The 72089-nt window shown below is 39.7% G+C and overlaps 1 protein-coding gene across 1 annotated transcript; it reads right to left on the bottom strand.

Annotated features, from left to right (window-relative positions):
- Window positions 1-16622: 16622 nt before the first annotated feature.
- On the bottom strand, window positions 16623-67980 carry NDFIP1 (Nedd4 family interacting protein 1). The gene is made up of 8 exons (XM_027970357.3): window positions 67703-67980; window positions 39755-39842; window positions 34082-34212; window positions 30204-30291; window positions 29127-29251; window positions 26828-26894; window positions 23598-23703; window positions 16623-17668 (listed from the first exon to the last, which is right to left on the bottom strand). Exons 1-7 carry the CDS (start codon window positions 67763-67765, stop codon window positions 23600-23602), a joined length of 666 nt encoding a protein of 221 aa, XP_027826158.1. The 5' UTR covers window positions 67766-67980; the 3' UTR covers window positions 16623-17668; window positions 23598-23599.
- Between the last annotated feature and the right edge of the window lie 4109 nt (window positions 67981-72089).

Raw genomic sequence — 72089 nt, 5'->3', positions numbered from 1 at the left:
CTGCCCTTGGCAAACCCCCACCCTACAAGCCACATCATCCTGGATTACCCTCGGTTTCCACAACTAACGCCTCACTGCTCTGGGGAGGGCCTGCTTGGCCCTTGACCTCCTCCTGCAGGGTCATCCTGTGTTTTCTTCAACATGCCTTGGGCACAGTCCACCCTGTGAGGGTCCAGCTCTCTCTGAGAAACCAGTCTCTTTCCCTTAAAAGCAGAGGTAGAAGATGCTGAGCTCAGCTGGGCAGATTCAAACCAGCCAACCCCTTGCCCTTTCAGCCCAAATCCCAATATTTGGGATGTTTCCACAACATTGCCTGAGTTGGGGAGGCGAGGGATGGGAATTCGGACACAATCTAAATATTCATTAACAGGAAATGATTAAAGTAAATTATGAAACAATCAGGTGATGGAATACAACCCACATTTAAAATGATATGACACCAGACAATGAAAAGATATGCTCAGGATAGGCTAAAACTAAAAGCAGGCTAAAAAGAGTTCAACCTGCAGAGTCAAGCAGGTTGAAAGTTGTTCAAAAACCTTTCTCATGCCTGTGTGTTTATGCATCCCACATCTAGATACACATGAAAGAACCAAAAACATACTGGAAAAAGATGAACCAAAATGTTCTCAGGGCAGTCACTGTGTGGTGGAATTGGGGGAAATAATTTTCTTCCTCTTTTTGCTTATCAACAGTATTTTCAATAACGGTCATGCATTACTTTTGGTAAGAGGAGGAAATTAACTTCAAAAGAACGTTTAGAATTGCCTCACCTCTAGTCTCTGTGGCTGAGTCACATCTTACAGAGAGAAGAGACGAAGCTTGGGCGGAGCTCCCCAAACATGCCTTCCCCTCCAGCGTGTGTCACTGGCGTTCCTTCCCAGGGGCAGAGAATGAGTTTCTCGACAGCAGAGCTGGCCCATCTCAGGGCCAGGATGGTGCTGGCAGGAGTCACTTTCTAACACGTCCCGACATGTGTTTCCAGTAACGCTGTTTGTGGCCGCTTTCTTCTCTTATCGCTCCTCCCGTGACCTTTACTGGTTACAGACTTACTGGCTGGAGCCAGGTGGATTTGTTTGATTTTTGTTGATGGTTATTAGGAAGAGGAAGTGCCAGAAGGGATTACCTCAAGTTTAAACCTATTTCCAGCAGAGTCCCGGGCCTTTAATTACACATCTCAGGTCTGTTTGGTAAAGAGGTGGTCAAAGATGTGCTTTTTATCTCCCTCGGAATCTCCTGTGACTGGCAGCGTTCCATGTGCGCCTGGTGTTCCTGTAAACTCCAGCCACGGGCTCCTGCGGAGAGGAGGGCGGCGGCGGAAGATGGAGGCCAGTGAGAGGCATTTTTTACATCTCTGTACCTGGGACTCCTTGATCAGGCTGTGCCATTTTGGGGCACAGTCAGCAGAGGAACTGTACTCCTGGAGAGCTAGAATTTTGTTTGCGGAATTGGAGCTATGGCAGCTTCCAGAGAAGAACCCCGAGTCAGCTACTGCCGAACTACAAGGATGAAGACAGTCAGGATGCAAAATGCCCAGGCCCACTCCAAAAGCAGACTTCTTTTTTCTTCGTTTTCTTGCAAGTTCGTTTTCACATCTTGACACTGAAATATTAACAGCCTATCTGACCTTGGGCAGGCTGTAACTGTCTGGAAGGTACCACATCACCTGTGGCGCAGAGGCCAACGTCACTTCCGGTACAGGTGCCTCTAGTCTGAGAGACCGGAACCAACTGGTCCCCAAAAAGAACCTTTCCCACTATGACTTCTCCAGGCCGGTGAAAGAAGATGAGACTCCCAGAATCCACCACCCTCCACCCACTGCAGGCCCTCTTTTGTTTTACTTGCCCGTTGAAGGGATTGCCAAATGACAAAGTTGCTAAAATCCAAGACCGGGAAGTTTAACACATAAACTGCAAGTTTATTGGAGGGAGGCGGGGGACAGAAATGGGAATGCTCCATTACTGAGGGTCTTAGCACACTTTTGGCACAACAGTCAAGTCAGGAAATGAAGAATTACTCTTTAGCTGCTTGTATTAAAGACACAACATTGTAGGTCAAATGCACACAAAATATCAGAAATAGGACTGCAAAATTCCCTTTAATTTATGGCCCAGAGGGTTGGAATTTGGGGAGGGACATTTGGTTAGAATGGAAATGGGAACAAATGGGGTTTGGTTAGAGGCTTCTTTCATCCGAGTCTGGGACCCCTTACCACCCAAATTCTGCCCCTGGCAAGGCTATTTCTTCCATAATCCCCAGGATCCCAACGGTTTCCTTTCAGCAGGAGCACATAGCGTTGAGTACAGATTCTTGCCTCAATCTCTGGAATCTTGCAACCCCCTCAAGGCAAGCTAAGTATAATATGTTTTTTCTTGGCACACCTGCCTCACTAGAGCAATGAAAACAGGCCCTGAAAGACACAGAAGAGCATCTTCCCTGGAGTCAACTCAGCCACTTCTGAGGCTCCCAGCACCATGCTCCAAGAGGTGGGCCTGGGCGGGAAAGGCTGCCTAGGGTGGGAGTGGAAAGGCTATTTTAGTTCAGTGGAAAGTTTAGGTTAGTGGAAAGGCTAGTTTAGTTTAGCAATTCTGCAGCAACAGAGACACACAGCCTTGACATCTTACATCAGGATTATTTCAAGGTAGGACCCATACCATAAGGGTACCTTAAATGATGTTAGGTGGGGCATAACATGTTTCATTTTAATGGTTATATATTTATTTTAGTGTGAACTTGAGAAAAATGAAATTAGTACATCAGTGGTTATTTCATTACTGTTGCTTAGGATGAGGCTAAGTGATAACAAAGTGAGTAATAATAAAAAAATTAAACTACTAATTTAACAATATAGGTGATATAGAAATAAGACAAAAATCCCATGAAACCGATTTTCAAATGACCAAAGTTTGGGACCATTCCGTGCCAGCTAACAAATTAACCAAAGTATATGAAAAGCTCAGGCTAGAAACAGCTTTCCATGATGTTAAGAGCTATGGAATCAGAAAGCCAAGGTTCAGATGCTAGCTCTATCGTTAGGTTAGCTCTGTGACCTTGGACTAATTCCAACTCTTTAAGCTCTTTAAGCAACAGTTTCTTCATCTGTAAAACAGAAATGAACATTCCTTTCTCATTAGATTGTTCTGAGCATTAAATGAGGTAATATTAGTAAAGTCTTTAGCACAGCACCTGGCATATAGAAAGAACTTCAAAAATAGGAGTAAGGATTATAAATGTAAAGTACTCATTGCTAAAGCAGGCTACTCATCAATCTGTCCTGAAGAGTTCCTTCCAGGAAGATGCAACACAAATAGTACAGGAACATTTAGCCCTTTGGGTCATGGATCTGCTCCCAGAGAAATATGCATGCAGACACACATGCAAATGCCCAAACTGCATAAATTCTAAGGTATTCACGGCTGACACCTCCTTCAGCCATTTCCTGAGCTGACTGCAGACCTGGTCAGCTGAGATGGAGAGCTGGATTACAAGAGCTACCACCACTACTTCTGCCCCAGGTAGGCCTGGCATCATCCTGTTAAGGGAAGCACACTGATTGAAACCACCCACCCTGGCCAGGCACCATAGTAACCATTTGCATGAGTTGTTTTATGACAGGAGATCCTGATAAGGAATACAGAACTAATAAGCCACCACCAACCGAAAGAGTTCGGGAAAGGTCTAAAGGAGACACTGTGTGTCCGTTCACTTCCCAGAATCCCTCTTGCTAGCATCCATCTTGGCTGAGTGATGCGTGCGCCACCAGGAAAGACCCTGAATTAGAATGATTGGCCAAAGACCACCCGGAAACTAATCGCATAAAACCCGAGACTCTGAGCCATGCGGCAGAGCAGTTCTCCTGGGTTCCCTTACCCTACTGCTCTCCACCTGGGTGCCCTTTCCCAATAAAATCTCTTGCTTTGTCAGCACATGTGTCTCCTCAGACAATTCATTTCCGAGTGTTAGACAAGAGCCCAGGTACAGGCCCTGGAAGGGGTCTGCCTTCCTGTAACAATCCCATTTTCTGGATGCATTCCTAAACAGGATTTTGGTTCTCTCTGACTGCCTCTTAACACAAAGGCTACCACAGGTTTACTCTCTCCATGGGCAGAATGCAAATACGATCTCAAGGACCTACACACCCCTCTACACTTAGTAACTGGCTTGTTCTCCCCACCCTATCTCAGTGCAGTACAGCCTGGCCTTGCAATTTTTAACTTGGTGCTAATGGAGCTGGGTAAACTCAAGAGACTAGCAAATGTACATGGAAAACCAGGGGCCCTGATAAGCTGCTGATATGGTGTGCCTGTGTTTCCGCCAGTTCTATTTAAACACTGATAGACCCCTGCGCAAACAAGAAACCCTTTGTGCTCTGAGCATCTGCAACTGCCATCCGGAGTCCATTCTGGACATGGCCAAGGCTCGGAGTAGGCGGAGTGGGGGTGGGAGAGAGGCAAAGCTTTTCCTGCTCTTTATCAGACAAGTGCACACGGGGAGACCAAGCTGATCTTCAATCCTAGGGCTCCAAATCTTTCCCCTGCCCCTCTCACAGCCATTTCTGAATAACTGAGATTGAGAAAATGTTTTCTAGAAAATTCACTGCAGATCCTTCAAGCAGGACATATGATGAGCTGGTTCAAGCCATGACTTACCCACATCACACCAGGGGGTAAGAGATGACTGACTTATCTCACAAAGAAGCAAGGAGTGGGAAGCTGGTGAGTTTCCCCAAGTGCCCTAATATCAATCAAAAAAGGAGTCAAGGTTAAGCCCAGAGAAACTCCAAGAAAGTCAGATGCTATGGAGCTAAAGGACAGCAGCTGTTTCTCACAGCTGTTTGAATTTTGGTTTATTTAGCAAAAAAAGCTTGCAAATTCACATTCGGAGTTTGAATTTCTTTCTCGAATATTAAGACGATAAGAGCCTGACTCCTCAAAGTAGGGTTCTTCTGGATGGGTAGTTTGGGCATCATCTGGGAGCTTGTTATAAATGCAGAAGCTTGAGCCTCAGACCCAAACTTCTAAGTCAGAATCTGCACTTTAACAAGATCCCCAGGCAATGCAGATGCCAGTTACAGTTTGATAAGCATTGGTTAGAGTATTTATAAAGCTCTTGGAAAAGTCTATTAAAGGGAAATAAAATATTATGGATTGTTTCTTTTCAAGTTTGCAACAGATTTTAACCTAAATATCAGTATAAAAAATAAAGTTCAATGTAAAAGAATGAGACTAATAACAGAAGACTTGTTGATATAATTTGTTTTCAGTAATCAGTTCTCAAATCTAAATGAAGACATTTGTTGTTATTCAGTCATTAAGTTGCGTCTGACTCTTCACGACTCCATGAACTACAACTTCTCACAAATAGCTCAATACATATATCAGTTGGGCAGCTTCAAACACCCTTCTCTGACATGAAAACAGGATTATTCTTAGCAGTCCAAAGATTATATGCTCTTCCCATGAAGGTTCACACCTGTACACATTTGAATTAGTGGCATTTTAAGAAGCTAAAAATGTACCTCAGATTTAGTATTAATGACAGAAGGCAAATTTTACAAAGTCAGATTGGAAATGTTTCCATAATCAACATAGATTACTTTCAGAAAAAACGAAGCAGAGGAGGTTGAAGATGTATTGATTAGTGGCCAAGAGCGGCTGGGTTTGATGTGGAATCTAAATTTTAAAAAATGATACAAATGAACTTATTTAAAAAACAGAAATAGACTCAAAACATAATAAATGAATTTATGGTTACCAAAGGGGAAAGAGGGGAGGAAGGGATAAATTAGGAATTTGGGATTAACATATACACACTGCTGCTGCCAAGTCGCATCAGTTGTGTCCGACTCTGTGTGACCCCACAGACGGCAGCCCACCAGGCTCCCCCGCCCCTGGGATTCTCCAGGCAAGAACACTGGAGTGGGTTGCCATTTCCTTCTCCAAAGCATGAAAGTGAAAAGTGAAAGTGAAGTCGCTCAGTCCTGTCCAACTCTTAGCGGCCCCATGGACTGTAGCCTACCAGGCTCCTCCGTCTATGGGATTTCCCAGGCAAGAGTACTGGAGTGGGGTGCCACTGCCTTCTCCGCATATACACACTACTATATATAAAATAGATAAACAACGAGGACCTATGTATATAGCATATGGAACTACACTCAATATTTTGTAGTAACCTATAAGGGAAAAGAATTTGAAAAAGAATATATATGTAATATATATATTATATGCTATACATATATAGAATATATATATAAAATTGAATCACTTTGCTGTACACCTGAAACTAATACAACATTGTAAACCAACTATACTTCAACAAACAAGAACAAAAACAAAACTTGTAAGCCAAAAAAAAAGAGTGCCTAGGTTTGGATCCTTGCTTTGTGTGATGTGTGACATTACCTAAGTTATTCAACTTCTCTGAGCCACCTCCCTCAGCATAAGATGGGGATAATAGAACTTTTACTACTGAATTATTGTAGGATTAAAAGATTATTATGCATGAAAAGTGCTGTAACAGCACTTAGATACACAAAGTGCTGAATAAATGTAAGCCATTAAGAAGAAATTAGTATTGAAATACTGTCTTAAGATGTCCTTCTGTGTAATCTGAGAGACAGAGTGAAGGGCTTGTCCTGTCTCTGCCTGGCATTAGCTCTAAGAGCCTGCAGGAATCACTTCACTTGAGTAGTAACTAGAAAGACCCACATCATTGGTCAGGTCTGCCTCACTGGCTTAGAGGGGGGATTACAGACTCCTGGGAAATGAGGTGGGGAGCCTGAGGTTAAGGTCAGCCACTATTCTGTACCTTCAGGCCAGAATCCACCCCCACTCCAGCAAAGGGGAGTTGGCTTGGCTGGGAGCCTGGGGGCACTGGAACAGTAAGTGTAGATCACAAAAGGGCAAGGGAATAAAAAGAGGGAATGCGGCAGGCGCACTCCCAGGACAGGGGCTTCATCCTTGTCAGCAGTTCACACTCTTAACAACACCAACCCAATCAACCTCAGCCTCACCGCTGTGGAGCTCTAAGGTGGAAGTCTGTTAACCTCCCTGGTTAAAAAGGGCCTCTGTTTTTTAAAGTATATCGTGAGGATAATAGTACTACCCACCTCAAAGATTTGGGATGATTAAATGAGGTAATGTGTATAAAGAATTAAGCAGGGTATTTAGCACATGGTAAATGCTCCATAAATAGTACCCATGACTATGTATCTATGATAGGCGTCTGTAACATAGCAATCTTACAGTAGGTTCTATCCTTAGGGCCAAGGAGTTGGATGTGAATATTGGGTGAACAAAGAACTGGAAATGTTTTGGTCACACTATGAGTGAAAGACTAAGATTATGGGAAGTCTTTGTTTGTTGCAAAATCCTAGTCAGTCTCTTTAGCAATGAAACACTGGAAAGAAGAGGCATTAGAAGTTGGCTTTAAAGCCATTATGTTTTAGGATCCATCAGAACTAGCTGAAAACCAGGGAAAGGCAAGATAATCTCCACCGCAGCGAGACTGTAAAAAAATTTTTTTTTTCATTGCTAGCAAGCAGAATGGCTTAATAAGAGACCTCATCTCACCAGACTATCCTGGTGGCTAGTACTACACTACGTGAAAATGACAAAGCCACAAAAACAACGCTGGAAAACAAAAACCAAAACCAAACAGTTGCCTTTAGGGGGTAGTGGGATTAGAGCTGAATTTTCGATTTGTTGGTTATTTTTGCAAAATCAGGGTATCTTCTGAAGCCCTGTAAGATCAGGGTGGGGAAATGTATGATGGTCTGATAGTTTCAGGCACAGTGAGAGATGATTTGCTGTGGGGGAGGGGGGGCGGTGTGGGGTGTGCAGTGGTTTTCAAGCCCCCTTCCTTTTTTAAGCTATGCAACATTTTTGTAAACAAAATCTTATTGAGATCCCATCTATAAAGCAGACAGAATACTACTTTTATCGAATAAATCCATTTATAGGTTCAGTTTTTCCTTATTCCATTTAGGTGTAAATGAGAGCACAAATGTGTATCAGTTGCATACACGTTTCAACAGTCATTTTATTTGATTTTTTAATGGTTAGATAAATTTTTAGAAGATAAAATTGCAAATAAAAATACAGAATCCTAGTATTTGTTGGAAGATGGTTCAGGAACATAGAGAGGACTGTGAAGATAAGGGCCAGGCAACTGCCAGGAGTTTTTCCATCAGGACCACGTCTTCCAGAGATGCATGCGTAAGTCATTTGTGTCCATGCAGAGAGGGGACAGTGACCAGAGGACACCCCAATGTCTTCTGTTTAATGACCAAACCAAGCTAACACAGAGGGGCATGGAGAGGAGATGAGCCCATAAAGGCCTCATCTGTGCAAAGTTCCCCAGGTCCTACATGAAAGGAAAAAACAGGCAGACATATGGGGTGGGAGTGGATTGGCTGGAAGCATCTACCTGGGGACATTCAGGGATGTTAACTGGTGGGATTCAGGAAAGAAAATAAAGTATGTGATCTGGTTGGGTGGGGCTCAGCAGGAAGGTGAAGGCAGAGAGTAACTAGACACCATGGCCCAGGCAAGATGAGGAGGAAGGCAAGGAGATGGCCCTCACTGCAGTGGGAGAGAAGAGACTTGTAGGGTTTGGGACAGGCAAAGGTAAAGCCAGGGAGAGTGATCCACAAAGTACTGGAAACCTTGTTAGGGGGAGGTGCAGAGCGGCAGGTAAAGAAGATCTGGTGAAGAGCTGGGAAAGTAGCAAAGAATTTAAGGCAAGTGCAGAAAGAAATAAGGCGAAGGATAAGGAGTTCAAAGGATGCTTTGAAGACTGAAATCCACACAAAGATAGTGTATGGCAAATCTTGTCACATAATACAAATGGCCCAAGAAAAAAGGAGGCCAGAATTTCAGCCTACAGAACTCAGGAAAGGAAATGAGAATCAGAGTTTATTGGATTTATAGAGTGTTTTGATGTGACTGAGTGTTGAAAAATCATTTGCCAAGGGGAGGGAGACTTTGGTGGCTTGGCAGTAAGGAACGTGCAATGATCCCTTTTATAGTAATCTGTGAGGATCAAATGAACATGGATATAAATATAAGGGCCTACAGAAACACATGATGGTATTACCAGAGAAGCAAGGGTAAGTCATACTCTCATCTGGGCAGCAGAGTCTAGGCGGAAAAGAGCAATCTGATTTATCAGGGATGGTCTAATGACAGCCTTGACAGAGTGAAGGAAAGAGGAAAGGCAGAATATATGAAAGCTATGTCCTCAAAAGGAAATGAATGCCCAGGATTGAACAACAGGTTTGGGCTTTTAACGTCCTGCCCTTGGATCCAGTGCTGTAGCTAGCTGGGGAGCTGTAAAGAGCTGTCTTCTGGTGACTGGCTCTTTAACTACATTATCTTGTTTAGGACTAAAGTGGCCTTGTGAGAAAAGTTTCTGGAACACAGACTAGGAAACCGAACTTTGAATAGGGCAAGCAAATGACCTAAGACCACACAGCTGGCAAGTGGGGAGCAAGTGGACTCATGAGCGCTTCTCCCCTGGCAGTGGTTTTCCAGGTCCTGCTTCACAAGAGCCCGGAGATGCTTTCTTGCCCACCCTTTTTGGCTCCTCCGGTGGTAAGAGTCTCTCTCTGCTTGGAGGGTATTTGGCTTTAAGAAAATCTTTAGTGCTCCTCTGGTGAAAACTAAGTTAGGAGCAGGTCATCATAGCTTGGAAAGTATAATAAACTTCTTACACCTCTATGCAAATAAGGCAGAGAAGATGCTGGTGTATCATGATTTCTTGCACAGGAAAGCACTTTGTCTTATGTGCTGCCTTCTCCCTCATCAGAACCTCCTTGTGCCCAGGGGCTCCCTTGCACAAGTTATGGGTACACCATAGCCAATACAAGGTCATACACATCGAGAAATGAGTATTTATCAGATGATAGCCTGAAACATCTGCATTCAAGAAACCGAAGCGTTTCCATTATACAGCAGTCCCAGCAATCTGCCATACAGCATAGTGCCCATAGTTAACAACACTATTGTGTACTTTAAAATCTGCCAAGAGGGTAGATCTTATGTTAAGTGTTATCACCAAAAAAAAGATAATAAAGAGGCAGGAAGAAACTTCTGGAGGTGATGGATATGTTCATGGCACAGATTGTGGTGGTAACAGTTTCATAGATGTAAACCATTCTCCAAACTCATCAAGTTGTATACATTTAATATGTACTGCTTTTTGTATGTCAATCATATCTCGATAAAGTTGTTTACAAGAAATACAAATTTAAAATCCAGATCAAAAGTATATATAATACATAGAAACCATATTTCTCAGAAAGTGGACTTTATCACTTCTAACACACAGGTGGTTATCTAAATTTCATCTGTGATTCTTTCCAAGGGGAATAAAATACAGATGGAGGTGAAGCCAAAGCCACTTGGTATGTGAGGATGCAGGAAAGTGTCTTGGCTTCCCTTCGGGTGTCTGATGTCACCAAAGCAGTGCTGTAGAAGGCCAGCCTGGGTAAACTCATGACCTCTGCTTTGTCCTTATGTTCCTAAAAGTTTTATGGGAAGTTCACTAATAAACTAAGTGTGTAAATGCTCCATCATCAAATTAAAAAATAACTACTACTGAAGCTGACTTGCACTACATATTTTCTGCAAAACACATTTATTTACCTTTCCTTCTAATAAAATACACGCGGCAATAAATAACAGGCAGTAAAAGTATCCATGACTTGCTATTAAAACTTGGTATGTTTTAAATGACAATTTTTAGTATACTGTTTTTGGATGGATCTGGTACTATCTGAAAATAAGCACCCAACAAGGACACAATTGAGATTGGCACCAAAGTAAAAAACACAGTAATCTGTCCTAAGTACAGTGTGTATACTCAGAGAATTTAAGTGTCTCCCCCTAAAAGATCAAACTGCACTTTAAAATGGTCATCATACTTCTACCAGTGAGCAAATTGTATAAACATGCCACCATAAAACACATGTCTCTTTTTTTCTTAAACTACAGCCTAATGAATTTAGTTCATCACACACTTACATAAATCCTACAGTGGAGGGGGGGGGGGGAGTCTTTGAAATTTCAAACATTTTCTTCTCTTTTTCTTTCTCTTTTAAAGAAAACTTCTCAAGAAGGTATTCAACCACTTCTTGGAGACATAATCATATGTTTAAAAAAAAAAGACTCGAATAAAAGAGGAATTTAAAAAAAATTTTTAGTCACTCTTTATTCTTCAATTTAGACCAATCCTCTTTTATAGGGGGCTTCCAGCAATTAGTTGGCAATCTTATCCTGTGAGTTTGAAGGATTAAAGCAGAAGCAAAGAACAAAAGGAATGGATTTGCTACACTCTTCTGCAGGTCCCCTCTTAACAAATCAGACTTCATTTCCTCCAGGGCCCTCCCTAACCACCTAATCTTCTTTCTTTCTTCCTACCATGGTCCTTTAGGAAAAGGAGTCTTAAAGGTAACATTATGGAATGCCATCTTAACTAAAATCCTTCAGAATATGCAAAGGTTGAAAATGAATTTGGAAACTAGCGTGTGCTTTTTGGGTCCTCATTTTGGGATTCTGACAAAGTACAATTTTTTGATTACTGATTACTGGAGCTTAAACCGTAGCAGCAGGTAAAAAGCCACCCCACTTGGGTTTCCCATTAGTTTGAACACAGTCCCTTCTTGCAGGCTATTTAGGACAGTGTTCACAGAAGGTCACGACATTAAAGGGAGCATAGCCTGGGAACAGCAGACGTGACATCTGTCGAACTTACTCTTCCATCTGTCACGGACACGGGCCACATACAAACCTCGGGAGCTCTCGGGGACTTTCAGGGGCCTGCTAATCCATTCCTTTTCCTTCACCCTTAAGCCATTCCAGGGAAGCATTGACCCAATTTTTTAAGACCTCCAAGGAAGAGTCTATGATCACTCTTAGACAGCCAAATATTCAGAAATTATTTTCCCTATGGCTTTTCCCCATGGCTGAGCCAACACATTCCTTCCCATAGTGCTGCCATAAAAAGAAAATATGGTAGCCATGAGCTTTGAGAAGACCTACATGAAGACAAAATAACTCTTAATTTTACTAACAGTCAATGCCATGAAAATACCCTAATGAAAAATTAACTCATAATTTTAAGTGTAGGTATACATGCTCTGGGCTTCCCTGGTGGCTCAGAAGTAAAGAATCCACCTGCCATTGCAGGAGACATGGGTTCCAACCCTGGGTCTGGAAGATCCCCTGGAGAAGGAATGGCAACCCACTCCAGTATTCTTGCCTGAAGAATCCCATGCACAGAGGAGCCCGGGGGCTACAGTTCATGGGGTTGCAAAAGAGTCAGACATGACTGAGCAACTAGACAACAACAATACATGCTTTTCAGGTTTCTCCCCTGAAAAGTGAAGGTTTGAGATGAGTACTTACCCATTATCCTTATTCGGAAGCTCTGTGGAACTGCAGCAGGAACCAAGCCTGACCATTCGTAAATTCCACAGGATGAGGATTAGAAAAACAAGTTAAGTTTTAGTACCTAAATCTAGAGAACTGCTAAATCACAGAAGCATTTAAGGACAAAAATAATTGGGAGATCTACATACAGATTAAAATGCACCTCACACACATAGCCACGGGGAAAACAAATACAACTATCCCCAAAAGGGCTTTTCTTATACACATGACCATGGTTACAGGGATCCAGGGTTAGACACTCACTGAGCCAAACCCACCCCCTCAAAAAAGAGAAAGCTACTTTTGCTTCTGTAGCCCACCAGTAATCACTTTTTAAAAGAACTACACTCACAGTACCAAATGATGCTAGTAATAAAAGGATTGGTGGAAATATTGATCTATCCAGTGGCTCACTTAGTAATTTATTTGCAATCCTAGTTAAAAAGCAAACTGAAAAAAAAAAAAAAACCCACGAGTATAAAACCCCTCAATGTCGATAATCAGAGAAAAAACCCAACATTGTAAAACGACCAGAGTGACATCTAGACCTAGTGACTGCCACATATAGCCTAAGAAATGTTCTGTCAAAATAAAATGTGGGATTAGGAAGCAGATGGCAAAATTCTTTCTAAAATCTCACTTAAGGGGACATTTTAGGCATTTCGGACTCTTGTGCAAATGAAAAGAAAAATGTTTCATCATGTGTAACTCTAGCCGAGTTATGATAATAGGTTGCCCCAATCCTCTTTCTTTGGCTCAGGAAGTAACTGGCTTAAATGGAGGAAGCAGCTCTCAGTAGGGGATGTGAATGCAAACCCTAACCTAACTAGCAAGGTGAAAAATCAGTGCAGCATGGGACGAATTTCAGAAGAGAGTCAGGCTGCGTTTCAGAGTCAGAAGGCAGCACTCCCTTAGTTCTATAGTTTAGTTGATAATACTTTGCGGCGAGAAATTACCTTCCCTATATCTGACTTTTTTATTTTTTTAGGTTTTTGACCCACCGGTGAACCTTCCAGATAACTAATGAATAACAATGAATATGGACTTCTCAGCAGTTCCACACTAATCTTTGTGTAAGATTCAGGGAAACCGCTTTTCTCCGTGTTTTTTTTGTCTATAAACCTGCAATTACATAAGGATGGGGGAAAGTCTGTGAAATATTTCATTTCTCACATAACTGGTAAAAACGAATCACTTTTAGAGCAGAATGAACAACATACAAAGCAGGGTTGGGAGATGTCTATTTCACAAAACTACATCCCAGTTTCTGAGCTGGATGAAATCCTGTATAAACATATGATGACTCTCATTATTTACCATATTCTATATTCAGGTTTAATAAATAGATTTGCCTTTAAGTTTACACCTTACAAATCTGCCAACTGAATTAAAACTCTCAAAATCAGAATGCAATGCTTTTTGGTAAATAAAACACTTTTTAGCAAAAAGAGGCATCAAAACAAAACTGAAGTAATGTATCTATACTACAAGTGACAAAATCTGAGACTAATCGGAGGGTTGAGGGGACCAAAATGCCACGAAGTAGATGGGACTATTTCAAATTTCTAGACAGAGAAACTGTCCTCAGGAGGAAAGCTCTCCACTTAGGTTGTCCAAAGAACAGGTTCTTTCTATAGGTCATAAAGCTGTACCTAAGAAAGGAACTGGGTTATCAAAGAGCCCCTTTTTAGAACACAAAATCACTTTCTCTAACTCCTTTCCTCCTGAAAGTCTTTTATTTTCGACCTGAACTTACCCTTCCCTTAAAGAATTTTGGCGTCTTTCTTTGAGACGTTCTGCATTTCAGCAGCAGAACATACAGAGAGCCAATACTCAGAAGTTCCCTGTCAAACAGCACTTTTTGTGGGTGCTCTAAATGGGGACAACCACACACTGTACACAGGTTACACCTCCGGTACTTAGCTTAAGTACTGGGTGCACCAAATGCTCTCACTTATCTCACTTTATCGGCCTTAGAGACTGTAACTGCTATTTAGGCTTAATAATGTGCAAAGCAAGAATTTTTTTAAACGCACAAACCATCTACAGAAACATATTTGCATTTTGCTACACCTCTTGTCATCCCTCAAATTATCTTCAGAAAGCCTGAAAAGGTGAAAATCTAACTAGCTAAAAAAATCAGCCAAACTTGAAAATTAAGCTACATCTTATATTCATACATGGTTTTCCTGTATTCATCATTAAGGTTTCACAGAAAAACAGATTCAGGTAGGTGGTAGGACCCACATTACTTTTTCATAAATTATTCTCTCATATTTTACATAAATGTACAGTTCTGTGTCTATTCTTGGCATGTTTTAAGTTAAAATTTGATTATCGGTGTTTACTAGTATTAGGAACAGGTGATTTTTCAATATGGACTATCCAACCCCTCAATAAGGTCAGAAATCGGTAAGAGGTGGTAGAGTTGGACTCAAAGCTGAGGCCAGCACTCCATTTATTGGGTACATTTTTCTTGATTCTCACCTAGAACCCTGACATCTCAGGCAATCGCTTACTATCATTTGGCCCTGAAACTCCCTTTCAGGAGTTCTTTCTACCTTTAAATATAGTGTGAGCATATACTGAAGGCCAAAAGAAATTTCATCTGGGTTACTAGCAACCCACAGCGGGACACAGCTCAAGTCAGATAACTTTGTTTGCATCATTCCAATTGGCAACAGTAAGTTAGAGACAAGAGAGACCTCTGAAGTCATAGAAGAGCCCCAGCTGTCCCTCAGCCCAAGGTCAAAGCCAATTTATTCCATAACCTTGTGCAAATGACAGTGGTTCCTCAGTATCCTCTCTCAAATAATTTAAACACTTTTCCTTTATCTGAAAGGGTTATTCTTAATAATGAACCCACCAAAGGGAGACAGAAGAGAGACAGAAAAATAAAAAGTAATACTGCAAAACAAACATTTCCACCCTAACAGTGAGGACCCCAGGTAACTCGTATATCTGCAAAGACTTGAATTTTTAGAACATTTAAAAAAGAGAGAAATCACCATCCTAATTAATTTTAAAGCATACCAACCTTAGGTTTATATAAAACAAAGTCTTAAGGACTTTGCAAAATATGCAGAAATAAGAATTCCAAATATTTCAGCCCTCAAATACACAAAGTCAAATAAGGCATAAGACCTAAAGAGTAAACACAAAGCAAAACTACAATGTCTTAGTTAATGTGATGTAGGGCCCCTCTATTTTGTCCTGTAAGATAATTTAAATAGCTCTGTTGCAATGTCCAAATTTATTCAGACTGTTAGAACATGATAGGCTATAAACTCCTCCAAAGTCTATGTTTGGTACAATCTAATTCAAAATATTAAAAAAAACTTCAGAGACTTTTAAGACTGTATCTATTGTAAAATATAACTTGTAAACAAGAACATAATGGTATATTATTACTTACTGTAATCAATAAATGAGTTATACTTACTATAATCAATAAATGAATTAGAATAAGTAGTCTTTGAAACATTGTTCCAGGAGGCACTCAGTTTTCCTGTTTGGCCTTTCAAATAATGCACATTTCTACGCATTACCTACTGATACCCCTGAACACTCACTTCCTAAGCTGATCCTGCATGTTCACATGCAGCAAACAAATGAACATTTGCAGCTATCATACCATGCTAGTGCTGGTTTGTATAATTATTTAACCATCTTGTTACATTTTTTCTTTATATATTAAGTGGAGGGGAAAAAACCCAAACAACTGATATCATAAAAACTACTGGTGTCTAAATTTAACACAACTGAGACAAGAATAGAAAACCAGGAGGAAGGAGAAAGCTTTAGCTTCATCTGGGCACTTGCTCACAGGACTTAAACCAGTTCACTGTTCAACTGAGAAAAAGGGCAAATGCAGGGAACATGCAGAAAACATTGGAAATAAATTATCTAAGATTATGTCTAAAAATGAAGCATTGTTGGAATTCCAGAATGACTTACAATCTCTACAACTCCTCCCTTATTTTAGTCCACTGTCTTTTGAAGAACTAATACATTTTTAGGAATATACTGAATATGATATGAAAGTTACATCCCGTGCTAAAAAAGAAAAAAACTGGCCCAAGACCAGTTTTTGTATTTATTGAATGACTGTGTATGTATCTATATGAATGAAGATTAGAAAAAACTGCCTAAGTGCAAACCAAGAAATTAAACGGTAATCCACAGCAAAAGTTGCTACACAAGAGACGTTTATTAATGTTCTGTTGTATTTACAGCTTTAACATAGCAAACCAGGGTGAATTACCACTTGGCAGAAAGCACATCACTCTACATTTATAACACATTGGTCTCTGCTAACACATTGTAAAAGCAAGTAGTACAGTATGTTAGGGATCATCTCAAAAGTTTCAAGCTAATTCTTTCTTTGCTCCTAGTACCTAATCCCCTCTCTACTCCTAGCCCCTGGCCTAATCATCAGGAGACAAAAGAAAAAGAAAAAAGGGGGCAGGGATTCCAATCATATAGAAAGTGTCGAGAATTGCAATTTATTAGTAATTATGCTGCATTTGTCCTGTCCTTTCTATTTTATACAGTGACAACACCTTTACAATCCCTTAGGTACACAACACAGAATAAGGTACTGCAAAATTAGAATACAGAGTATAAGAAATTAGTGCTTATTTTTTACCAATTAAGAACATATTCTTGACCACACTTTAAATGTATTTTGCACTATGAGTTTGCTTCCAGGTGTTCACAGTACAATTAAATAAATTTCTAGATTAATTTTAACAGCAAAATGGATCATGTGCAGAAATGCAGTCATAACAAAAGTTTTTACTTTTGAGAAAACCCCCTTTTTAAATGGCCAGCATTATACATATCTTACACTAAAATATTTAATTCCAAATTCATTTTGAGATGGAGGATGAATAAAAGCAAGATTGCCCCCTACTGACTACAGGGACAAGGCTCATGCTATTTAAAATGATTACAAACAATAGATAAGGCATCATTAATACATCACAGACTTGACTGCGAGAGCTTTTTCAAACATTAACCACTAATGATTCAATGATTACAGAATTTTGCATTAACTATTAAAATTTTACACCTAGGAACAAATAGAGAGAAATGATCTTTGTCAACAGTACTTTATTTTTTTAAAGCAGGTGATGATTCCTCTGTGTTCCGCATCTTGATTCACTTCCTGCAGGTGTTCTCTTGCTTCTTGGGAGAGAATTCATAAATGCAGGAAGGCCTTTGCCAGAAAACATCTGCCAGAGAAGGATATTGAATATTGGAACTCTGGTTAGGTTGTTATTTTGGCTAAAAGAAGGATGTAGTCACAAAAGAAGGCAGGATGTTTGGAGACATGAGAAGTACATTTTAACATAGCTTTAAGATTACTATACACTGACATCATAATATTAAAAAACATTACATTTTTGGTTCTTAAAGTTATCAAGGTCTCCAGAACTAGGAAAGACTTAAATTTCTCTAAATCCCATGAGGTCAGGGATCTCTCTCTCTAAACCTAACACAAGAAAAGAATTCAAGGAGCACTTCATCCCACACATAACACCAATGGCAATGACTGAAACTTGGGGACAAAGAGACAGCACAATCCAAATGCGTAGGTAATTTTCCAAACACACTTGAAGCTGTTTATCCTGCCAGTTCTGCCAGATCTCACATGAAAGATTTCCAATAAGGATGCCAGTGATGTCACGCTATCCTGGGAGCACAGCAAAGTTAGAAAACAGCTGTAAATTCACAGGAACCACAGGTACTTCTTCCCAATAACTAGGGGAGAAAAAGTTACTGTATTTTGGAGGAGGTATCTCTGGTAGACAAAAAAAAGTGTACGCAGCCCCAATTTTATAAAGCAATTTACATGACTGAAATAAATACTCTCAAAATGATGTCCATCTATTATAAATGGAATTTTCATATAACACTTTGATGAATTTTTATATTGGCATATAAACTGGTTTGGTTCTCATGGAAAAAATACAAATAACTCCCTGTATTAGTGCCAAAAAAAATACTCTAAAGAGATACATTAACACTTAACAAAAGCTTACTGATAAACTATGTTGGGGTACCCTACACCAAGTGAAAGTTGGACAGGCTCATACGTAGGTCCTTCCATCTTTCAAAATTACTTTCAAAGCCACAAGCAGCCCTTTTATAGACCAATTAGACTGGTGCATGCATCTTTAAAAAGTTGCCAAGATGCAGAGAAGCTACAACTCTGGAAGAAATCAACATATTCTTTTTGAACATTAATATTTTCCCAAACTCCAAATTCACTTGGTGTTTTGATCTGAAGCAAACCAATGATACTGATATAAGAGCAACTCTTCTTTAGGGAGATTTCAGAATGTGCAAGGACAAAGACACAAGAATGTAAGGATTCCTGAAGCCAAGTAGAACCAAAAATAAATCTGTCTGGTAGGCATATGACAAATAAAGATTTCTTCAATGAGGCTAGTTAGACTTATTATAAGTCTAAGTAAATTCAGTTTTATCAGTTACCATTAATAAATAAAAATTGATATAATAATTACTATTAGGTCAAAACACTAGAGTTTTCAAGAGTATGAGATACACTCCAGATAACTACCAGGCCACTTAGTTCACGCTATGTGCATGGAGGTAAGTTAGTTTTAGCAGATCCCTCAAAGTCAAAGCCACCCAAAAGACACTAAAAAATCCATTAAAAGGTCCTACCTACTGTATAACAAAAGGAACACTATTCAACATTCTGTAATATCCTATGTGGGAAAATAATCTGAAAAATAATAGATATATGTGTATGTGTAACTGAATCACTTTGTAGTACACCTGAAAATAACACAACACTGTAAATCAACTATTCTCCAGCATTAAAAAAAAATCCATTAAAAGGTCCTAGATAGGTCTACTAATGGGTGATCTCATTCACCACACAAACTCCAAATGAAAAAGATTGCTATAGAGGCATTCACTGTTCTCTATGACTCAGAGGCCTGTTGAGATCAATTTGATTCACAGGTTGTTAAAAAAACAATGATGGAATGTAAACTGGAAAAGAGACAGGTTTTAGGGACTGTGAATATTACCACTGAACTTTAGATCAGATCACTTAAGAAACAAGGGAATCCAACAGCCTACACAATTTCTTCTTGGACCCTGTGTGATTTTTTTTAAAGCAAAAATTCCACTGGCAATATTTTCTACTGCCTTGCTACTTTACACAGCCCAAATAAGTGAAACTAACTTGAGGTGAATTGGAAATAAAGATGTATTAAGGAGGAGGGGGAAGATTGTAGAAAAAAAGAAAATGAAAGTATTTATCATCATATGCAAAAAAGGTAAGATACCTGATGCCTAGAATGTATAACTCACCAGATCACAGCAATCACTATCTAATTATGAAGGGCCCCATCTCATTAATGCTGTCAGGGCTTATAAACTTTTTTCCCCTCCTATTTCAGAAGTAGTTAAGGTAATAAATTTAAGATCCATTGTACTTTGTATATATAAGTACTTTTGGAGTAGTATTAGGTATCAGGTTAACTGTGTTACCATCTTATAGTTACTATGTATAGCTAACTCCTCAATTATCTGGCAGCATCAGAGGAGGTGGAACTTGATGAAAATTTATTTTCCAGTTAACTGGTAAATAAGATAAAGTATGGACACTTTATATTTTTGACCATTTCAGATAAAGATGTCTCTAAAAGGTATCTGTTTCTTTTTCATACAACATAGAAGGAACATATTGTTTTTCCCGCTTCCTCATAGTCACACACTTCTTGATGCCGCTGTGCCTAGCTCTAGCAGTGTCTTTTGGCTTTTCTGGCTGTGAGGCAGGAAACCAGATTTCCTTTATAAGCTTAAATGAGCTCCAGAAGGGAAACCGAGAGCTACCCTGTGACAGTAGTGTATGAGCTTTAGTGTTCAGCTCTTATAATACCTACTATGGCTGGTAAGAAAGATCTTTTGAGGGTATTTCAAGGTTTGTGTGTGTGTATCCCATTTTTGGGGCAGTCTTGTGTGTGTGTACACTATATTTTGGGCAGTCTAAATAGAAAAGTCACTATTCATATACATTTTTCTAGTACAATGCCAGACCTTAGCATGGGAATTGAATTATTTTTATCTACAGCAAAGTTATTTTAGCAATTTCCTATCTGTGGCTTTCTGGCAAAAGTAACCCCACAGCTAGCTTTTAACCAGTGAAACCTCCAGTAAAGAAAAGTAAGAGGTCTAAGTGAAAGAAAATCTTCATATCTTACACGATGGTTTTCTACCACATCTTCAAACTAAACTAAATTTCCTCTGAACTATAAAAAGGAAACATTCTAATTTTGGTTCTGGATGGACAGTTCCTACCTGTGTCAATGAATAAAGGAAATTCAGTCCCATGGGATATTATAGCTTTGTGGATTCCTTCTGGGGATACTGAAAATTAGTAAGGAAGTCATTAAAATTCTAAATGCTGCTCTAAGTCTCTAAACCCCTAATTTAGAGCTCTGAGTCCTCTAGGCATGTCAGGGATGATTTCAAATCAACTAGGATATCAAAGTCAGACAGGAAAGCAACGAAACCCCATTATGTAAGTTTCTGACAACTCCTAAAGCATTGTAATGATTCTGACTCCAAAACACAGAGAGTACCAGGTCTATAATACCCCATTCACAGCTCCAACGGCATTACTGCTTAACTAAGGGCTGCCTACTTCAAATCATAACTCTAAAGATGCGCTGTTTTACATTTAGAATATACCCATAAAACACTTTAGAAATTTCAGTAAGTCAAAACAGTAACAACAAATTTTACAAACAAAAAAATCCTCAAAGTCCCTAACAATACAGGAAAACTGCAAAATTCAGGCTTTCTCTCAACTTCCATTGTCACATCAACCTGTCCTGTATTAGATGCAAGATAAAAAAGGTATGCATCCCCTAATGAAGCCAGAGTTGCCTTCCCCAGAAGAATGAAGTGACCAGACAGAGGTGTGGCCTCGGTCATTTAGAGATTCAAAGCTGGCAATACACCAGACCTACAGAATCTGTGAAGGAAGGCGGGCAGAGAGGGAGGGAGGGATCTGTCCTCTCAGGGTATTTGCGGGCACCAGTGGATAAGGGGAAATGTGGTGGTGGGTTCAGAAGCTCATCATCAGGAGAACTGTGACTACCCCCAAAGACTTAACTTTGAACCTATGGTAGGTAAGAGATAAAGCTAAGGATCAGAAGTAACTATAAATTATAATCAGACACACAGAAGGAGAAAAAAGATGACAATGGTAACTACATAAACTACTAAAACCACACAAAACATCTGACAAGCCTCCTAAAGTTAGGATGTAACACAGAACATCACAGGGGTTAGGGCCCAGGCGAGTGTGTCAATGTCCATCTGCACCCAGATTGTGTAACCCAATTCAAATTCAGGACACACCACCTCTCAGGACATTTTAGACATGTAATAAAACATTCCTTTTCTTGGGGGGGGGGGGGGAAACAGTCATAAATATAAGTGGTAATCTTAAAGACTAAAATACTGTCTCTCAAAAGTACACACTCTTGAAGAAACTGACTTTAACCAAAAGAACCTAGGTTCTTTACATGCTTTAACTTTTATAACAATGCCTTATGAATATACTCTACCATGCATATATCTGAGCTTATCTGTCACTAATAACCTTTTGTTGCTTATACAAGCATATTGTACATGTATATGCACAGGTACATGCATAATGCTTAATTCAGTATCTGACATATTGAAAAGCTGACAAATATTAGTTATTACTATTACACCATGCTTGAAAAAATTTTTATTTCACTTAAGAAGTTATCGTATTATTCTGTTGCTTAAAGACTTTCAACACCCTCTCACAACCTGGCAAATTTAATATGATAGATATTTTCTTTTCTAGAAGCATATATTCTGAGACTACCATGAAATCTTCGAAACTGAGAATGCTACTCTGCATCTTAAGACCACAACAAATCTTCAAAACTGAAAACTCCACTCTTAGCATATGACTACTTACAAAAACTATGAAATAACCCAACAGCAAATACAGGCTAACATTGAATCAGCCTTGTGTTGAGCCAATACGTGACTGGGTTTAAAGCGCTGCTCTGTGAGTTCAAAGGTTCCACTGCAAATGGGCTTAGTGCTCAAGATATTTGAGAATGCTCTCAGCTTGACTTTCCAGCCTTAATCCTCAACACTCCTTTGTGTTACAAACTGCTTCCTTTGAGCCAGCTGCGTACTTCCCTACCTCTCTTCCTATTCAACACTGCCTCAGGTGACTCTAAAAGGGTTCCCCACCCAACATTTTCCATATTACATTTTCTAGGTTTATCTCAAGGTTTATCTCAACTGTTACAACCTTCACAAGCCCTTACCCAATGTCTTCAACTAGCCTGGCTCTACCTGTCCTCAACAGTCTTAAGGAACAAAGACTCAGTTCCAACGAGGTCCATCAGATCTTGTCACTAGAGACCTCTCTCTGGAGTACTCTTTCTCAAGATTCCCTGTCTCCTCCTTTTTGCAGCTGGTGATGCAAGATGGAGCCAGGCTCTGGGGAAAACCATGGGGGAACCAAACAGCCTTGGCAAGGCTTAGTCCTCCTGTTCTAGGCAGGGAAAAGGCCCTTTTCTCCCCTTCCTTTCCTTGGGTTTGACCCTCCCACCAGAATGGTAACATCAGGATGTGAACCTGAAGAAAAAGCCCAGGAAAGTCCCTCACTGATTTTAGGAGATGGAAGCCTTGGTAGGCTTGTCAGTAGCCAAAAGGAGTTCCTCAAATACTGTGGACTCTCCCAGCTCTGGGTTTAGGAGCCCCACAAAACAGAGCTTAGTGATTACGCCTGAAAGGTTCCTTCTCACTACTTACCTCTGGAACTAGTACAACCCAAACAGTGGCTTCAGGATTCATGATTCAAAGATTAAGGACCCTGAGTCCTAGTCAAGTCTCTTCTGCATTGTCCAAACATGAGATGATGTTGTCTCCTGCCTTTTAAGATAGTTTTTTCATAGAAACACTGCTTACTAACCTAGAAACTAAAAGGCAAAGACTATGGCTTCCTTACTGTCTCTATATCCCCTACCACAGGTTGTATATTCTACTGTAAATGTGAACAGTAATCTACCCATGCATCACATGATTACATTGCGACTAGAATAAAGTTTTTTTCTTTAATACCTTTAATAAATAAAGAGAACTCTGGTCCTGGGGAGATTTGAGAAATTTTCTGGCATCTTCCGAACTTTTGCATAATTGATAAATCCTCTGAGAAACAGGAGAAAGCCTAATTTAAAAAAGAAAAGTCAAGAATGAGTTTATAATTCACATATTAAGCCCAATCCCCAAAAATATCCCTCCTAATACCAAACATTTCATTTTTCTGTTATCAGAAAAGCTATCAAAACATAATTTCCTCTAAAAATTTCAAAGGATTTGATTTTATACCAAGTTTTCTATTTCTCAATGAGAACATATAATCTCAAGAGCCAAAAAGAGTCTCTTTTGCACATTCAGAATCTAATTGGTCTAAAAGAAAACAAACGATAAGATGGGGCCAAACATTTACATCATTTGCTTTTGGAAGCCTCACTGAGAAGCATCATCAAAACCTACTCTCCTTACCCACCCCAGGATCTTTGTTCCTCAACCAGGGACCAAACCTGTACCCTAAGCAGTGAAAGTGTGGAGTCCTAACCGATGGACAGCCAGGGATTCCAAAACCTACTTTCTGAGCTCCAAAAAAGTATTCCAAGATAATTAACACTAAAAACAGAGAGGTTATAAACAGTGTTTTTCTCAAATAAAAAAATGTCATCCTTATGGCTTTTTTTTCTGTCAACAGTACACAATGCTGTCCACTAGATGTCAGGCTGTCCTTAACTTTACAAGAATTCTGTCTCAACTCTAAATTCTCTCTCTTCTTAATTTAGGAGTCAGCAGGGAAGATGATGAGCTCCCTCCAGTGGTAGCTCACACACTGCTGGCCCTCTTCCTCCAGAGATGGCCCCTGGTCCAGACACATTTTTTCAAACGGCTTTATGGAGATATAATTGACATATCACAAAGCTTACCCATTTAATGTGTACAATTCACTGGCTTTTAGTAGTTAAAACTATAACCCAATTTCAGAATTCTTTATCGTCCCTAAAACTATCTATACCCATTAAGTAGCCATTCCCCATTTCCTAGCCTCCTCCCATCTCACGGGCTCTGAGCAATAACTTTCTTTTGGATATATTTTAAAATATACTCAAGCAGTGGAAGATGCTCTGCACTCAGTCAGAAATGATTTCTGGCAGCAACCAAGAGTCATCAGCACTGAGCACAGTGAAAGCCACCCTGTTTGGCATCAAAATCAGCGACAAGACAACCTAACTCCAGTCAAAGGATGGGTGCGATGTGGGACTATAGATCAGTTTTGCTAGACATTTCAATTTTAAAAAGGTAAAAAAAATTCAGATAGTTTATGTGAAAGTTCTTGGTTTTTATATGACGTGTGCGCGCTAAGTGTGTGTGTGAAATCGCTTCAGTCATGCCTAACTCTGCAATGCTATGCACTGTAGCCCATCAGGCTCCTCTGTCCATGGGATTCTCTAGGCAAGAGTACTAGAGTGGGTTGCCATGCCCTCCTCCAGGAGATTTTCCTGACCCAGGGATCGAACCCACATCTCTTATGTCTTCTGCATTGACAGGCAGGTTTTTTACCACTTGTGCCACCAGGGAAGCCCATTTATGATGACAACTAAAAAAATAACTTCTGAAAATAACTATGGAACATACAAGTCACAACTACAGGCTAGATGTAGCTTATGAGCTGCCAGCTCAAGAACTCTGTATAGACCTGGTCTTTGCAGGAAACCATCCCCCCTTAACAACAACAAAAAACACCACCAAAAACAGTAACAACAACAACAACAAAAGATTCTCTCTGCAAGGAGTTCCAAAAATGACTCCAACATTTGATCCAAATGTATGAAGTACATCTGAAGTCTCAGCATTTTCTGCTTACCACTAAGCAGTAAGACAGCAAGAATGATCAATTACTAAGTATTATAAACTCATCTCCCATGAAACTTTAATATAGGAAGGAAATCAGCCTACTGGATTTTTAAAAATCTTCTGTGTTGTCAACAATCAACCTAAAATTACGCTTAATGGCTCTTCTTTGGCTTATTCAGGATTTGCCTGGACTTTAGGCTTGGGAGTAGATGAGGAGTCAGACTTTCTCTTAAAGATACAGTCTGGAGACTAAGCAAGTCAAGGAACTACTTCTCTAAAGTAACTCTCCTGTAGGTTGTTTTTCTAAATTATTAAGTTTCTCAGTAATCAAGAGAAGAGGTAAAAATCACTGTCTCTTTCCTTGGAATGCTGTGACCAAGAGTAGAATAAAATGATGCTACTGGCGAGGTAGGGGATGGCATCATGAATGACTTGTATTCACTAAGTAAAATTTAGAGTCATCAGTGCAGGACTCTGTTACCCAAGGCAAAGCAGGTAGGCCTTGAATATATTAAGCAGCTTTTGGTCATGGGCTCTACACTGTGCTAGCCAGACCCATTAGCAACCCTGGGAACCAAAGATCCAAATTGAGGAGATAGCAAAAAGGCCTGAGACAGAAGAAATGTTAGGATAGGAGAAAATGATGCCACAGAAGCAGAGTGAGACAATTATACCCTCATAGCCACAAGATGCCCCTTCTATTTTCTTGTAGAATGACGGCAATGATGATGGTCTGCTATTGTATCATATAAACTTTCTCTACAAAGAATGAGGAAGCCAACGGTATTCACCACACTGCTCATTTCTTTAAGATGTCTTGGAAGTAAGTAACACTAATAAGTACAATCTTAAGACCAACTACCTGAAATGGCTGGTATGTTTTAAAAAAAAAATCTTATTCTCATCAAGAGCAAACTAAAGAATTCTGGACAGCCAATGGTGGTTCTTCCAGAAGTTATGCGAGACAATATATTTTCTGTTTTCTACTGATATATTTAACTGAAGATAGGCCACATACACCCATGAGTAGTTCAGTAGGTAACAGTATACCTATAAGCACTTTGGGGTTGAGCTTGTGAACCCTATGTGGCAATAACTCACAAGGGGGAAAAAAAATCTAAGGACTATTAAAAAGTCATCTTATTGGTACGCCCCTCTGGCTACATGGAAAATGTGAGAAGTGTGTATGGATGGGTTAGGAAAAAATTACCACCACCAAGAGACATTCTATGACTATGTATGTTACTCTGATGGTGATAACAGCCTAACCTTTGACATATTTTTAAAATTATACTTATTATCACTAATATATTACTGTATAGTAAGTGAGATAAAGGTTTAATAAAAGTAATTTTACTTCTAAAATTTAACATAATCTTTTCTCTCCTTTCTTTTTTAAAAGCACTTACCTAGAACCAGGAACACCCACCAGAGCCAGTACTGACCATCAAAATATCCAGGGAAGTAAGTGGAAAACTGAAAAATAAAGCAAAATACTTTAGAGAACCTCTGCAGATATTATTTCACATTTTAGCTTAAGAGTTTACAAAAAAAAAAAGTTTACAAAACACAAGATCTTAACTTGTACACAAATGCTGTTGCTCATTTAGTGCTTACAAAAATTTCTAAAATTTTAGTCAAAGTATTTTATATAGTACAGATTTGAAATGATTACAATATTTGCTAATATACTTCCTTTCATGGAAAAGCAACCTTGAAATATGGTAGCTTTCAGCTTTACATAGTCCTTGTTTTGAAAGTGCTCAAACCTGTTTGTTTTTTAAAAACTATTTTTCCTCTTTTAGAAATACGTCTTTTTTTAAAATAAATTTTATTTATTTTTGGCCTTGCTGGTCTTTGCTGCCGTGCAGGCTTTGCTCTAGTTGTGAGAGCCAGGGCTGCTCTCCAGGTTCAGTGCACGGGCTTCTCACTGTTGTGGCTTCTCTCGTTGCGCAGCATAGGCTCAAGCTCAAGAGCACGCAGGCGTCAGTGGCTGGTGGCCTGTGGGCTCAGTAGTTGAACCCCGCTGGCTCTATAGCACAGGCTCATTAGCTGTGGCACATGGGCTTAGCTGCTCTGTGGCATGTGGGATCTTCCTGGATCAGGAATCAAACCTGTGTCTTCTGCATTGGCATGCGGATTCTTTACCACTAAGCCACCAGGAAAGCCCCAGAAATATATCTTGATGATAACTTTTATTTTGCTTACACAGTGCCAAACTCAACTATATTTGGCCTCCTTTGTAATGATCCCTGATTTTGTTCCTGCCCTTTCAGCCAGGCCTTGACCCTGGAAGCTTTACCATGTACATGATGATAACCCCATTCCTTTGCCAGGGACTCTATAGCACATGATACTATTGTGGCCAGTGGGAACTAAGGGCTGCTAGGAAAGCTTCTTAGCTCTTAAAAAGGAAGGGAGAGGAGAGAGTTTCCTTTCTTCTGCTGAGCACTGTTGTGTTTCTGATGTGATGCTTGAAACTGCCATGGCCAGCTGTACAACAGGTTGAAACACCTGTCGGCTGGCCTTGACTATCAGTGAAACATAACTGACCTTCATGTCAGGACTTATTTTCACTGGAAATAAAATTTCCCCAATGTTTTCTAAGCCATTTTTGAGCTACATGTTCTGTTACTCCAAAGACCATCCTAATTGATAAAAGCTGATTAATTCTTTTAAAAAATTTAGTAAAAATAAAAAGATTGGTAACTACTTTGATCTTGCTTTCTGTTGAAGACTTTAACACAGTCTAGAGTTTAGCACAGTTTGAGCATTCAAATAGTTTTAGTTCTTGATTAATAAGATTTAGAGAAGGAATGAAAAACTTCTTTATGGCTTGAGTTTGTAACCTAAAGACCATGTTTTAGAAGAGTATATGTTAGTTGTCTAGGAGAAAAGCCCATAATTTTTATCAGATTCTCAAAGGAACTCGGAATTCTAAAAATGTTAACTGCCTTAGAATAAATAACTTTGAAAAACTCCATGGCTCAGTCAACACCCCTTAGTGTTTATGATAAACAACTTGATTTTATATTATAAAGTTAACAATGGCAGTAAACTTCTCTGAAATCAGAGGACACTTAAAGAAACTAGATCTTTTACAACTTTCAATCACTTCATGCAACTCTAACTAACTGATAACTCCTACATCACTTAAGATCTCTCTCGTATTTACTTTAGAGATAAGGGCCCCTAATGGAGTAGGGCTTGTTGAACAGTTCTGGCTCTCCAAATATCCTGGCATAACCAATGATGCTACTTAAAACCAATCTTGGAAGAGAGGAAGGTTGAGAGGGAGGAAGGAGGGAGAAAAGAATAGAGGGGAAGAGAGAAGAAGGACTCAAACTTCAGCTGCATTAATGAGAGCAATGTCTGCTTTTGATGAGAGACCACAAAGTTAATAGACTCTTATTATAAAAACAACTAATTTCAGAACAAATACATGTAGTACCACATTATAAACATTAAAAACAGAGAAAGCAGCTGAACAAGGATAGATGTCCCAGGGCCACCAATATTTTGTAGACTGACTACAAAACTTGTGTGCATGAACCAACTACAACTGATCTAGGTTCAATTTCTTGAAACCAGACAAAGACAAACAAAAAATCATTTTAAATGTTGAGATAATTCCAAAGTCAAATACTCAAAATTATTCCACTCATTCTTCTCCAGAGACTATCACTGCTGGTGTACAACTTAACTTACCCTCACAATCAGGATCCACTTAATTAGAGAGAGACCAAATCCTGAGATGGCCCCATACCTTCCTGCAGCAGAAGTGGTCAGGCAAAAAGACAGGAAGAACCCAATCCAGTTAAAGAGGAATGCCACTGTAAAAGCCAAGAGAAGAAAAGAGGCAGGTCAGACACATCCTGTTATCCAAGGAGCAAGAGTTCTAAGGGTGCACTCTGGATTTACTTCTGCTAAAATGGCTTTCTCAAGGATAAACGAGCTGAGCCCACAATCCACAACTCTTACCTCACTTCCCCAAAATGGCCATCCTCTGTCTTCCTCCCAAAAGCAAACAAGAAAGCACAGTCTCAAAATATCAGGTGTTTTATTATTACACCTACGGCTATACAATTTAAGAAATAACTTAATATCACCAAACTTCATACTTATGACTTGCACCCTTTACTGTATGTGTTATACCTGAGTAATTAAACATTATTTGAACATTAAATTAATGCCCCTAAATAATCTGATTCAAGTCATTCATCCTCTTGCTTCTGTAAACTTTGACAGGTTACATAATGCGTTACCTCTAAAAGCACTGCATTTCCTTCATATCTTTTTAATACAGAAAATAAAATTTCTGAAATGGTTGCTCACTTCCAAGTCAGGCATATGGAAAGCTAAATGCAAAATAACATCAAGGGGGGAAAATGAGGTTGACTTTGATGTGTTAGAAAACAGAAGTGCTTAAAACAGAATTCATCAGACAAAGGCATTTACTCCCTATTTTATAGGTCAAGAATGAGTAGGAGGAATGCTTAAGGCGTTCTGAAGATCAGAAAAATGAAGCTCAGCTCAAGGAAAAATGCAGCATCCTCCATAACTGCTTTAATTATATTTTCTATAGATATTCACAGAAATTGAAGACAGAGACAGGAAACTAAGATGAAAGTGTACTGTGCTTTGAACATGTCAGTAAAAGGCATCAAATACATATAATTATTAAAATATTAGCTCAATTAGTTCTTTTAATTCAGTCATATTCACTCATAACCTAAAGTACTCTGGTTTGCAGGAAGGGGCTCTGCTGTGTGTGTATATACTTACTGAAGAAAGTCAACATGAAAATCCCATCGTTTCCTATCCTCATCTGGTCGGGATCATCAAACTCCTCCCGACCTGCAAACTCCTCATCCTAAATGAAAAGAAAAGGTAAGTTCACAATAAGTTATTTCAAGACAAAGGAAAGACATCAAAAAAAATTGAGGAAAGTAAAAAAAAAAAAAAAAATTGAGAAAGGGACAAAAGTCACTTCCAAGGGGAAAATCTACTACTTTGGCTCAATTTAAAACTAAGAGCATTAAGCTTTAGTATATGTCAATTTTTTCACTGGTCTTCTAAGATAAAATTTTTTCTGAAATGAATTTTTTACTTTCTAACCCAAGTTCTTTAACAATATATTTCAAAAATTATAAAGTTCACAAAGAACTATTCACTCTTCCTTATATATACACACACACACACACATATATATAAACATAAAGAAATACACATATAAAGAAAAAGAAAATTCTCTTACACATTTGGCTTAAATGCTAGAATATCAGTAATCCATGGCCTGTTTAGCCCAGAACATTAGTAATCCTGGACCTATTGAGAAGATACCACTGATAAGCTCAAGAGTTTTATAAGACTGACTTGGTGGGGGCAGATGGAAGAAGATACTGTGATCATATATGAAGAGTCTAACAGTGCTGCCCATGCTCAACTCCAGAACTATTTGTTTATACTGGTATATAGGTCTGAAACAACCTCACTTCCAGTCTTATTGGCAGAGAGAATCCTTTCCATCCTAACCAGAAAACATAGTGTTGCAAGTCTAGAAGGAACACGATCTTGACCAGCACTGACACCAACATATGTAGCCTACCTTTTTCTTTTTTTTTAATTTTTAAAATTTATTTATTTATGGCTGTGCTTGGCTTTCGATGTTACACTCGTGCTTTTCTCTAGTTGTGGCGAGCAAGGGCTACCGTCATTGAGATGCATGTGTTTCTCCCTGCGGTGGCTTCTCTTGCTGCTTCTCTTGAGCACGAACGTCAGTGTGCGCGGCTTCAGCAACTGGTGCACAATCTTAGTTTGCCAGCACCACATGGATCTTCCCAGACCAGGGACTGAACCTGTGTACTCTGCACTGGGACGTGGATTTTTAGCCACTGGACCACCAGGAAAGTCCCCTACCTTTTCAACTAATTGTAGGTATGTGCTGAAATATTGAAAAAGAAAATGAATACACACTTAAAGTGGTAGACTTGTACACAGTCCAATGAGGGTTCCTCAAATGAAAAATAAACAAATAAAGAAAGCTTTAGGGAGAACCAAAACTTGCCCTACACAGAAGAGGGACTGGGACATTTCTAATAAGTTGTTAATTCATTCCCCTGAAGAATGGGATCCAAAGAAGAAGTGGAAGTAGCAGCTTCATCTAATTTACTATCTTTCCTCTAATGTTTGAAATTTATACAAGAATGGGCTCTTTCATATATTTTAAAATAAGAAATACCTAGTATTCTGAATTCATATTAGCAGGAAGAACAGGCTTTGCCAAAATAGAAAGTACTGTTTTGTGGGCGTCCCTGGTGGCTCAGTGGTAAAGAATCTGCCTGCCAATCCAGGGGACGTGGGTTCTGGTGCTGATCTGGGAAGATCCCACATACTGCAGAGCAACTAAGCCCATGCGCCCAAACTACTGAGTCTATGCTCTAGAGCCCAGGTGCTGCAACTACTGAGCTCACGTGCCCCAGCTACCAAAGCCCGTGTGTTCTAGAGCCCATGCTCTGCAACAAGAGAAGCCACTGCAATGAGAAGCCTGTGCACTGCTATAGAGAGCAGCCCCCGCTCACGACAACGAGAGACAAGCCGGCACAGCAACGAAGACCAAGCACAGCCAAAAATAAAGATAGACAAAATAAAAAAAGAGAAACTGTTTTGTGCATAACTATTCAAAATAAACTACCAAAATACATGGAAGTAATGCCTAGTAATACTATAAATGTCTTCTAACCATTCTTTCTATCTTGGTACCTCTAGCCCCAGAATTCTTCCTAAAATTGTCACCAGGTTAATGTTTCTAAAACACCATACTTGTCTTATCATACCCATACTTAAAAACTTTGAAGGACTCAGTGTGACCTACATGTAAAGTCTAAATGTCTCAGCCTAGTATTCAGAAGATTCTATGACCTACAGTTCTGGCCAAACTCTTTGCTGAAGCAACACCAATCACTACAACCACAGAAACTGCCCTGTACCTGGCTGAATAACATCTGCTTTCTGAGCTTTCCCCTCTGGAATGTTCTTCTCCATCAAAACTCAGGGCCCACTTCAAATCCCATCTTCCCCATGATCACAAGGTTAAAGTCACAATTCTTAATGCTCACTGCTCTTGTGCTGCCCCTTAGATACAGGTCTTTGTGGGCCTGTTCCCCAGTTGGACTTTAAGCTCTTGTTATGGCAGGAGCATTGCCTTATACAAACCCTTCTATCTATCCACTGCAAAATACATAGCAAATTATATATAAAAGTGTTCCATACATATTTGCTGAATAATAAAACCCCTTAAGAAGTTCTTAAATGTGTGTATTTGTCAAATAAAACAGAGTTCTGTGATTAAGCTGCACTAATCTCCTGGTCTATTTCTATGGGACAGTTACCATAATTCAAGAGATCTAGAGAATAGATACAAGGACTTCGGAGTCTAAAATGTCTGGGCTTGACTCACCTATGCTACTTATTAGCTATATGACTTTAGGCAATTTTTAATCTCTCTGGGTCTCAATTTTTGCATCTGTAAAATGGAGATAATATAATCTCTACCTTGCAAGGTTATTCTGAGGACTGAAAATAAAATATACTATATATATAAGCACAAAACACAGTGTCAACCGTGTTGTTTGCTTCCAATACACATTAACTATATAAACACTGTTTTCTCTTTAGACAGTGAGCTCCAGGAGGGTTCTTCCTTGCACCTGTAAGAATTGAATGCATGTCACCATGCAGAATCAGCCTAGACTATGCTTACGAACTGTAACTTCTGCCAAGCAGTGGTTTTAGGACTGTTACCCCCCATGGAAGATGTGACCTGCAAACAGTCTACTATCCTAAGGGCTGAACTTCTGGGCCTTGTGTCATTGCACTGCCCAGACTGAACTTATATCCTTATTCTTATATTTTACTCTAGCTTCCTGCCAGGCCTAGGGTCTGGAGCCCTGACTGCCCCATTTCCAGGGACTGGATCCCGCTCTCCTTTCTCTCAGTATCAGACCCAAGGTCCCACTTGCACCAGCTTCAACCTGAATCAATACATGTGAAACCACAACTGTATTACTTATAGGTCTGACATTATGAATCATGAGTGCCCCAAATTCTCCACTGGTTTTCATTACATCCCACCTCCACTCCCAAGAAGTAACATCAGGCCAGATGAAATCTGAATTCATTATGCCTCCACAGATGGCATCATCTGGACTGCTGGTGGCATAGGGTTCAAACAGATGATTGTTAGAGCCCCTCTGAGTTTAATGTTATGAAGCTGCACTTATTTATTTTCTCCACAAATTCCTAAGCAGCTATCTACTTAACACCAAAATATTAAGTGTGCAGAATCAAGGCAAAATTGGTATATTCCTATACCAAGGTGTTTCAGCCATGAAAGGAGACTTGAGAAAGTGAGGGTAGTAGTAGAGACATAGGGGAAATGAGCTGGTTTGACTAGTGATTTTCTGCTCTTTTATACTGTTTACCTCCATCATCTTCAGGAAAAGATAAGAGTCTATTATCCTAAAAGAAAAACGTATCTGATTTTAAAGATTAGTTGTACTTTTACTAATCAATCTAATCTAAGTAATATCACAAAGTTGATAATGCAAAGAACTTAATTCCCATAAACTAGTACCAAATAACAAGGTGTAAATTGGACTTACTCTTCCAGGAACCAAAGGGATAGTGGCTTCAGCTTTGGTTCTCTCAGCTTCATCATAACTGGGCAGTGTGGTAGCCACATTGTAAGATGGGGGCTTTGGAAACCCAGACTCGTCTTTGTAGTCAAAATATGCTACAAAATAAAAAGGAAGTCACAATTATCCAATGATTAGCTGAAATGAGGAAAAGGGATTTCTGCTAACTCTGGCAAAAAAAAACCCAACCATTCCTCTAAAATTTTGCTGTTGTTTTAGTCGCTAAGTCCGACTCTGTGCCCTCATGGACTGTAGCCCACTAGGCTCTTCTGTCCATGGGATTTCCCAGGCAAGAATGTTGGAGTGGGTTGCCATTTCCTTCTCCAGAGGATCTTCCTGACCCAGGGATCAAACCCACATCTTCAGAACTGGCAGGTGGGTTCTTTACCACTGAGCCACCCGAGAAGCCCTCCTCAAACATTACATATAGAATAACTGAATCAAAAGATGCTTAAAGATGAACATGGGATTGGGAATAATTTTTAAATTTATTGGCTTTTCAATTATTTAAATTCCAGATTCACTTTACTTTCCCTGCCAAGTGCTTTTGAACACTTTTTCTGGCTCATTTTGTGGTGGCTTCTCAGGTGGCATTAGTCGTAAAAGAACTTGCCTGCTACTGCAGGAGACATAAGAGACACAGGTTTGATCCCTGGGTGGGGAAGATCCCCTATAGGACGGCACAGCAACCCACTCCAGTATTCTTGCCTGGAGAATCCCATGGACAGAGGAGCCTGTTGCGCTACAGTCCACGGGTTCCCAAAGAGTTGGATATGACTGAAGCAACTCAGCACGCATGTGGTGTGTTCACAAAAACATACAGTATTAATAACAGCATAAGGTAAAGTATAAGCTAAAAATAATTCACCTGTGTGTTTGGAAATCTGTACCATGGTTTCCTCCTACTTATAAACATCAAAATAAACTTGAAAACAAGGTTAAAATTAATATTTCATAGATTTTTGCACTTTGCTTCTTTCACATTATTTTTACCATGGACTGTTTCCTATGACATGCCTAAGGCAATAACAGGTTCAGTTAGAGAATCGTTACTGAGTGAAATCTTGCATCCTCTCTTTTTAAATGTACATCTTCATTCTCACTGACTTCTATTATAATAGATTCAATATGTATTATTAGAACAGATCTATTTACAAATGGATTAAATTTTCTACACAATTTTTTAAAAAACTTAAGAACTTTGAAAAAATTCCTACGCTTCAAGATTAACATTTTTTCTCCACCTTGCTTAACTATAACTTCCAATTTTACTGTACTATATTACTGAAATTATCAATCAATAGAATTCACCTCATTAACCAAAAATAAGGAGAAAAATTTATTGTCTTCACATGGGCAGAAGGAAGGATTGATAAAATACCTAAAACTGATTCCTTAATCTTTTCACAAATCTCTATGAAAAATCTAGAGTAAATATCATAATTAATGGTAAGTTATTAAAAGCTTTCTCTCCTAAGATTAGAAAATCAGACAAAAATGGCCCACTATTACCACTTCAATTCAAACATTATCTTAGAAGTACTATCAGGTTGGTGCAAAAGTAACTTCAGTTTTCCATAGTTGGACTTTGCTGTTTGATACTGGAAAGTGAAAGTTGTTCAGCCATGTCCCATTCTTTGCAAACCCATGGCCTGAATTCTCCAGGCCAGAATACTAGAGTGGGTAGCCTTTCCCTTCTCCAGGAGATATTCCCAACTCAGGGACTGAACCCAGCTCTCCTGCAATGCAGGCGGATTCTTTACCAGCTGAGTCACAAGGGAAGCCCTTGACACTGGAATACATTCTTAAATAAATGTAGTCATGTTATACATCATTTCTCATGCATTTCTCGCTTTGGTTTTTTTTTGCTAATGATTTATTACTTGCTGTGTATTTTATATTCACTTTAGACTATGGAAATGATTTTAGACAAAAAGCAAATTCGAGCGATTTTCTTACTTAAGTCGTAAAGCACCAGAGACAATTCATGATATCAACAATGCATTCAGCCCAGGAACTGCTAATGAACGTACCATATGGTGGTGGTTCAAGAAGTTTTGCAAAGGAGACGAGAGCCTAGAAGATGAGAGCAGTGGATGGCTGTCGGAAGTTGACAACGACCAACTGAGAGGATCATCAAAGCTGATCCTCTTAAAGCTACACAAGAAGTTGCACAAGAACTCAACATCCACCATTCTACAGTTGTTCAGCATTTGAAGCAAATTAGAAAGGGGAGAAAACTCAATTAGTGCCTCATGAGTGGACTGCAAATCAAAAAATTGTCATTTTGAAGTGTCGTCTTCTCTTACTGTACACAACAAATCATTTCTCAATCAGATTGTGATGTGCCATGAAAAGTAGATTTTATGTGACAACCAGCAATGACCAGCTCAGTGGCTGGACCAAGAATAAGCTCCAAAGCACTTCCGAAAGCCAAATGTGCACCAAAAAAACCTCATGGTTACTGTTTGGTGCCTGTCTGATCCAATACAGCTTTCTGAATTCTGGAAAAACCAATACATCTGAGAAGTATGCTCAGCAAATGGATGAGATGCACTGAAAACTGCAAGGCCTGCAGGCAGCACTGGTCAACAGAAAGGGCTTAATTCTTCACAACAATGCCCAACGGCACATCAAAAAACCAACACTTCAAAAGCTGAATGAGCTGGGCTACGAAGTTTTGCCTCATCCGCCATATTCACCTGACCTCTTGCCAAGCGACTATCACTTCTTCAAGTATCGTCACAATTTTTTGCAGGGAAATGCTTCCACAATCAGTAGGAGGCAGAAAATGCTTTCCAAGATTTCACCAAATACAGAGGCAAGGATTTTTATGCTACAGGAATAAACAAACTTCTCGTTGGCAAAAATGTGTTGATTGCAATGGTTCCTATTTGGATTAATAAAGATGTTATTGAGCCTAGTTATAATGATTTAAAATTCACGGTCTGAAATTGCAACTATGTTTGCACCAACCGAAGAATTGATGCTTTTGAACTCTGGTGTTGGAGGAGACTCTTGAGAGTCCCTTGGACTGCAAGGAGATCCAACCAATCCATTCTAAAGGAGATCAGCCCTGGGTGTTCTTTGGAAGGAATGATGCTAAAGCTGAAACTCCAATACTTTAGCCACCTCATGTGAAGAGTTAACTCACTGGAAAAGACTCTGATGCTGGGAGGGATTGGGGGAGGGAGGAAAAGGGGACGACAGAGGATGAGATAGCTGGATGGCATCACTGACTCGATGGACGTGAGTTTGAGTGAACTCTGGGAGTTGGTGATGGACAAGGAGGCCTGGCGTGCTGCGATTCATGGGGTCGCAAAGAGTCGGACACGACTGAGCTGAACTGAATACTAGTTGATGCAGTACGGCAAGAAAAGAGAATACAAGACAAAAGGACTGGAAAAGATTAAGTCTATTAAGTCTATCCTTAATCATGGAAGACATAATTACATATGTAGAAGATCCAAGAGTATCTACAAACAAATGATTAGAATATATGAATTTAGGAAAGTCTCTGAACACACAGTTAATATAAACCATCAATTATATTTTCATGTATCAGTAACAAACAGAAAATAAAATTATACATGGACCATTTACAACAGCACCAAAACAAACCAAATACCTACGAATAAATCTAATTAAAAAGATTCAAGAAAAAAATATGTAAGAAACAAGATGCAAGATCTCTATATTGAAACTCACAAAATATTAATCAGAGAAATTAAAGAAAATCTTAATAAATGGGAGGGATTTAACACAGACTGGAAGACATATTATCAAGATGCTAATTATCTTCAAATTAATAAACAGATTCAGCGCAATCCCAACTAAACTTCCAGCAGAGTTTTTATTTCTTCCCATTTGATGGAAACTGGAAGCTGATTCTGAACTGTAAATGAAAATACAAAAGCCAAGAAGTACCAAAGCAATCTTGAACAACAAAAAAAATTAAAGGACCTAATTACCAGATATCAAGATTATAAAGCTCTGGAATTAAGACTGGAGTCTAGGCACAAAGGTGAATAAACAGACCAAAGAAAGTACTGAGTCCAGAAAACAGATAGGCATACACACATATGGTCACCTGATTCATGACGAAGGTGACACTGCAGTACAGCAGAGGAAAAATGGTCTTTTCAGTAAATGGTGTGGGACCAAATGGACATCCATAAGGAAAAACAATTTCGACCACTACCTCATACTGTACAGAGAAAAACAATTCCAGACGGAATGCAGACCGATTTAAATGAGGAAAATAAAATATCAAAGCTTTTAGAATAAAATAAGGAAAATGTATTATTGCAACTAAAGCTGCCACCTAATCCAATTCAAGAAACTTGTTTTTCTCTATGTCAAAATAACTACTTTAACATATGCACACATATACATGCATATATAATTTCCTTAAAATTTTTTTACTTTTAATTAAATCATACTAAAAATCGTATTACAAATTGATGGGTACAATCTGTGAACTGCCCATAGCCATAGTAATTCTGAATATATGAATAAAACTGATACCTACCACTTTAAGGAAAGCTTTTTTTGGCCACACCACACAGTTTGCAGGACCTCAGTTCTTCAATCAGGGACTGAACCCAGGCCATGGCAGTGAAAGCCCGGAATCCTAACCAACAGGCTACCAGGGAACTCTCCTTACTACCTTAAGTTGAGGGAAATCAAGAATATTTTTATTTCCCCATTTCAAAGGATTTTTAAAAAATGGAATCCATCGATATAGACACCTCACATAAAATTTTAAGTTTCCATGAAAAGTTTAATGACAATTTTTTCTAATTTAGTACATTCAAAACAAAAATCCAGTATTTGTTTCCCACAATTTATATACCACAAATTAAAACAGGTACACTGAATATACCGAACAATGATTTTTGACTTTTTCCCCTACCAAAAGTGTGTGCTCCGCTCTATTTCTAATCATCAGCCACGTACTTGCCACTCTGCCACAGTTTTGTTTCAGAGAATATGGAAGAGGTCCCATCAAAACTGGTCAGTTCTCAGCAATTAGAGCAGAACTGGTATCACAAAGATCTAATTACCAAAAGTCCTAAACTATCACAATTTTCTTTCTTCTCCCCCATCTCTTTTAAACTTGTGTATGAAAATTATAAAGATAATCTGGCATAGGATAGAAAGAAAAAAATTAATTAAAGAGGGTCTGAACTATGAGGAAGAAAATGAAAAAGATGGGAGACTTCTAGCTTTTTTTAATTAAGGATCTATCAGCTTTTTATTTATTATAAAAGAAATCGAACATATTATATTCCAGGTCATAGGTACTAGAATCAAAGAGCAGAACAACTAACAAGAAAACTATAAAAAGAACAAGAGAAAAAAACAAGTGATCACTTGGTTTCTGAATTCTATCCTTATATTAAGAGTCTGTTGGAATGAAATTAAGTTCCGTAAAAAAGCCACATTGGAATGGGGCTTTTATCTGTTTTTTCAGAACAGTAACATGAGTTTTTTTCACCTCAGGCTACAAACTAAAAATAATGTTAGACTTCTTACAGAAAGCTGAAGCAAATACAAACACCAACAAATGCTTAGTAGCCAAAAGTCTCTGGCTAATGCATTTCAAGAGCTCAGCAGTCATCTCACCCTGTTACCTACCTGCACTCTCCGCAGAGATGCTGCTGTAAGGTGGAGGAGCATCCCCAGCAGCTTGTTCAGGTTCTCCAGGCTCTTCTTCATTCTGCAACTAAATAAAAATTTCACATTTTAATGCAAGCATAAAGGCAATTAGAGGAAAACCTGAAAACTGGATAGCTTTTCTGGAAAGCTATTTGGCAGTGGGTTTCAAAAGTGTTTAAGTGGGCAGATCCTTTACGAAGTAGTCTACTCCCAGGATTTATCCTAAGGAAATAATCAGAAAGAGGCAAATAAGGTAGTTCAGTTCAGTTGCTCAGTCGTGTCCAACTCTTTGCGACCCCATCAATCGCAGCACGCCAGGCCTCCCTGTCCATCCCCAACTCCCGGAGTTCACTCAGACTCGCGTCCATCGAGTCAGTGATGCCATCCAACCATCTCATCCTCTGTCGTCCCCTTCTCCTCCTGCCCCCAATCCCTCCCAGCATCAGAGTCTTTTCCAATGAGTCAACTCTTTGCATGAGGTGGCCAAAGTACTGGAGTTTCAGCTTTAGCATCATTCCTTCCAAAGAAATCCCAGGGCTGATTTCCTTCAGAATGGACTGGTTGGATCTCCTTGCACTCCAAGGGACTCTCAAGAGTCTTCTCCAACACCACAGTTCAAAAGCATCAATTCTTCAGTGCTCAGCTTTCTTCACAGTCCAACTCTCACATCCATACATGACTATTGGAAAACCATAGCCTTGACTAGATGGACCTTAGCAGGCAAAGTAATGTCTCTGCTTTTGAATATGCTATCTAGGTTGGTCATAACTTTTCTTCCAAGGAGGAAGCGTCTTTTAATTTCATGGCTGCAATCACCATCTGAAGTGATTTTGGAGCCCCCAAAAATAAAGCCTGACACTGTTTCCACTGCTTCCCCATCTATTTCCCATGAAGTGATGGGACCAGAAGCCATGATCTTCGTTTTCTGAGTGTTGAGCTTTAAGCCAACTTTTTCACTCTCCTCTTTCACTTTCATCAAGAGGCTTTTAGTTCCTCTTCACTTTCTGCCATTAGGGTGCTGTCATCTGCATATCTGAAGTTATTGATATTTCTCACAGTAATCTTGATTCCAGCTTGTGTTTCTTCCAGTCCAGGGTTTCTCATGATGTACTCTGCATACAAGTTAAACAAGCAGGGTGACAATATACAGCCTTGACGTACTCCTTTCCTATTTGAAACCAGTCTGTTGTTCCATGTCCAGTTCTAACTGTTGCTTCCTGACCTGCATACAGATTTCTCAAGAGGCAGGTCAGGTGGTCTGGTATTCCCATCTCTCTCAGAATTTTCCACAGTTTCTTGTGATCCACACAGTCAAAGGCTTTGGCATAGTCAATAAAGCAGAAATAGATGTTTTTCTGGAACTCTCTTGCTTTTTCCATGATCCAGAGGATGTTGGCAATTTGATCTCTGGTTCCTCTGCCTTTTCTAAAACCACCTTGGACATCAGGGAGTTCACGGTTCATGTATTGCTGAAGCCTGGCTTGGAGAATTTTGAGCATTACTTTACTAGCATGTGAGATGAGTGCAATTGTGCGGTAGTTTGAGCATTCTTTGGCATTGCCTTTCTTTGGGATTGCAATGAAAACTGACCTTTTCCAGTCCTGTGGCCACTGCTGAGTTTTCCAAATTTGCTGGCATATTGAGTGCAGCACGCTCACAGCATCATCTTTCAGGATTTGAAACAGCTCAACTGGAATTCCATCACCTCCACTAGCTTTGTTCGTAGTGATGCTTTTTAGGCCCACTTGACTTCACATTCCAGGATGTCTGACTCTAGATGAGTGATCACACCATCGTGATTATCCAGGTCATGAAGATCTTTTTTGTATAGTTCTTCTGTGTATTCTTGCCACCTCTTCTTAATATCTTCTGCTTCTGTTAAGGTCCATACCATTTCTGTCCTTTATCATGGGGGACTTATTAAATAAAATTACAGTTTGCCTCACAAAGGATTACTAAGTAACCACAAAAATGAAAATGAAGAAAATTCAATGACTTGAACAGAAAAATTTGTGTTGTACTGTTACATAAAAAAAAGCTAAAGTTATAAAATCATGCTGCTGCTGCTGCTATGGCACTTCAGTGGTATCCGACTCTGTGTGACCCCATAGACGGCAGCCCACCAGGCTCCTCTGTCCCTGGGGTTCTCCAGGCAAGAGTGCTGGAGTGGGTTGCCATTGCTTTCTCCTATCAAACCATATGAATCACATAAGTTGGTTTTGAAAGACAGTTATGTGATGGAAAGCTGGTGTATGATAGACATCTACAGTTTACACTGTTTATCTCAGGAGATGCAACAGAAGAGATTTTTTTCCTTGTGTATACATATGTTCTAATGTTTTGTAATGAACATCTATTACTTGTGTAATTTTTCCAGTTAGAATAATAAAAATCTGTTAAGACAAAGACAAATCACAGTATAACCAAGGTTTACTCAGTTTGCACAAAGATAGTATCTTAAATAATTGAGATATTTACAAAAACATAAAATTCTACAATACATCTTCCTCTTCTGTATCAGTAACTTTCTCACTGGTCAAATCTATAGCTCCAGTTACTTTACATAACTCACGCTCAAAGTGTCTTTCTGCCACTACCAATCTAGACAGTCTACCCAACTCATCTTCATAAACAAAGACAAGTGATTTAATTTTCCACTGTGACAACAGAATACAGCTCATTTAAAAGATGAACTGGCTGAGAGTCAGTCTACTACTGGTGAGCAGATGAGAATATGCTTCAGAGGTGATGGAAGTACTGTTTCCTGATCTGGGTGTTGGTTTTGTGGATGTCAACTCCATTCATGTTTAGTAAATGCTACATAAACACATTTAGTAAATGCTACATAAATACATGTGATTTATTCAGTTTTCTGTGTCTGTATTTTATAAAAGAATTTTTTTAAATTAAAAACATAAAAATAAAAGATTAACTGGTTGAGAATGGGAGTCAATCTGTAAAGTACTAACATAGTATTTATCAGTGTAACTGACTTGGGGGTCTGGGTACCAGATGTATACCATCAAGCTATATAGAGCTGGACTTCCCTGGTGGTACAATGGCTAGGAATCTGCCTGCCAATTCAGGGAACACGAGTTCAATCCCTAGACTGGGAAGACGCCACATGCAGCAGACAACTGAGGCCGTGTGCCACAACTGCTGAAGCCTGCACTCCTAGAGCCCATGGTCTGCAGCAGGAAAAACCACCACAAGAAGCAGCCCCACAAGCTGCAAATAAAGCCAGCATGCAGCAACGAAGACAAAGTGCAGCCAAAAATAAAATAATAAATAAAATTATTTTAAAACGGCCCGCATCTTCAAAAAAAAAATTTTTTTAAGACATATAGAGCCAACTGAGCCAATGGTAAAATACAAATCCTTCTAAACCAACTGCTGCAAAGAACTCTATCTTGAATTAAAACCTAAGAAGAGAAAGGCTGACCTGTCCTCACATGAAGCAGATATTAAATCTGAAAGATCTCAATCTCCAATTCCCACGCTATTCAAAATTAGAAGCAAACAAAACCTTTCTGATTAATACTGCAAAGCATGTGTGCATTTTAAGTTGCTTCAGTCATGTCTGACTCTTTGCGACCCCACAGACTGTAGCCCACCACGCTCCTCTGTCCACATGATTTCTCAAGCAAGAATACTGGAGTGGATTGTCATTTTCTCCTCCAGGGGATTTTCCTGACTCAGGGATCAAACCGGAGTCTCTTCCATTGGCAGGCAGGTTCTTTACCACTAGCGTTACCTGGGAGGGTAATATTGCAAAGCATTCAATTTCAAGTGAATTCTGCCAAATTTTCAACAACATCTGCCATCTGGGCACATTTTTTTGAATGCTAGTTATCTAACATTAAACTTAAGGCATTCCCAAAATAACTGTATTGTAACGAAAGATGAATTTCCTTTTCAGAAGTGGTGTATGCATGTATGCTCAATCGCACCTGACTTTCTGTGACCCCATGGACTGGAGACTGCCAGGCTTCTCTGTCCATGGGATTCTACAGGCAAGAATACTGGAGTGTGTTGCCATTTCCTTCTCCAGGGGGTCTTCCCAACCCAGGGATCAAACCCGCATCTCCTACATTAACAGGGAGATTCTTTAACACTGAGCCACCTGGGAGCTTCCGGGCAAAATAGCTACAGTAAATCCGAATGTTTCTGGGAGACCAAATCAGTAAATTATTCAAATAGAGTTGCTGGGGCCAGGTTCACTTGGAACAGTTTTAACACCTGCATACCTCCGGACGAAGCATTCTCAATTTACTCCCAACTTACTACTCTTGTGCACTGCAGAAAGTGCAAAAAAACCCAGTGAAAACAAAGCTGCAAAAAGCAGCAAAAGTCAGCAGCAAAAGCAAAGGCAAATAAGAGTTTTATGTATGTTGCCTTCATTTACTATAGCCAGTCATGTTCTTTATTTAAACCCAGTTTCTCATTTTTGATTTGATTTTTTTTCTATTTCTTGAGGTTGGTCAAATAATCCTGTTACCTCTGCATAACTAAGATTTTAGAAAGAAAGCATGACAATTCTAAATACAGAATTCTAAGAAATAAAGCATAAAGGAGTTTTAACACCTGTATCTGCAAGATAGGTTGCTTGTCTCCTAGCAACCTGGAAATGTGAAATCTGATCATCCCTCACCAGGGTAACAGATAACAGAGCAAAGAAATTCCAATTGAGTCAGAAACCCCCATTTTCTCTTTAATGAGGAAAAAAGAAACATTTCCAGGTAAAATTTTTTATTCCATTAAAATTCAACACTTTTGAATCATTAATTAATAAATAGTAAGTAATTATTAGTAATCAATCATACTAATATTATTTCTAGCTGAAAAAACAACCAACAAAAAGACGCCTACTATGATTAAGGAGGCTTGACGTATTAGGAAGATATCAAGCCCTCACTGTACAGAGTTTGCAACTCTGACTTCTTTTCTATAATGCTGGTGATAAATTTAGGCTCCATTAAGAAAGGTGTTTAAAATAAAACACTACAGTGTTGGAGGGAAAGAGGCAATCACCTTCAAGAAGTATTCAGTGACCACCAGAATGTGAATAATAACATGCTATACAACAGAATCCCTAGGTGTACATCTTTTTACACTTTGGGGGCATCTCCTGCCATTAATTCGGTTCTGCCAGCCAAACAAGCCACACACTCACTCACAGGGATTATGGGGGGACTGGGAAATACTGCACTAGAACTCAAGCGGGCCTTATCTATGAGGCTGTGAGACTGGTTCCATGGTTCCATAATGTGTTCTTAAGGTTCTCCTTTTCTGTCCTTGGAAACCTTTCCTATGCAGTCCTAACATATCCCTGGGGCTCGGGGATTCTCAGGCTCTCCCAGGGCTCTCTAAGAGAATAAGTGTCATTGTCAATTTGAGGCTGCCACTGGAAAGATGCCCAATCCCTTCTAGCAACTGGGTCAGTGGAAGCCTGATTACAACCTACCTGTTACAGGTTCCTTTGTAGGGGTTATGGAGAGACAAGTTTGAAAAGTGGTGGGACTTCTGCCCTCTCCCTGCACTATGCTCTTGCAGGGGAGGGTGGTTAACTGTATAAATGTGACAGTTATAAATACCTTTTGGGCTCTGGATTCTTTTCTGTCACATAATTTTTTTTAAACAATTCTCATCAATTTTACTTATCTCCAAGTAAGATTTAAACTGTGGTTTTCCCTTGGTTATATAATTACCTATACATGCCATATAAAGTACTGAGTACAAAACTGCGTCTTCACTGCTGATCAAGGAATAATTGAATCATGTGAAATTTCAGATGGTCCTTCTCTTCACCACACTCCTGACAGTGCCCTCACTCCTATTTCCTGATTACTTGCATTCCTCCTTATACCATGAGCAGATTTTGTTATGGCTCCCCAGAAGATCCTTAAAACTCTTCCACGTCCCCAGTTTATATACATGGCACAATCTTCTAGGTACTTCTTAGCCTTGATTGTTGTTCACTCGTTAAGTCGTGTCCAACTGTTCAAGACCCCGTGGGCTGTAGCATGCCAGGCTCCTCTGTTCTCCACTATCTTTCAGAGTTGATTCTATCTAACCATCCTCTGCAACCCCCTTCTCCTTTTACCTTCAATCCCTCAGTTAAAAAACAAAACAAAACACCTACCAACAGGAGGTGAAATGTTTTGTGTTGTATATTAAGCCTGTGAAATACAGCACAACTAAAATAAAGGATGTTTTTCCTTGTTACTACCTTCCTCTGTATCCTATCTACACTGTTCCTATTAGAAATAAATACACAGTGTTTTAGTTAAAGAACAGAATCTCCCATAAAGAAATCATACGTAACTCAAGTTCTAACAGAAGCAAACTTCAATTAACAAGTTTAAAGACACAAACCTTACAAGTTTAAATTATTTGAGCTCCCGCCAGAGTAAAAAGGCTTCTCGCTACCCTCCCAAAAGCAGTTCTGAAGCAAGTGTTGGTAGCTCACTCATGTCCACCTCTTTACGACCCCATGGTCTGTCCATGGAATTCTCCAGACAAGAATACTGGAGTTAGTTGCCATTTCCTTCTCTAGGGGACCTTCTCAACCCAGGGATGAAACCCAGGTCTCTTGCATTATAGGCAGATTCTTTATCATCTGAGCCATCAGGGAAATCCCAGCAGTTTTAAAGATGAGCTTCAATTTAGAAATGAGCTGTTTTTAAGCAACAGAAGAGCAAGGACTTAGATTAGGCCAAACTAAGGTCAATATTTACAACTGTACAGGATGGCAGTACCTAAGGACACACGAAAGTCATTCTTGGATTCTCTCTACTAAGAATGGAAGAACAATTTTAAAAAAAAAATTCTACTAAACATCAAAGAGAGCATCAACCCCAAAACTCATAAATCCATGAGAAGAGCTATCAAAGTACACCTCATAATTCACACAAACACAACAAGTATGTGGAAAATAATACTGAGCTTATCCAATAAACTCATAAAGTTACAGTATTTTCATGACTCATTTTTTTCTTGGGTGAATCCTATTTAAACAGCAAGAAAATTCTGGTAAGTTTAGATACCTTCTGTAAGTAGTAACAGTCTCAGAAAATCCTAAACTTTAGCTTTAAATGCTATTTACACTTCTAATTTTAGCGTTTTGAAAACATTTACCTCAAAATGCAATATTTTAAACCTCTAATGATCAACCCACTATTTTTGCATACTCTTTAAATCCCAACAAATGAGACAGTATAATTACCAAAAAGTAAAAATACATTTCTCTAGGTAAACCACTGGGGGTGCTATTTTACTCTGTTGTTCAGAAACAGCCAGTTTATGAGAACTAAAAATTTTCTATTGTATACAGACTATAGTTCTTTTTTTAAAATTGAAGTATAATTGACATTCAACATCATATATTAGTTTCAGGTACACTTTATAGTAATTCAGTATTCATATACATTTCAAAACGATCACTGATATCTAGCTACCATCTGTCACCATTCAAAGTTGTTATAATACTACTGACTGTATTCCCTATGCTATATATCATTACATCCCCATGACTTGAACTCTGTACCCCTTAATCACCTTCATCTATTTCCAATCCACCTGCCCCGCAATCCACCTCCCCTCTGGCAACCACCAGTTTGCAGATCGTATATCTGTATACAATATACTGACTATAAATTATTCCACCACCACCAAATTCTATACATTCAAGAATAGTTTTCTACTAACTTACTATTAACTAAGGGATGATATTTATATAAGGTAATTTTGACAACAAAATTCAATAATTAAAAGACCATCTAATTTTAACAGACATTTCTTCAAAGAAGATATATAGCCAGTATACATGAGATGTTCAACATTATTAGTCATCAAGAAATGCAAATCAAAGCCACAAGATACCACATTGCACCCAAGCATATGGCCATAAACAAAAGGAAAAAAAATCAAAATCAAGTGGTGCTGAATATGCAGAGAAATTAGAACACTCATACACAAGATGGAAAATAGTTTGGTTGTTTCTCAAAATAAAGTTAAACACAGAATTAAAAAAGGATCCAGCAAATTCCACTCCAAGACATATATTCAAGAGAACTGAAAATATATCTTCACAGAAAAACTTGTATATAAATGTTCATAGCAGCATTATTTATAATAGTCAAATTATTCATCAAATGATGAATGGATAAATAAAATCTGGTTTATCCATTCAAAATGAAGGGCTTACCTGGTAGCTCAGATGGTAAAGAATCTGCCTGCCAATGCAAGACACCCAGGTTCAATCCCTGGGTTGGGAAGATCCTTGTAGAAGGAAATGGCAACCCATTCCAAAATTCTTGCCTGGAAAATTCCATGCACAGAGTAGATTGCGGGGTGCAGGGTGGGGGGCGGGGCTACAGACTATGGGGTTGCAACACACGACTGAGAGGCTAACACACACACTTTCAAAAGGATGGACAGAAATAAATAATCCTAACCAAAAAAAAAAAAAACACAAAACAGAACACCAAGAAACAAAAACGATGAAGCACTGATACATTCTAAAATCTGAAACCCTGAAAACATTATGCGAAGAAAAAGGAGCCAATCACAAAACACCACATAGTGTATGACTCCATTTATATAATTTCTCCAGAAAAGGCAAATATAATAAAGACAGAAAGGTTGGCAGATGCCAAGTGCTAGGGAATGGAAAAGTATGGAGTTGCTGACTGCTAGTACTCTGTTTCTTTTGGGGGTTGTTCAAATGTTCTGGAATTAGACAGCAGCAACAATGATAAAACCTGTGAATGTGGTAAAAATCATTGACCTGCTGCTAAGTCACTTCAGTCGTGGCCGACTGTGCGACCCCATAGACGGGCAGCCCACCAGGCTCCCCTGTCCCTGGGATTCTCCAGGCAAGAATACTGGAGTGGGTTGCCATCTCCTTCTCCAATGCATGCATACATGCTAAGTCGCTTCAGTCGTGTCTGACTCTGTGTGACCCTATGGACAGCAGCCCACCAGGCTCCCCTGTCCACGGATTCTCCAGGCAAGAATACAGGAGTGGGTTGCCATTTCCTTCTCCCATAAAGATGAACTATATAGCACGTGGATTACAATTCAAAAAAAGGAAGAGTATTTTCTAATATTAAAACTGCAAACCTATATAATGTATAATTTATTTAAAAGGACTCTGAAAATCAACTGTTCCGAACGAGTACTTCCTTGCTAAATCAATGTCTATGTCCCTTAATGGGAGGTGCTGGGTCCTGATCCCATCAGTATCTTCAGAGTTTAACACAGTACACCTGTAAGTGAATGGATAAAAATAATAAAAGAAAATAACACACTGAGTTGCAAACTAATCACGCTTTTAAAAAATCCCTTAATATTTTCCTTCCCTGAAAAGAAAAATATTAGGATCAAGAAATTAAAAGAGTTTGACTAACAATCTCTTTTAAGAGCGAAGAATAAACATCATTATTTTTTTCTGTTGTATACCTAAAGATAATTTAAAAAACAAACCACCACCAGATCTAGACTATCTGTAACATATTTAATGGCAGAGGGAAAAGACAAAATGCGAATCCTCTTACTAGGAAAATAAAAACACAATTAAAAAATCAAAATTCACCAAAGCAAAGGAAAAGCAAATTAATTAGGATAATGCTTTAAATAAGACAATGGCAATAACATGAAAAGAATACCACAGTAAATTTCCTTAGAATGGCCACCAGTTTGTTAACCTTTCTATTTAAAGATTTTTGTGGTTATCACCATTAAACATGTATAAATACAACTGATGAATACAATTCGGTTTGGAAGCAGAGAAAATATTCCAAGTCAATATTTATGTTAGTCCTTAGAAATGAGAGCAAATGCTACAAACAATGATCATTAATTCGATGGCTTTTCTTCTTTTTCACTTGAGGTCCAAGTAACACGTGAAGGTATACCATGGAGAGAGGAAAGAGGAAGGCAAGATGGTAGACACTCATCTCCAACTTCAGCTTTTTTTTTTTTTTTACCAATTCTTTTCTTAAATTAATTAATTTAGCTGCAGCACACAGGATCTTCGCTGCAGTGCACAGACTCTCTCCAGTTGTGGCGCATAGGTTTCAGAGTGTGCCTGCTCAGCGGTTGTGGGGCACGGGTCTAGTTGCTCTGCATAATGTGGGATCTTAGTTCACTGACCAGGGATTGAACCAAGTCCCCTGCATTACAAGATAGATTCCCAAACACAGGGCCACCCGGAAGTCCCTTCAACTTTCTTAAGAAGCCAAGGCACTGGGAGAAATAACTCATTCATTAAGGCACTAAACTAGCCAACTATGGCTAGGATACTGGCACTGTGATATTTCTGGAAGGCACCAGAAAACTGCCATCAACCTGTCCACCTCTGGGATCCATATCTTCTCTGTGCACTGTCATGTTCCAACTCTTTGCAACCCCATGGACTGTAGCCCACCAGCCTCCTCTGTCCGTGGGGCTCTCCAAGCAAATATACTAGTATGGGTTGCCATTTCCTACTCCAGGGGATCTTCCTCACCCAGGGATGAAACTCACATCTTATGTGTCCTACACTGGCAGGCAGGTTCTTTACCACCAGCACCACCTGGGAAGTACACTGTGAGATTTTTGGGTAGCACCAGAAAACTGCCATCAACCTGCCAACCCCTGGGATCCACATCTTACATCCAACTGAAATATTTTCACCACTGATGGCTTCATCAAGACCCTGTCAAGTAAATGGTGCCCAATGTTTTCGGTCACCTAGCTTAGGCAAAGTCTACAGCTAAGAGCCTTCCAGGTTAGTGATAAGTGCCCCCACTCCTTATCACTCGTCATGATTTCATAAAGATTGGGGAAATAAGGAACAATCACACAGCTTTCAATTAGGTAAGCCCCTCTACCTCTGAACATAATATCCTTTAAGAAGTGGCATCCAATCTATGTCTTGAGTCTTACCTCTTCTCCACTTTTTAGTTCCATATGAAAACTCGGTTCTTAGTTCAGAGCTCCAGAACCTATTTGGAGAAGGAATTAAAAGCCCCAGCAAAGATAAGTTGAATTGGAGACTAAGCTCCTGCCTGTTCTCCTTGCCTTTGACAGGACAGTTCATCTTTTGCTTACAGAATAAACAATACAAAAATAAGAATTAGACAACAGTCATTTTAAGATGGGCTTTCCTGGTGGCTCAGACAGTAAAGAATACACCTGCAATGTGGGAGAGCTGAGTTGGATCCCCGGATTGGGAAGATCCCCTGGAGGAGGGCATGGCAACCCACTCCAGTACTCCTGCCTGGAGAATCCCCATGGACAGAGGAGCCTGGCGGGCTACAGCCCATGGGATCGCAAACAGTAGGAGACGACTGAGCAACTAAGCACACATTTTAAAATAATTTATATAAAATCTAGTCTGTGAATGGTAAACATTCTTTTGTGTTTTTAAAATCCTCATGTTGTCTTCTAAGATATATTAAAGCTCTAAAATACAATCATGAAATAAAAAATGAACTCTTAATCATTCATCATTTAATATATTAAGCAATGCTTTATGAAAACAACTTTGTCCCAACAGAATATGGATTATAACTGGCATCTATTTAGATTTCAAGAACAATTTTTAAAAATTATTTGTTCCTATTCATAAACTCACAACAGAACTGAAAGGATTCTGGACTTGGCATACAGAACATTTCTGTTCTCCATTAAGATTTTATACACACACATATATAACCAGAACTCTCAAACTTGGCATGTAAATTTGTAGAACCACTTTAGAAAACTGTTTAGCAATATCTACTAAAGATGAATTCATATATACTCTATGGCCTAGCAATTCTACTCTAGTTATATATCCCAACAGAAACACATACATTCACCAAAAGATGTATCAGGGTATTCAAAGAAACAATATTCATAATACTGGAGACTACTCAAATGTCCATTAACATCAGAATGGGTTACTAAATCATGTTAACTTCACACCATGGAATATCACACAGTCACATGAATGAACAAACTATAACAACATATAATATCACAAATGAATCTCATAAACATAATTATGTTGAGCAAGAGAAACCAGACACAAGAGCTTTTATTGTATGACTACACTTTATATAATACAGATCAAAACCAGGCAAATCTAAGCTGCCAGTTGAGTCATTACCTTGGGTAGGGGCACAACTGGAAGGGCACCTGAAATGAGCTTTTGAAGTGCTGGTAATGCTCCTGCTTGAGCTGGGTACTAGCTAATGTGCACATCTAGCTTGTGCAAATTCACTGAGCTACAACGCACACTTATGATTTGTGCATGTTTCTTCAGATAAATCACACTAACAATTCCAGAAAGGTTGAGAAAAGGAGGCTAGCAGAGGCTTTATGAAACTGAGTCCCCCTAAAACTGAGTGCCTCTGCTCAGTTTATGATTAATCTCTCTCCTAAACTTTATTTCATTTGTTGTCCTGCCCCTATTCCTCTCAGAATTGAGGGCTATCAAAAAAAGGGGGGGGAATGGAACAAAGCAGGACCCTGTGGGGCCTTTCTAGATACAAAAGCCCCTGTCTGTGTCCTGTTTCTTGTTTGTAGAAAGGTTTTAGTCTCCCAGATCTTCCCAAAGTTCCAAAGCCCAGACTCAAGCATTTAATGATTAGAATAGTCACAGGACTCCTAGTTCCTCCTGAAGGAATATAGATAACAATCTGATGCATACCTTTGAGCTGTTCTGCAGAAACTAGTAGAGTTTAGTGACTATGACATTAGAGTTTGTGATAGTAGACCCCAAACCAGTTGGAACAAGAAGGTTGAAATTCCCAAAATATCACTGTTACCTCACCACCAACCGATCAGAAGGAGGTCCAGGATCTAATCACATACATATCCTACCACCCTTCTACCTAACACCTATCCTTAAAAAGCCATTCCTGAAAGCCATCAGGGAGTTTGGATCTTTTGAGCATGAGCTGCCCAGTGCTTCTTGCTTGAAACCTGCAAATAAATCTTTATTTTTCTGTAAACACCAGCTGTCAAAGTCTCACTTTTTGCACCACAGGAACATGCACCCTTGCTGATTAACAGTTAATAGAGTAGACTGTGAGCCCTCTGCAGACTGGGACCTTTGCATGGTTCACTACTGTATTCACCCCAGCACTGAACAGGGAGTGGCATAGCGTGGATACTTTATTAGCACATGCTGACTAAATCAGGCATGGAGGTGTAGCTTTAACAGAAACCTACCTACAGAAATGGCAGCTAATCTTAATGCCATCTTATCTTACTAGTTTGCATTTATTTAAAAGTATTCATATTACTTTATAAATCACCAAATAAATACAAAGCTAGGTATTAAGCCATATGGGGCTTCCCAGGTGGCTCAGCAGTAAAAATCCACCTGCAATGCAGGAGACACAGGTTTGATCCCTGGGTGGGGAAGATCCCCTGGAGGAGGGCATGGCAACCCATTCCAGTGTTCTTGCCTGGAGAATCCCATGGACAGAGGAGCCTGGCAGGTTATGGTCCACAGGGTCGCAGAGTCATACATGACTGAAGCGACTTAGCATGCATGCAACAAAAGTAAGAAACAAAGGAGAAATAACCTCTCCAATCTTTGGAAATAAAATATTTGACATAGTGTACTGGGTACAACTAGGTATTCAATAAATGTTTATGGTACATATGAAGGAAAATTGGTATTTTAATTGATCACACTGTAATTCCTAGAAAGTCTTCCGTTCTAAAAACAACCAACTGGTATATAAAAAAATGGAATTAAATTAAAATGGAGTCTAAATGAAAGAATATAGTCAAATATACAAACCCTGAAAGTGACAGACATGTCCAGAATCCAGAGACTCGTGCTAACTGCAGCCTTCCTGGCTCTGCTGGTCCCATGAGCTACCAGAGTTCTCTCAGTTATGCTTGCTTATTATCAGATGATGATGCTTAGAGTAGAGCACAATGGGGCAGAAATTATGGATGGGAAATGAGTTTGCTGTAATTTAGGCCTCATCTGCAGTTTCCCTTCTCTTGGAAGAACAATGAGAACCAACAGGGAAATGCATTAAGCATCTCGTATCTTTCCTTTTACCTCATTACAGAATGTTCTACTATGCAAGTGTGTAACTGCTTGCATTTTATAATCAACATCACTCAAAGACTTTATCAGGCCATGAGTGATGCTTTTGACCTGATTAAATTAAAAACTTACCAAAGATATCAAAAGAAGTAATTACAATCATAAGGTTCCAGTTAAAAACTGAACACACAGATCTGCCTCTTATCCCTTCAAAAAAAGTGCAAGTGTTAGTCGCTCAGTCATGTCCAACTCTGCGACCCCATGGACTGTAGCTCGCCAGGCTCTTCTGTCCACTGGATTCTCCAGGCAAGAATACCGAAGTGGGTTGCCATTTCCTCCGCCAGGCGATCTTCCCGACCCAGGGATCAAACCTGCATCTCCTGCACTGCAGGCAGGTTCTTTACCATCTGAGCCACCAAAGCAGCCCCTTTATCCCTTCCAAAACCCTCTCAAATGTAAATGATAGTCATTTTTAATTTTTTTTTGCCTCAAATTTAACAAAACTTTACTAACAGGAGAGGAAGCAGCAATAAAATCCTGCAAGTTAGAAGCAGGATAGGTGACAACTTACACAGCAGACCCAAGAAACCTGAATCCTAAACCAGAAAGCAGGAAAGCAACCTCTCTTGCACTGTACCCTCTCAAGGCTTAAGAACTGGTGGTAGCAGGTACCAGAGAAAGTAAAAGTAAAAATGAGATTTAAAAGCAGGAAGAGAAGTTGGACCCAGTTAAACACACACAGCCCCCAGAATCCCCATTAAGAGACTGGAGGTTTACTCTCTGGAGAGTGTGAGGCAGTGGAAGTCTGAACTGGAGACACCAGAGATTTGGAGAAAGAATGGATTGTTGGAAAGGAGTGATTAAGTGAGGGACTTAGGTACTAAACCTTGAGATCTCCTAGGCTACCTCTGCCAATCAGCTCTTAGAGTAGGAGCAGCCAGGCCTAAGCTCTAGGGAAACTGACCAGCCCAAGAGAGACAGAAAAACACTGCCACTCAAAGAAAGAATCTAGTTAGATTAAAAGGCAATAAGGCCTGTCAAGAAGCTCCGTCAACCATAGTGAGCTTCCAAATTGCTCTACCAACTGTGTACTTTTAACCAAGCAGGCAAAGATCACCTACTTCTAACTCAAAGATCATAAAAGACCAAAGCAAGGAGAATAAATGCAACACAGAGGAAAGAACTATGTAGGAAAGCATAAACTTTAAAAAGAAAAAAATTTCAATAATTTCAGAGAAACAAGAGAAAAAAATTAAAACCATAAAACATGGACAGTGTGCTACTAAAGGAAAGATTCTAACATTTACTGAGCATCTACTATATGCTGAACTCCATTCTCTGTCCTCAGACACTGCTGTGCCCGACTCTGTGATTCCATGGGCTGTGGCCTGGCAGGCTTCTCTGTCCATGGGATTCTCCAGTTAAGAATACTGGAGTGAGCTGCCATTTCCTGCTACTAAAAAAAAAGGGGAGGGGGGCAATTAAAGAGTTTTGAAAATTTTTTTAAAATATTAAAATTTTATCAAAGAGTTAGAAAATTGAGACTATCTCATAGAAAGCTGAGAAAAAGGTGAAAAATATGAGATTTAAAAAATTTCAACAATCAGTATAAAAGAGTCAAGATTCAAAGAGAGAAAAGGGGGGGAAAAAGGCAGAGAAAAAAAAGTCAACCAAGTACTTTTTAAAATTTCCCAGAACTGAAGGACATCAGCTTTTAGACCAAAAGGGCTCACTGAGTGCCTGGCACGATGGACATACACAGATCTATCCCAAGGTACAACTCAGTGAAATTTAACGACACTGGGAACAAAAGAAGTTCCTAAAGGCTTCCAGAAAAACAGGAAGTAGGCCACATTTATTTAAAGGACCAGATGTCACAACTGGCTTCAGTCTTCCTAATAGTGGAACCCAGAAGGCAATGGAACAAATAGCTTCAAAATTCTAAAGGAAACTGTTTTTAACCCAAAAGCCTAGAAATCAAGGTTAGGGTCCAGACTGAAAACAAAAAAATTCTTAGATGTTCAAAGTCTCAACAACAACAACAACAAAGTTTACCTCATGCATTCTTTCTCAGAAAAGTACTAGAAGGCGTGTTCTATAGAAATGAGACAATAAATCAAGGGGAAAAAAGTGTGAATCAAGGCAAGGGGCTTCAATTTTAAAAACTGGAAAAGGAAACCTTAGGATGACAACTGAACAGCAGACCCTGAAAGCAGTCTTATAGTACAGGTCAAAAAAACAGGAAAGGGGGACTCCCCTTGTAACCCAGTAGTCAAGACTCCATGCTCCCACCGCACAGGCCTGGACCTGATCCCGAGTTGGGGAGCTGACATCTGCATGCAGCCGGAAACACCCCAAAAAGAGCCGCACCCCCCCCACCCAGCAATGCAATCAACAAGATACCTGCCGTGTTTGAACACATCAAAAATTGAGATTGAGTGAGAGTCTGAGGACGATTCATGCGATAAGAACTTATGGTATATACCCAGAAAATTAGGCAGACAAAAAAAATTGTGGTTAACTTTAGGGAAAATAAGGTACTCTCAAGCAAGTAAAACTAATCACAACATACAATGTATCTCAGCTGTGAACATTACTTATTAAATTACTGTAAATATTTAATATTGATCTAACTATAATATGGATATACTAGAAAGTGGAGAAGGCAATGACACCCCACTCCAGCACTCTTGCCTGGAAAATCCCATGGATGGAGGAGACTGGTGGGCTGTAGTCCATGGGGTCGCAAAGAGTCAGACACGGCTGAGCGACGTCACTTTCACTTTTCACTTTCATGCACTGGAGAAGGAAATGGCAACCCACTCCAGTGTTCTTGCCTGGAGAATCCCAGGGACGGGGGAGCCTGGTGGGCTGCTGTCTATGGGGTCGCACAGAGTCGGACACGACTGAAGCGATTTAGCATACTAGAAAGATATAGAGACAGGAAATGGGAGCATATGCAGTTGTGGTAAACGAGAGGTAAACCCTTAAATCTAGTGATCAATTTTTAAAATGCTGAAAACTGAAATCAAGAAGTAATATCTTATGTTTTTTACCTTCACAAATAGTAACAAAACAGCAAAAGAAAGAGCTAAGAAACAGGCAAAAGTAAGCAAGAGACTGCTATTTTTGGTAACAAGCCTGTAATATCTGTAAGAATAACTGTATGTAAGATATGAAAACAAAATATTTAGGTTGGTGCAAATGTAACTGCAGGGCTATATTCTTGCCTGGAAAAACCTATGGACAAGGGAGCCTGTTGTGCTACAATCCATGGGGTCACAAAGAATCAGACACAGCTGGGCACACACACAAATGTAACTGCAGCTTGGGACTGTGAATTTTAAATTATTATAACTAAGTTCTATATAGTTATATGTCATTATAACTATGACAAACCTAGACAGCATATTAAACACCAGAGACATTACTTTGCCAACAAAGATCCATCTAGTCAAAGCTATGGTTTATCCAGTAGTCATATATGGATGTGAGAGTTAGACTATAAAGGAAGCTGAGTGCTGAACAATTGATGCTTTTGAACTGTGGTGATGGAGAAGACTCTAGAGAGTCCCTTGGACTGCAAAGAGATCAAACCAGTCAATCCTAAAGGAAATCAGTCCTGAATATTCATTGGAAGGACTAATGCTGAAGCCAAAACTCCAATACTTTGGCCACCTGATGTGAAGAACTGACTCACTGGAAAAGACCCTGATGCTGGGAAAGATTGAAGGCAGGAAAATAAGGGGACGACAGAGGATTAGAAGGTTGGATGGCATCACCAACTCAATGGACATGAGTTTGAGCAAGCTCCGGGAGTTGGTGATGGACAGGGAAGCCTGGCATGCTACAATCCGTGGGGTCATAGAGAGTTAGACATGACTGAGTGACTGAACTGAACTGATAACTAAGTTCAAACACATCTTTATTAATCAAAATAGGAACCATTATAATCAGCACATTTTTGTCAATAAGAAATAAGTTTATTTATTCATGTAGCATAAAAATCTGTGCTTTGGGATTTGACAAACTCTCAGAAAGCATGTTCTACCTCCTGCTGTTTGTGGAAGCATCTTTTCTGCAAAAAAATTGTCAAGATGCTTGAAGAAGTGGTAGTCAGCTGACAAGAGGTCAGGTGAATATGGCAGATGAAGCGAAATTTCATAGCCCAATTCATCCAACTTTTGGAGCATTGGCTGTGCAACATGCAGTCAGGTGTTGTCATGCAATAAAACTGGGCCCTTGCTGGGCCCAGCATCTGCTGACAATGCTGGTTGCAGGCACTGTACTTTTTGGTGCATTTCACCGATTTGCTAAGCATACTTCTCAGATGTAATGGTTTTGCTGGGATTCAGAAAGCTGTAGTGGATCCCACCGGCAGCAGACCATGAAACAGTGACCATGACCTTCTTGTGGTGCAAGTTTGGCTTTGGGAATTGCTTTGAAGCTTCTTCGAGGTCCAACCACTGAGTTGCTTACCATTGGTTGCATAAAATCCCTTTCTGTCACAAGTCACAATCTGATAGAGAAATGGTTTGCTATTGTTGTGTACAATAAGAGAAGACAATACTTCAAAAGGATGATTTTTTAATTTTCAATCAGCTCATGAGGCACCCACTTTTCAAGCTTTCTCACCTTCCCAATTGGCTTCAAACGTTGAACAACCATAGAATGGTCAACACTGAGTTCAGCAACTTCTCATGTAGTTGAAAGAGGACCAGCTTCAATGTTTGCTCTCAGTTGGTCGTTGTCAACTTCCAATGGCTGGAAACTATGCTCCTCATCTTCAAGGCGTTCATCTCCTTTGCAAAACTTCTTGAACCACCACTGCACTGCACATTCATTATCAGTTTGTGGGTCAAATATGCTGCTGATGTTGCAAGTTGTTTCCAATACTTTATGACTCATTTTGAACTCATATAAGAAAATAGCTCGAATTTGCATTTTATATAACATCATTTTCCTAGTCTAAAATAAATACAAAATAAACAGCAAGTAATATCATTAGCAAAAAAATAAAGTGCAAAATGTACATTAAAATGATTTATAACAATCACATTTAAGAATGTATTCCAATATCAAACAGCAAAGTCCAACAATGCAAAATTACAATTACTTTTGTATCAACCTAATAAACAGAAAAAAGGTTTAAAATGTGGTTATAAAATGTGTCATGAAAAGGGAATCTAGTATTCACGGGAAACTAACCAAACTGAGGGAGAGGGGAGGAACTCAAACTCCCCTTAGGACAGACTACCTAAACTGAGAGGGTCACTGGGAAGAAGGCAGCATTCCAGGCAGAGGAAGAGGAGGATTCCTGGCCAGAAAAGGTGAGAGGTGATTTTCTTAACAAGTGAAACAAGTTCCCCAGGGAAACAACAAATCATGAGAGTCCACCTCTACCCTCTTCTCCCACGTCCTGGTCTCCCCACCTACCTCTTACCCGTCCTTCAAGGCCAAGCTCAAGCTCCATCTTCTCAGAAGCTTCCTGCAAGTCTCCGGAAGAGATGATCTTTTCCATCTCAAAATGATGCCATTTATCCACCATCTTATTCTCTTAATTAATGTAATTAATATTACATACCATAATACATTCTCAGGGACTTACTATATGCAAAAAAACTGTGCTGGTTACTAAGAGTAAGGGAAGGATGAAAAGGAAGGAAAAAGGACAAAAAAAGCAGCAGTCTCCAGGTGCAATGAACACAGACCGTGGTTTCTAACATCATTCTCCAATAAAAGGAACCAGGGTTCTTTGGAGAAACAGCTGATTGCAGTATGGCTCAGGAACTATACATGGTAAGTCTGGTGCCAAAAAGTTAAGAAGTGCTTTAAAAACCACAAAGATGGAGCTCTCTCAAAGGGATACAAGTACCAACTGAAGGAGATCCCAATGGCAAAAGCTAGAACAACCTAACAAAACAGTGCTAGCTTATAACTCAAATAATAACATTAATGAGCCCATACCAGTATCAACGAATAAATAAAGTAATGAAAATGAGACAAATGTCCCACGCAGAAAAATTCCAAATAACTTAATGTAGAGAAGGCAATGGCAACCCACTCCAGTCCTCTTGCCTCGAAAATCCCATGGGCGGAGGAGCCTGGTAGGCTGCAGTCCATGAGGTCGCTAAGAGTCAGACTGAGTGACTTCACTTTCACTTTTCACTTTCATGCACTGGAGAAGGAAATGGCAACCCGCTCCAGTGTTCTTGCCTGGAGAATCCCAGGGACGGGGGAGCCTGGTGGGTTGCCGTCTATGGGGTCGCACAGAGTCAGACACAACTGAAGCAACTTAGCAGCAGACACATTACCCTCAATGAGGTGGTGGAACTTAACTCGCCAATCCTTAAGTATAAGCTGTACATAGTGAACACAGTGACTTCCTTCCAAAAAGCACAGTACAAAAGGGGAGGGGGAAGGTGGAGTCATTTTATATAGAGATTTGACAAACACTACTTTAGCCAGGTGAAATGGCAAACCCATTCCAGTATTCTTGCCTGGAGAATCCCATGGACGGAGGAGCCTGGTGGGCTACAGTCCACAGGGTCACAAAGAGTCAGACCCGACTGAGTGACTTCACTTCACTTCACTTTAGCTAGGGGATCAAAGTCGACATCAACCTCGATAAGTTGTTGATAGTATGCTGACATTCTGTTGACAGTATGCATTCTTGATATGATGTGATGAAAACAGCAGTTTATCTCTGTGTGGCTTCTTCCCCAAATCTAATTATGAGAAAAGCATCTAACAAATCCCAAAGAAAGGACATCCTACAAATAACTGACTAATACTCCTTAAAAATGTCAAGGTCATCAAAAACAAGGAAAACTTGAGAAACTGTCACAGCCAAGAGAAGTCTACGGAGATATGATGACCTAATGTGATGTGGAATCTGTATAGACTCCTGAAACAGAAGACACAGATAAAAACTGAAAATCTTAATAAAGTATGGACTTCAGTTAATAATAACATATCAATATTGGTTCATTAATTGTCAACAAATGCACACTACTAATATGTTAGTGGGAAAACTGGGTCTGGTGTATAGAGAAACTATACTACCTTCAATGTTTCTGAAAATCTAAAAATGTTACAAAAAGTAAAGTTTACTTTTTAAAAATATTTTTAACTTTTTTTTTTTTTTAAGGAAAGGAAAAAATCCTAAAGAACACACACCAAACTTGCAAAGCAGCCACACCTCTGGGGAAAAGAATGGGAGGGAAGTCAAGCTTTCCTTTACAAGTTACTATTTGACTCTAGAATATGAAGACTGTATCTGTGTGCTATTCTGTAACAAGAAATGTTCAATGTTATTTGCCACACTTAAGTACTGAATAACAAATAAAGTGAAATTGTTATTAAACAGAAACCACTCCTTAAACCTTTGTACTTTCTTTATTTGGCTGCATCATGTCTTAGTTGTGGGAAGAGGTATCCTCGCTGCATCTCGGGAGATCTTTCGTTGTAGCCTAAGGGCTCTAGTTGTAGCCTGCAGGCTCAGTAGATTCAGTGCGCAGGCCAAGTTACTCTACGGCATGTAGGATCTTAGTTCCCCAACCAGGGATCCAACCCACGTCCCCTGCACTGAAAGGCACAGAGATAAACTGCTGTTTCCACTGGACCACCAGGGAAGTCCCATCAACCTTTATGTTTCTATTCATAAACTATCCAATCTCCAGAAAGACCTCCAAATCACATTCAAGCCACTGATTAACTACCAACTGATAATACTGCAATACACACATTTAAAAGAAAAACTGTAAAGATTTTACTAAACTGCTAGGGGAGAAATATATAATACAGTAAGAAAATATTTCACTAGAAATGTTCTTAAATTTGATCAATACTGAGAGCTAGTATCTAAAACTTTAAATTGTGGTATTCAGAAAAAAAAGTCCGTCTAATTGTAACAGCAGGACATGCAAAGTGAAGTCTGTTAATACTCAGCTGGTGAAGGCAACATACACTACACATCTATCTACACAGCCATGAGAAGCAATTAATTACAACTGGACTGTGTAAAATTCAACAGATTCAATACATGATATTCACCAACTGCCTGGTATATTGGCAAAAGTAACTTGAAAATAAGGATGAGATCACCAAGTTGATTCTTCCCATTAATCTCTAATTAAAGTGTTAAAAGTTGTTTTATCTAAATGAGCATTATCCATTACTACAAGAATATGGTTCCACTAAACAGTTATACTGTTCAAATATAAGAATAAATTATTAAGAAAAAAAAATAAATTATTAAGAAATCAAAATAATCATTTTAAAGCCCTAAGAACAAGTAAATCAGAAAGTGTCACTTGAATTTCTCCAAGTCTTTCTTCTTCTAGTTAGCAAAATACAATATTACTCTCATGGTAGGGTTATTTAATAATCTAATTTAATGTAGAGTAATGTAATATTGGTGGTATTCTGGATAAAGTAATTTGAAGTTATATGAAGGGAAACCAATGGGTGGCATCAGTTTAGACAATGCTCGATTTTCCTAGAGCACTTCACTGAGAGTCAGACACAACAGATAGTTGAAGATCTGTAGCTCCTGTCACTCACAAATCCTGGTTCTGCATTCATGACAAATTATACAAAAGTGCTTTCATGACGTATTTCCTGATGTGATAATATCTGCTCAAAGTATCATACCATTGCCTTTTAGAGTTATGCACAGAAATATTTATGGATCAAATGACGTGATTTCTAGAATTTACTACAAAATAATAGTATAAATGAAAAAGTTAACTATTTGTTGATTGTTGAAGCTGAGTGATGGGTGCATAAGTTACACTAAATTTTTGTAAATGCTTGAAATTTTTCAAAGTAAAAAGTTGAAAATATAAATAAATACTAACAAATTACTCCTAGAAGCAACCCAAGTGCTCATCAACAATTGGATTAAGAAGATGTGAGATACAAACACACACACCCCACACCTTCTTAATATATACACACAATGGAATATTATTCCACCACAAAAAAGAATGAAATACTGCCATCTGCAGCAAGTAGGTGAACCTAGAGAATAATATGCTTAATGAAGTAAGTCAGATAAAGACAAATACTGTATATCACTTACATGTGGAATCTGAAAAATAATACAAATGAATGTATATGCAAAACGAACAGACTCACAGATTTAGAAAACAAACTTATAGTTACCAAAGGGGAAAGGGAAGGAAGCACCAACTAGGGGTGTTAGATTAATAGATACAAACTACTATATGTAAAATAAATAAGCAACAAGAATACACATATACAGGGAATTATACTCATTATCTTGTAATAACTTATAATGGACTATAATCTAAGAAAATACCAAACCACTATGCTATACACCTTAAACTAACACAGTATTGTAAAGCAATTACAATTTTAATAAAGAAAGAAATTACACCTACAACTCAGTAACAAAAAGCAAACAATTAAAAAATGTGAATATTTGAATTTGCCCAATTCAAAAATTGGCAAATGATCTGAGTACACATCTCTCCAATATGTACAAATGGCCAACATGCACATAAAAGATGTTCAGTTTCACTAATCATTAGGGAAATGCAAACCAGAATCATTACGAGACGCCACTTCACACCCAGGCTTTATCAAAAGCAAAACACAAACAGAAGGCTTACATGTTGATGAGGAAGTGACAAAACCGCGATTCTTACGCTTTCCCGGTGGGAATATAAAACCATGCACTGCTATGGAAAACAGCATGGTGGTTTCTCAAATAACTAAAAATAGCAATACCATAGTGAAAGTGAAAGTCACTCAGTCAAGTCCAGCTCTTTGTGATCCCATGGACTGGAGAGGGTAGCCTTTCCCTTCTCCAATGGATCTTCCCAACCCAGGGATCGAACCCAGGTCTCCCGTGTTGCAGGCGGATTCTTTACCATCTGAGCCACCAAGGAAGTCCAAGTAAAGTGGAGTGGGTAGCCTATCCCTTCTCCAGGGGATCTTCCTGAACCAGGGAACAAACTGGGGTCTCCTGCACTGCAGGTGGATTCTTTACCAGCTGAGCTACCAGGGAAGCAATACCACATAAACCAACAATCCCACTTCTGCGTATATATCTAAAAGAATTCAAAGCTTGGACTCTTTTGAAACTTATTAACCCATTATTCACAGCAGCATTATTCACAATGGCTAAAATGTATTGACAGATGAAATAAAACATAGTATACACATACAATAGATATTATTTAGCTTTAAAATGGAACGAAATTCCGACACATGACACAATGTGGATGGACCTTGAGGACATTATGCTAAGTGAAATAAGCCAGTCACAAAAGGATAAATACTGTGTTACTCCACCCATATGAGGTACTTCAGAGTAATCAAATTCACTGATGGAAAGCAGAATGGTGGCTGTCAGGGGCTTGGGGAGGGGGAAATAAGACAGTTACTGTTTAAGGGGTAAGGATTTTCTGGAAATGGATGGTGGTGAAATGAAGGCTGCACAACAACGTGAATATACTAAACAAAATAAAAATTTAAAAAAGAGCCACAGGGGCACCATTCTCACTCCTTCCTCTAGAATCCTGACGTCATCTAACACTTGAACATGCAAAATGTTTGGCCTGCCCAAGATGAAATTCTTTCCCTCATTTCTCAAAACCTTCCTTCACAATCCTGAAAGAACTTACCCAAAGCTGATCTACAACACCAGCAGACTACAATACAAACTTATTAGTGATGCCACAAGCAACTCACTTATTTAGCAGACAGGGAGTCATCTAAAACAAACATTCTGCAGCCTGTTTTTAAGCAGATACAGCAGTGTCATCATTGCCTACTTTCACTGGTTTTAAATCCAAATATCTCAAAACATTTCAGGAAGTAAGTATTTGGGAAAATGCATGATATAGCCCATGATCTACTACAGTGAGGCAAAGGTAGCTTGGAATGGATGAACAGGGTAAATGGCCTCGGAGAGGGAGGGCAGCACACAACAAGGTTTTCAACACTAGGCCTCCCTAGAGCTTTCTGAAACAGCGCTTCAGAATGTATGGACATACAAGCTCATGTTTCAAATCGCAAAAAGAGAAAAAAATAAAGCCACAGGAAATTTATGAGCCCAAACTATCTGTGTAGTTTGGGGTGATGCTAAATTCCAATTAGGGACATACTGCTCTTCCAATCAAAAGACCATAAAGGCAAAACCATTGTTTGCAGTTATAAATGAATCATAGTTTTCTCCTACATTTACTTCATTAGAAGACCAGCTCAATTTGACTAACCATATCAAATAGAAGTCAGAGGTCCCTTTGTGACAACCAAAAAGTACCATGCTATCAGGCTGCCTAGACAATTCAACAACATTCCATAATCCGAAAGCCTTTTAAATATGTATATTCTCTGGCCAAGCATTTCCACCCACTAGAAATTTATACTAAGGAAATAGTTGAAGATGTATGTGACTGAAAAAAAATTATAAACACCCTTAGAGACCAACAATAGGCAACTGATTAAATTACGGTCTAGCCGTAATTGCATGCTATGCAGATGTTAAAAGATGAACCCATCTCATTATACAGCTACAGTGTCTGCCTTTCTACATATATGTGCTCAATACACACACATGCAAACTTGAGATGGCAAATGTGTTTCAGAACATGTGGGTATATAAACATACATGTACACATATGCACAAAGTGTGTGAAAGTATCATCGGGGCCCATAAAACTGCATGTATGTACAAAGATATGCCTGCGTACGTATGTATGGGTGCATAAGACAATACAAATGTATATGTATATATCTGCTAATGTACATGCTTATATTTGGGCCATAAGCCTGTGTTTAAGTAGTTGAGTGTATATTTACCCTTGTAATCACTACTTAGAAGCGGTGACCTTGAGCAAGTTACCGAGCCTCTAGAGAGTCTTGACTTCGTCATTTAACGTCATCTATACAACATCAAACACTGTCTCAAAGGGGTTCTGTGAGGATTAAGTGAAATAATGGATGTAAAGGTACTTAGTACCATGACTGGCACAGAGTAAATGCTCAATCAATATTAACTTTCCTTATCTGGACACATACACTGATCTACCCTTGTGTATATTTACACAGCTGTAAGTACACAAAGATACACACAAAATATTAACTTTGGCTATCTATAGGTGATAGGTTTTTGGCGTGGGGTTTTGGTTTTGTTTTGGGTTTTTTTTGGCTTTCGTATTTTGCAAATTTTCTAGGAATGTCAGTTCTTTTTTTCATTCTTTTTTTGAAGATTTCTTCAAAACAATGATTTTTTTTTAAAGTAAAAAAGATGGCCTGTCCTTAAGATACCTCAATTTTGCATATTTAAAGCTATTAACCACTACACCAAGAAATACGTAATTTTAATACTTCACCATTTTTTTTTTTGTTTCTAGCAGTATGTCAACATTACCTAATAGCTCAAGAAGATGGCAGTACAAAGGAAAGCCTCAGCTTTTTGCTTGTTTGCTTTATCCTAGGCAGGATGAAAGAATGAACTAGATCACAATATGGGATACATGTGATCTGTGAACACCTTGGTGACAGTTAAGTGATACCTGTCATTCGTATTTTACTAAAGCAAAGAGGAACCCAGACCCTTGCCCAAGGTCATACAAAAAAGCACGTAGCCCAGGCTGTGAGAGAACTAAGGACTAGACTGCACTGCCACAATTTGAGCATGCTTATGAAACCAAAAAGCTAAATTCTTAAAATTAGTCATATGAGGAGTCAGGCTGTAGGAGGGAGGAAATTACAACACAGAGCTGATGACAGCAAAAAAAACCCAGCAACTGGCCCCACCAGGATTAATCTACATGTTTTAATCATATTGGTTTTCCTCACTTATAAAACATAAAACTGTAGATCATCTATGATAGGACATTTAATTTCACAAAAGCACAATTCTATTTATATGCAAATTAAACTGAAAGCATCTGAAAAAAATGCACGCAGATACCTGCGGTTCCAGTCAACATCAGTTAGCCACCTGGATCAGTTCCCACAATTACGATGTGTTAAATACCTCTAAAAACCCTGCAAAATGTCTCCCTCGAATTTCCGAGGGAAATCAGGCTACAGACAGGCGAGTAAAACAAGCAGCTTTTTCCCCTAGGGCTTCAATTAAGAAATTATACCCGAGATAATAATCCACCCATCTCCTATACATTTTCTCCCCAGCTATGCTATTCAATTTCTTTAAACGTCATTTCCAAGCTTGGAAAACACACAGCGGGCACACGCCCTGCAGCCTGCAACGTTACGTAGTTCGACATTTTAGGGGCATCACTAGTTAAACATTGCGTTTTCCAAATCTGCGAACTGGGACTTGTCCCTCGTATCACTTTGACTTCTGTTTTTAAACACAGGCGAGGGGAATGGGTTTTGACGAGCAGACTAGGCTCTGAAACCCTGAATAATCGCATCTCACTGCGGAGAGCTGTCGGCAGCAGCAGCGACTTTAATCTTCTCTCCACCTAATTTCCTTTACATTTCACGTTCTTGGTTTGGTTTTGGTCCCCCGCCCCCCCTCTTTTCCAGTGACATCAAATTCAAGGTGGAAAAAGGCAAACTGAATGCCCTCAGGTCAAAGCCTCCGGAGAGTCTCGGCTTCTGAGCCGGCGACCCGCCCGCCGTGGGAAATGCGGCAAACACTGCAGGGCGGAGGTTTTTCCACCGTCTGACTCCCGCCCCGCGTCGCGGAGGGACGGTCCCGGCCCGCGGCCGCCTCGAATCCGAGCCCGGGGCCCGCCCGGACGGCCCAGGCCCAGCGCGGCCTGGCAAGCCGCGGCGTCGAGTTGGCTACAGGCGGGGCCGGAGAGCAGGCCTGAAGCGGCCAGAGGGCAGGGCCGGACCGGGGTCGGGGTGAGGGGGGGCATTTGGGCGCTGCTCACCTGCTGGTACCGGTTGCCGCAGGCTGGCTCCACCGCCGCCAGAGCCGCCAACGCCAACGCCATGGCGCAGCCGGCTGCAGGGAAGGAGGGCGAGCGAGCGAGCTGAAGGGGCGCGGGCGCTGCGGCCTGGGGGCGTCGAGAGGCCGACTGGGACGCGCCTCGGGTGGGTCTCGGTGGCCGCCGCCGCTACCAGGCCAACCGCTCTCCTCGGGTAGTGAGCGCCGCCGCCGCCGCCGCCGAGGCTCAGACGCGGTCCCTGGGGAGGAGGCGGGGACAACGACGACGACGCTGCGCCGCCGCCCCGCCCCCGACTCGCGCAGCGCAGCCCGGCCCGTCAGGCCCGGCCTCGCCCGGCGGTGCTGCTGCCCGCCGTGGGCTCCGCCTGTCGTTCCGCTCCCCGAGGCTGAGGCGTCGGAATCGGTTCCTTCCAAAACAGGTTGCAGGTCACCGCAGAGAGGGCGACGCTGGTGATGGGTGCCTGGTTCTAAGCACCAAGCTTTCTCTGCGTGCTACTTTGAACCCTCCTCACACACCCCAGACAGACGCCACAGCCTCATTTTAGAGGTCGTTGGTGTCCAGGGAGATTGACAGTCTCCCACAGCAGCCATCTGACCCCTAGTATCTATCTGGGTGCAGCATCTCAGTTCTTATCCATTTCCTTCTTGTCTGCCATCCTCCGTAGACTAGGGGTCAGTTCACTACAGGGCAGAGGCTAAATAAATCCGGTTCAATGACTGTGGAAAGCATGTGAAATTACCTTTCTGTGTCCATAAATTATTTGGAACACAGCCGCTCCCGTTTGTTTACTATGGCCTGCAAATCCTAAATTACTTACTATCTGATAAGTTTGCTGATCCTAAATCCTGGAAAACTTCTTGACCCCTGGGTGATCATAATAGCATCCACTATTTTTATGTAGTCCTTTTGTGTTTTAACAGCCTCCGTGGATATAGACACGATGTTTTCTGAACCAAAGCTCTCTGAGGAGGTGTCGTGAAAGGCAAAACTTCAAAGATGTAGACTTGTGAAGAGCTTTCCAGGGGAGAGGAACATATATGCAAAGATGGTGAGGAAAGTGAGAGGTTGCCTTGTGGAAGAATGGAAAGGAGGCGTGGAAAGGCCATATAGGAGATACAATAATTGATGTTTCACAGATGGGGGGAGTTATGCTTGAAGACATTAGATATTTTATTCAAGAACACAGAGCTGGTAAGGGGTAAAGTCGGGTTATAAACTCATCAAGCTAGCTTTCTTAACCATTATCATACAATCAAATTATAAACTTTGTAAAGATGACACTATTTATCTTTGAAATATTTTGGTGTCTCCCATAGCATCTAGCGCAGTATAGTTATTGATCCTGGAACAGGCATTTGAGGTCTGCTGTTTCTATCATACCCAGCCATCTGGAATTGCTTCTACCCACATGGCCAACACAGAAAAATACTTGATCTCTGAAGCTTGTTGTTATTCCTATTTCTTCTCGATTGCCTTTCCAAGTTGGCAGTCTAGAGTTGGCACTACTATCACTATTGTTTTATCTTCTAATATTCAAATTTAGGTAACTACATGTTTTAAACCACAACTGTGTGTTTTGAGCCTACCCTGAGGTCTCTGTATGTAGGAGCCAGTCATAATCAACAAAAATTCTGTAATTTCTCTTCCTCACTTCCAATTCTGTGTTTGTGTGTGTGTGTGTGTGCACGCGTGTGTTGTTTGTGTGCTCAGTCGTGTCTGACTCTTGCTACTCCCATGGATTGTAGCCCACCAGGCTCCTCTGTCTATGGGATTTCCCAGGCCAACAATACTGGAGTGGGTTGCCATTCCCTTCTCCAGGGTATCTTCCCAACCCAGGGATTGAACCTGCATCTCTTGTGCCTCTTGCCAGTATCCAAGCTCCAAGAAGTCAGTCCCTGTTTCCAAGCACTGGTCTCACAAATTTTCACTGTGGGAGAGTGAACAGATCCAGCAAAATGCCAATCTGAGTGTTTCCAAGTGGTCTGCTCCTTAGTCTGTCCCACAAATGTTATTTTTTATCTGGAAAAACAACTTTCAAATGTAATGATGTACAGTGAATCAATCCGAACATAATCCTACCTTGTGGTCTTATATAAGGGGAAAAAAAGAGTCTAATTTGAAATTTTAAAAAAAAAAACTCATCAATGGAAAGTAGAAATCCAGACTTCTTTGCCCAGATTTTCTAAATTTACATGTGAGAAGGAATTAAAAAAAGAAGATGTCTGTGCTGAAACATATGGCTATTGGAGCAACAGCTGCCATCTTCATGCGTGTCTGCAGCACTTTTGTGGCTTTTGTGGAAAAGAAGTTGCTGTCCTTCCCATCTTCAACAGCTATTAATATATACTCCCTGCATGTGGACATACATATTTATCATAAGATAAATACTGGGTTTTCTCACAGGAATATTTTCTCTCAAAAGAAAAAAAAAGTTGATATTCAGCTTCCAATCTCCCTTTCCTACTCTTTTTCTGATGTCCTGAACTAAGATGTTTTGTGTTAACCATTAAGATGTTTTTTTTTTCCTCTGAGTTCCCCCAAAGCCCTTTGTAAGTAAACTGGGAGCTCCCTGGAGATCCAGGGGTTAGGACTGCATGCTCTCACTGCCGAGGACCCAGGTTTGATCTTTAGAACTAAACTCCCATAAAAGGAGCACGGTGTGGCCAAAAAAAAGAGAAGACTTTTGTAAGTAAACTGAGGTGATGTGTGTTGATTCAATGGCGGGGTTAGCTGGGGAACTGAGGAATTGAGTCACCGCTGTATAAGGTCTGCAGTTGGCAAGCAAACTGTACAGTGAAGGGGAAAACTCTGAATTTCTGACTCACCGATCCATGCCTGCTGCCAGCCAAGCAGACAGAAAAGATAATCCAAGGCTGTAAAAATTGCAGTCTTTGGCTTTATCTCGAGGTGTTGTCAAGAGAGTTTCCACACAGAAAGTTATTAATTTCATATTGCTGCAGTTAGAAGCTTATTTCCCCACAGAACAGCAGTAATACTTTCCATGTGCAATACTTTTTATGTGAACTGCTGGTTCTGAATCATCCATCCTGAGAGAGAAGAGAAAGATTATGGACAAGTAAGAACACAGCTCATGTCTGTTTCCCCACCCCTACCCCAGTTGGACAGGGAGGCCTGGCGTGCTGGGGTTCATGGGGTCACACAGTCGGATACGACTGAGCAACTGAACTGAACCCCAATTTGAACAGAAATCTCCACAATATAGTCTTCTGTCTTTCACCTGAGGCCTGTCCAAGGCAGTACTGAGCTCAATAAGTAAGCAAGAAAGGTTTGTTAAATTTTAAACAAAGTCTCACTGGTCTAATATCTCATTTCAGGCCTTGAATATCTCCAGTTAATCTTTTCAGGGCTCCAGCTGAACAATGTATTGCCATTTCTACTGACTTACTATTTCTTTTAATTCTCACTACATCACAATGAGTTTCCTTAAGGGCAAAGGTATTGTCTTGCTATTGCAAATAAATAAATTATCCACGGATAATTACTACTGCTTGTGGAGCACCTCCTGGGTCTTGGACCTTTTCATACATCATCTCTGTAACCTTCATAGCTAAACCCTCAGCAGATGAAGAGATTCAAGAAATGTACCTCACTTGCTCAGCTAAGGTGTTGTGGAAACAAATTGCAAATTCAGATCTGTCTGACAACTAAACTTGAGCACTGCTCTGTGTGTGGAGGGAAATACAGGACATAGAAGAACCTTGGAGTCTTCACAATGAGATAGAGAAGATAGGAAACACATATTCAAGACATAGTTTTAAATATAAAAATCTCAAGTTAATTATAGTTGTGTTGGCCTATATTAAACAATGCCAAGAGTTGAGGAAGAGAAGTGTGTAATCAGGTGTGATAATAAGGTAAGGATTGAGGAGAAAAGGTTTTGAATAAGAATAAGGATTAGTCATGATGGAAAGAGGGAAAGGCATAGCAAGTCATGAATATGCTAAATACAAAAGCTTAGGAACAGGAGGACACAAAATAATAGTAATATGGGCTAATAAATATTTGGGGCTTTGTGACAAGCTTTCAGTCACAGCTACTCCACTTTGCCATTGTATCATGAACACAGTCATAGACAATACCGGACAAATTGGTGTGGCTGTGTTCCAATAAAGCTTTGTTGATGGACACTGAAATTTGAATTTATTATTTTCATGTGAAATACAAGATATTCTTCTTTTGATTTTTTTCAACAATTTAAAAATGTAAAACCTATTCTTAATGCAGGTCATACAGAAGCAAGTAGTGGACTGGATTTAACAATCAGGCAGTGGTCCGATCCCTAGCTTCACAGTAGAACACAAAAAAGTTTCTGTGCTAAGAACTTGAGTAGGAAGTTTAAATCGCAGAG

The sequence above is a fragment of the Ovis aries genome, chromosome 5 (genome assembly GCF_016772045.2).
Source record: "Ovis aries strain OAR_USU_Benz2616 breed Rambouillet chromosome 5, ARS-UI_Ramb_v3.0, whole genome shotgun sequence".
In the NCBI taxonomy this organism is placed as follows: domain Eukaryota; kingdom Metazoa; phylum Chordata; class Mammalia; order Artiodactyla; family Bovidae; genus Ovis; species Ovis aries.
Note: the sequence above shows the minus strand (reverse complement) of the source record. Positions and strands in the feature narration are given on the sequence as shown.

Coding starts and splice junctions, on each gene's coding strand:
- NDFIP1 (XM_027970357.3), bottom strand. CDS start 67,765: ATGGCGTTGGCGTTGGCGGCTCTGGCGGCGGTGGAGCCAGCCTGCGGC. Junction 34,213..39,754: donor CATCTCTGCGGAGAGTGCAG/GTAGGTAACAGG, acceptor TTTATTTTGTAG/CATATTTTGACTACAAAGAC. Junction 23,704..26,827: donor GTGGGTGTTCCTGGTTCTAG/GTAAGTGCTTTT, acceptor TTTTTAAATTAG/GCTTTCTCCTGTTTCTCAGA.